This window comes from Quercus suber, unplaced genomic scaffold, assembly GCF_002906115.3.
Source record: "Quercus suber isolate HL8 unplaced genomic scaffold, Cork oak 2.0 scaffold_164, whole genome shotgun sequence".
NCBI classification, from domain to species: Eukaryota; Viridiplantae; Streptophyta; class Magnoliopsida; order Fagales; family Fagaceae; genus Quercus; species Quercus suber.
This window is the reverse complement of record NW_027069625.1, coordinates 698,166-770,254: the sequence shown is the minus strand read 5'-3', so window position 1 is coordinate 770,254 and position 72,089 is coordinate 698,166. Positions and strand designations below refer to the sequence as shown.

The following is a 72,089-nucleotide window of genomic DNA, read 5'->3' as shown; positions in this document are numbered from 1 at the left end:
TCTGACCTTAAATTGTTAATTGTTTCTCTTGAATATTTGCAATACACACAGGTAACAGTTATGGATGATGCTATGGTACAAGCTGTTGACATTGGTGAAGATGATGTAAGTTTCATTTCTTCATCTTTTCTGATCCTTCTCATCCATCTTCAATTCATGCTGACGCCCTTGGCTTTGATCAGAATTCTAAGCCACTAATGGTTGTTCTTTAAGTAATGTCATTCCCTTTTGACTTTTTTGCAATAGGATGGAGAGGATAGTGAGGTTGAGGTTGAGGTTGAGGTTGAGGAAGAAGGGGAGGAGAAAATTACACGCAATTGGAGTGTCTTGAAAAATACTCCTGAGCTGCGCAAAACCAAGGTGATTTTTTTTTTAATTTCTGTCCATCCTTCATTCTATCCTGTTTCTGTTGCAGGCTTCCATAATTTATGGTTGATTTTCTGAGGTAAATATTAATTCACAAATTTCACCTATATCTCGTTTTGGAAAACGAAAAGGTACAGAAATATAATAAAGCTACAATTGCAAGAATGGAAAGGTGGGATCTCATATGCAACAAGGAAAATATCTCAGTTGAAATGAATGTGCATCTTCCCTAATACTTGCATGAACATGGTTAAATGTTATGTTGGATCCCTTATTGATAAAAAATGTGTCAATGGTTTTTTTTTTTTTTTTTGAACTAATACTATCCACCAGATAGCAGCAACAATTTCTCTCACAGAAAGGACGTAGAAATTGAAATTTTAGAGCACTAACTTGTGGAAGATACTCTGCCTCTCATATTGCTCTTTGTTTAACAATTCTCTTTCATTTCAAGCTGTATAATCTGGTCTGTTTTTTTCCTTAAAACTTGAAGCACAAACCTAAGGAGGAACCCTTGTCTCTGGAAGAAGCCATAGATGATTCCGAAAACTTGACTGATTTTCTGCTGGACTTTGAAGAAGACAACTGATTTTCTCAAGTCTCCAGAGCTTGAGAAATAGAGAGTGAGGTTGAAAAGTACTCCAGAGCTTCACAAATTCAAGGTGATTTTTGAAATTTACAAGAAGTTGAATTTCTCTCAATAAAAAAAATATATATATATATATATATATTTTTTTTTTTTTTATTAAAACAGAGAAAAACAATTTACTAATAATATTTTATGAATTATTCTACTGCTACATTTCACCAAATATATGCTTAGAGTTTTCACTATTTCTCTTTGAGTAAGGTTGATGACTTGTTCTAAAGTCGTTATTGAGAATAATGTTGATGAAAGACTTCAAAAAGGTAGTACTCAATGCACAAAGCTATTTCTGCAGGATTTGGGAGAGGTTAATGAAAAGACTTTATTCAGACAATTTAAAATAACTTGATTGCAACTTCTTAAACATTATGAACCAAATAGAAACTTATTGTTTCAAAAACCAAGATAGCTGTCTGTCCTCAGAAATAAGAATTGTTTGTCCACATATATTTGCAAATACTCTAATAGTAGAAAATAATTACATTAGTAAAAAATAACATAATGTAATTTTCAAAAAAAAAAAAACCACTAGATAAGATCATTACTGAGTATCCTTATGATCCCACTTAGTCTAAAAAAAACCGTTAATTATTATAGATTAATAATTTGCTCATTATGTCAAAATCATATTACCTTTTTATGTCACTATCTTTGGATTCAAACAACACCCCGCGCCCCCCCCCCCCCCCCCCCAAAAAAAAAAAGAAAAACACAAACACACACACACACACAGACACACAGAATGAAAGAACTTTGAAGGTCTTATTTTAATTAAAAGGCTGTGCTATGGACTGCTATGGGGTAGAACATGGGATTGGTTCTTGAGTATTAAAATAAGCTTAGGGTGAGGGGCCTAGGACATTACTTTCAAGCTTCTCTAAATATTTCTACTTTTTTATGTTCTTTGGTTTTAATTTTCTCACAGCCAAGAGCAAGCTGCAAAGGTTTTCTTCTTTTGGACGAATGAACTCTCAAGGGAAAGGAGAGGGGATTGTAATCAATGACCTCCGTTAGACTATGGGTTCAGCTGGTCAAATCTGGGCTGTGATCTGTATTGTAGTAGCTCATGTCCTAGAAGTTTGTTAAAAAATGGTTAATGTCTTAATGGTATGCATGCAACCAATTTGGATGTACATACTCTTTTTGCTCATGGCTTGTACTAGTATACAGTACTTATAGTTTATGTTGGTTGTTTTTGGGGTCTTAGAATAGTATATATCTATGTGTTAGGTTGATTAGAAGTTTGATTTCATAACTAGAGTGAAAGAGATGAGTACTCTCTCCCACTTTTATATCATTTCAATCGTTTATGAAAGCGAAATTTGGTTCCAAATATTTGATATGATGCCAAGAGAACATGTGAGGTCCTTTTTCTTTATGTTGTCATCGGTCAAGCGGTTGTTCGATGGTCTTTCAACTCACATTCTTTTCGGAGTGAAGCCTAAAACTCTTGCCAATAGACCTCATGTTAGCTGCTACTTGTACACTTCGAGCCCAACCTACAAACAAGACACAGGAAGAAGTGATGGAGTACACTAGCTTTTAGCAAGGTCAAACAACTGTGAACCGCAAGGCTTAATTAACATATTTGGCAAAACCAAATTAACATCTATTGCAAGCCCAAACTAATAACATATTCAACAATTTCAAATTAATGTGTCCAGCAATAAGTTGGAGTTGGTAAATTGAAATTAAGAAATGAGGCACAAGAGGGAGTGAGTTAGGAAGGGACAAGAAATTGCTACAAATACGTTCTTGATGAATGGATGTTTTGGGATTTGCTGGAAGGATGGTTAGGAAGAGAAGTGATTGTCCCATCCTTATCCAAGTTCTTGCTCTTTAATGGTGGTTAATGATCCTTTGTTAAGAAGACATGTTACTTATGCTGATAGATAATCAGAAACCTTTTTCATCATGAGCAGTAAGCTATATTGCCATATTGGTTCAAGAGCTTGTTACATTTTTATCCTTGGCTTACAAACACAGTTTATGCTAAGTTAACTTGGTTTTAGCCACAAAAGGGGAGGTTTTCCTATGCTATTGAATTGGGCGGTTTTAAGTAATGAAACTCGTTTTACACATCTTGGAAAGACAATTGTGTTGTGATTGAAGTAGTTTTTTTATTTTTTATTTTTTATTTATTTTTATTTAACTTTGGTAATAGATTTTCACTTAAATTAAATTATTTTAATAATTTTAATGCACTTATGATGAGTTAAATTATGAAATTATGTCGTAACACCTGTAATACTTACTATAAGCCACACAGTGTAAGCACAACGAGTTTGATCCAACTTTTATTCTTAATACAAAAAAATTATGGCAAACTATAAAAAATAAAAATGAAAATTCTTTTACATTTCTAAACACTTTTGGTAGTAGAATTTTAATTCAAGTAATATTTTTCAAACTTTTTTGAACTTTGGCAATAGAGTTTCACTTAAAGAAACTATAGCCTAATTGAAATTTGCACTATAGTTGGGGGACCATATTAGTAACTTAATGCATTTATAGCATCACATGACATAAAGAAGGAAAAAAAAATTGAACAAATTGAAATTAAAAATAAATAAATAAATAAAAGGGAGATAGCTTCCATTTTGTTCAACTACAATATATATGGTAACTTTATTATGTAGTATAAAATTTAAATTCCAAAATTTAATTCCGAGAATGGGCCTTATAAGTGGACTATATCTGAAATTAAGCATTTGGTGTATTGATTTATGAATAAGGTGGCCTTATGGAGGCCCCATCTTATTCATGATTTGGGTTAGGTTTATGGGCCTTTTCAGTATTTGTGTAGTAAGTTGGACCCGTAGCCTAGAAAGGCCTGGTTCTATTTGTTGTATATTCAGGCTTTGAAGCCCAATATATTTTATCCGAAAAAAGTCTTGAACAATGATAAACAACAGTATTATATAGCTGCATATGAGATGAGATGGGCTTGGGAGTAATTCTAAGACCACAACATTTACCGCACTTTTTTCTACAACGATCATATGTAGTAGATTATAACTGACTGTTTGTTACTTTTATATGAATTTTTTTTTTTTTTCATTATGTACAGTATGCCGCGTTGAAGTTGTGACAAAACGTGCCACAAAAGAGTGAGTTTTTGTGTGGCCAATATACAAGGCAGCTAGTGTTGGTGCTTAACAGATAGGCAAAACCGCAAAAGTACGTGGGAAACGATGACTTCTTGCAAGCTTAAATGAGACTAAAAAAAAGTAGTGGCCTATAAATACTAGCTTTTTAAGTTCTTCATTTATGCATGTGGGCACTTCATAAATACATAAAGTAGGTTAAAAATTTAGGAACTCGTTGAACTTTAATGCTCAACACTAGTAACTCTTTGAATTCATCTTGATCACCGACAACTTGTACTACTCTGTGATAATTTGGTCAAGTTTTGTGTCTCTGTAAAGTGACAGAGATTGTTTAGTTACTTGCAATTTGCAACAACCCAATGGTGTCTTGATGGTTGCATCCAATTTATTTGAGCATTTTGCAATCATTTTAGTCACACTAAAGTTACGAAATTTAAGGCAATATTTCATATAGATTGTTTGCATAGTATATCCAAGTCATAAATTTTAGCAGATTATTTGAAAAGAAAAAGTTTAAGAATCTCTTCTTTTTTTTTGGGAAACTTATTCAGATCATAACCACATGTTTGAAATTAATTTCTTAATTTTAATCCTTCACAGTTTATTCACAAATGACGATTTGATTACCTTGACAAAAGGAACTAAAAGTTTCAAATATATATAGTGGAGTTTGTAGCTTCAAAGTTGTGATTTAATTTGCCTACAAAATGTTGGATATCTTATCCTTGTAATAATTTTCAATAACTATGGAGCAAGAGCTGTAATTTTGTTTAATTTTTTATTTCTACAGGATTAAAGAAGTCTACGTTGACTGTAAGTGAATAATCTCTCTCTCATTATTACACGGTAAATTGTAGTTTAACTTTAAAGGCAGACCAATTAAAAAGTAATTTTCCTTTTAAAAATCAATTATTAGGAGTTTTGATTTTGATACCTTGAGATTTGGCAGAAAAAGTCTTAAAAGAGTCGTATACAAGAATTAGATTAGAGCAAGATTTTGGCGTTAAGTAGGATTTTCCTTATCTTATGCAGATTTGGCCTTTTTGAAAATTATAGCCCGGATTTTCTTTTTGGCCCTCAGTGACTTCCGGACCATATTAAATACTATAATATAACAAAGTAGCCTAGAGGTGTTTCTTCCTCTCTCCCGTCTACCTTAATTTATTCCCCTCTGGCCTACACTATCTAAGTGATGCCTTTGCAAGATCACAAAAGCCGCTAGCTCTTTATACCATCGCAGAAGCGTGATTTAATAGTAGGAGTTCTCATATCGCTTCATATGATACTTGATTGAAGTTGAGCGGTTTGAGTAGTAGTGCTTCAATGAATGTGTTGTGTACGTCCACGATGATAGTTAGCTCCATCAAGATCTCAATGATAAACGTAGTATTATCTATTGACGTCAAATAACGTGAGGTTGATGAGTCTATACTAAAAACTTCATTATTTTTATTCAGCAAGAAAAACAAAGCTAGCTATTTATATGAATAAATAAATATATATACATATGTAAACATTATCCTATGTGCAAAATATTAAAATTATATAATAAATTTTCAATGCTCATTATTCCCTATATAAGAATAAAAAATATGATAACAAAAAATAAATGCCTAAGATTATTAAAATATATCTACAGTTTGTAGACCTATATTGACGTGCTTTGGAAGTGGACCCAACTCTCGATCATAATGCATAGATAGATTCCTCCTTGAACTTTAAATATTCTAATATATCATTGGGAAAACTACCTAAATTTTAATGGAACTTGCATCAGCTGCATGCAGAATTCAATTATCCCCAGAAGAAGTATGGGTTTCTCAGATCATTTTTGGCCATCAATCTTGGTTGGAGTAGTGATTACTTTTAAGTTTTAACTTCTTTTTTGTTTTTTTGGGTCGTTCTTTTCAATGTATAATATACTTTATAGTCATGCGCAATGGTAGTTGATTATGGTTGAAGTTTACCTAATCATGTAACATTTTTACATTTAAATTGAGCCTATATGTATATACTATTGCCTAGCCTATTGGGGTTTCCCACATTGTCAATTAGAATTACCCTGAATCTTGCAATGCCCATGGACCACATGAGAGAGAGAGAGAGAGAGAGAGAGAGAGAGAGAGAGTTGAAAAGGAATTGGGTTAAGGACATTATGGTAGAGATTTGACAAGGAACATAATATGGTTAGTGGAGTTTTGTAGGTTCTTTTTCACTAACCCAGATGATATACAAATGATTAGAGAGGGTGGTCAGGAAGCAAACATAACAACTAAAAATTAGTAAAAAAATGAACTTTTACAAACTATGTTGGTGTGGGTTTTTCTTTTTTGCTTTGGTTGGAAACTCTATATATGTACATATGTCACCCAGAACATGACCAAGGACAAGATCTAAGCACTGCTGGCTTGCTTTCTTGCTTTGCAATGCCCCCAACAAATACCTTTGAAAAATAGGGCAAAGCAAAAGGGAAAAACAGAAACATCTGGTCAACTTGTTTGATTCTATGTCTGTGTGTGTGTGTCTCTCTCTCTAACATTGTATGCTCTCTCAAGGTGTACCTGTTTGAGAAGGGACATTATTAATGACTAAAACCCCTTTTTTTATTGCTAATAATGAGGATTAGTGGCCCTCCTTTCAACCTATCTTTGTCATTAATTATTCATGTTTATACACTGCTTACTAACATGATTAACAAATGGGCTCCACACAGAACTGATCCAAACTTCTATTACTGATTTTGTGTTGTTTTGTTCTTTAAAATCCATGTTGTTCCACTTTTGAATACAAAGACAAATCTTGGTTTTTAGCTTCTTCTTGATCTTATATATAGAATTAGGATTATTTATCTGCACTTATAACACATAAGTTCAACTGTGGCTTTGAAATTGTTCATAAAGTAAACTATACTTATTGTATATTATGAATTTATTATTATGCGCCGCAAAACTCGACTAATTTTGATCACATCTAATTTGAGACGTGCACGCATTAGCACATGGTTTTGGATTTGTGAAAACCTGCTCATATTCCATATTTCTAAACTTAAAGCTGTCAATTCTCACTAGCTTTTAATTTTGTATGCGTTCAGGTACGTAGTATCCAAACATTTTTTGAAACATTTTGACCCAAATTAAGTCCTCTATTTTATCATGCATGTTTAATAATTAATAAAGTGATTTGAAATTTGTAATAATATAGTGATTGATTGATCAGCTCCAATAAAAAATCCCTACATAGTAATGTGATATGCTCTAAATCACCTAACTTTATTGAATTTTGTATTTGTTCACAACCACAAAAGTAATGAAAAAATGGGGCTGGATATTGATCTTCTAATGTAAAAGAAATGACCAATATTGAGTCAGGTAAATTTGAGAATTCAATAATTTAATGTGGGAATAAAGCAGTTTTAAACTTTAGAAAAACTTAGCACATCATATTTAACCAAACTTTTTCTGTTTTGTTTTGTTTTGTTTTTTAGCTTGACTAACCTAGCTAGGGTTTCTATAAACCATTTTATTTTAGACTCATCCCTATCGATGTTTTCTGAATAAATGGATACACACATGTATTATACTATAGTACAAATTAGGTCACTAAGAAAGATTTTGGAAAGTTAAATAATGGAAGTAACGCGCACCCAACTTTTCTTTTGATTCCGTATTAACACTATCAAGGAAATTAAGCTGAGTGAATTAGTGAAAAGCTAATTTGATATGCTCCTAGGGAGCCTGCATGCAGCTAGCTTAATTTGATACATAATTATGCTTTCACTTTTTATGGTTGGCTGCTCTTAATTAGGATGTTTTCTTAAAGTGTGGGACTAGGCACACTAATAGCAAAAAACATGCAATAATTAAAGCTTGCTTTAACCTGTTTAACTAAAAATATAGAAGAAGAAAAAAAAGATTCCCTACGTAATAATGGTATAAATGTCAATATATGTATTGTGCATTTTGTTCTCGTGAGTGAGTGTTTGTGTATTTTACTTAATTCTATAGTGTAATTGGTTGACTTGGTTCAATTGTTCTATTAGTGATTGGAGACAATATGGGTGCGGTGTGTGTGTTGAGATAACCATGCTGACAAAGCATGCAATAAAACAACTAGTTGGGTTTTTGGCTATGTTTGAATTTTCTCAAAAGCTTTTATTTTTAGTTTGAGCATGAGATAATGTCTAAATGTCTTGCTCAGCATGTATAACCCTACCCAATTAGACCGATGCTGCATGTGCACAGTTAGAAAAGGACCATGTGTTCATGTTTTGAATCTCCATATTTGGAATAAATAGATCATGATCAACTTAGTTTGGATTAGAACTTTTCAAGTACGGTATATATGCTTAGTTTAATCAAATCCCTTTAGTAAGGACTCAGTACATGCCCACCCTATTCCCCTATATCTTATTAAAAAATATATATAACCTAATAGGTATGTCATTTTTGTTTTTTCATCTAAATTAATGGTGTGCTAAAGAGTTTTTTTTCAACACGAACATGATATGCATATAAAATTGGCCACATGAGTCTCTATACTCGATGATGATATTGTCATTGCAGGTGCCCGATTGCCATTGAATAATAGGTATGCCATTCCATATGTATCTTGTCCATGGAGCAAGACAAATAAATGCGTTGCCCAACAAAAACTGTTTACAAAACTTAAACTTTACTACTCAAAAAGGATAAACAAATTAAGTAACCACTTCTTATTGATCAAGCAAAGCTATTATATTAAGAGGAATTTTGTTAATTGTTTAAATCTTGAAACCTAACAATGTTTATATTCATTTTGAAACCCAAAATTTTGAATTTTGCATATGATATAGAGTTTTTTTTTGATAATACAATAGTTGGGAGAACGTTCTTTGACACATTTGATATAAGTTATTACGGTGATTTCAAATGGAAAATGAAAAGTCCTAGTAGATAGGATACAATACAAGGTAAAAAAGAGAAGGCAAAAAAATTATATGTGCTAAAAATAGAAGACAATTTCGCTAACCCACAATATTAGTAAGTACCTCATTTTTATTACTATCTAAATTAAATTCACTGCCAGTTTCTTGATCTACTGGAGAAACAAAATTATTATAAAATGTACATTATGGATTCAAATTCTATAACTAGAAGAAATGGAGAACAAAAAGGTACAAATTAAACCTTTTTCTGGGATAAGCATCTCCTTAATTCTGAAGACTACCCGAACAAAAGCTCAATCAAATATAGCCAGATCCACAACATCTCACATCTCTTTTTAGCGTGAGCTTAGGACTTACGCCAATAAGAGCATCTCCAATCATCCACCCAAAATTGTAGTCAAATTTTAGAGTTTTTTTTTTTTTTTTTAATTTTCTATTTTAGTTCACTTTTTAATGAATTTAATTCAATTTTTTAAGGTGAATTTCTGTTATGATCCTAACTTTATTAAGAACCAAATTTGTTTGTTCCACTTTGGGTATTTATCTTTGTACTTTATCAATTGCGTTTTTGCGCATTTTTCCCATATAAAGTAGCCAACATTTAAAATGAAAAAAAAGAAAAAAAAAAAATCAAATGCATGACGTATTGTATAAATCCTTGGAATTTCATACCCTTGCATTGATGCTTTAAATCTTATACCTCCAATTTCTCAATAATTTAAAAAAAAAAAAAAAAAAAATCTCATACCTCCTCTTTTTTACAAAGAAGATGAGTATTGTTAACGCTGTTGGATATTCGAACTTGAAATTTCAGAATTGACATCATAGAATGAAAGAATAAAATTTTTAAACGACTTAGTTATTTATTATTGATATTTTAAATTCATTTCTGGTGTAACCAACTTTAATGAAGTTTTGATCGATTTTCTTATCAATTTAATGTAAATATCAAGATGAAAAATAATTGATTGACATATTCTTTCTACTTCGTAAAAAGGGAGATTTACAAATTTTTAAAATGACTCAGTAGTTTATATTATTGGTATTCTTAAATGATTGTTGGTTTAACCAATTAACTTTAATAAAGTTTTAACTAATTCACTTTCTTATTCTGTTTAATATAAATATCAAGATGAAAAAAAAAAAAAAAATTTTGATTCACAATTTTGTTAGGTCTACCATTGATTTTGTATGGTTCTTCTAGAGCAATCAATCTATTGATAATTTTAGTTATTATCTTACAATTTTTTTTTAAGTTACTAATGCAACTACTTTTAATTTATAGATGCAAGTACCGTCGGCACCATGCATCCTTTCCTTGGTAGTTAGTATTCTCTTGACCTTCTCTCTCTCTCTCTCTACCATCTCCCTCAATACAGCCGACCTATGTCCCCTAGAGTTGCAATGTGTTATAAGGATGTTAATTAGCTTATTTGATTCAACTTTCTTCAATGCAAGTTCAGGAAACTGAAACTCTAGTCAAAGTTCTTGTTGTAAAATAATTAACTCACCCTTCTCTCTAGGATTAGTGCAATACTTTAGAGTCATCGATGCTTTTTACTCCATGACATCCCTACTTCTGTCTCGTGCAAGACGTCTGGTAAGAGTTGGCCTCCTTGAGAGTCCTAGATCATTAGGTTTTCACTTGTTTCGAACTAAGGCATTTTGTGTTCAACCTCAATTTTCATTCCAAACTTTAAGGAAAATGACACTCCACTCTCTTGAGATTTGAGAATATTAACATATTAGTGATTCTGTTGATAACAATAACATAATATTCTAAATTTTGAAAAGATTTTCTTGAACAAAACCCTAACCACAATTTGGTGACAGATTAACAATATTTATAAAAAAAATAACCTTCCACAAACAATAGTTAGAATTTAGTCTAATCACTTTTATTAATATAGAGACTGATATGCTGATTTCCTTAAACATCAATGGAAGAAAGTGTCATTTTCCTTAAAATTTAGGATAGTGTATCATTTTTCCAAACCTTAAGAAAAATAAATTTAATTTATTAAAAAATAAATAAATAAAATGCAAAACTCATCCTCTAAATTTCTTCAGAATTCATTTCAATCCTCTAATTTTGTTTTCGTTCATTTAAGTTATCTAAATTTTAGATTTATTTAATTAAGATTTTTCCATTAATTTTTGTTAAAAATTTTTGAAAAAAGAAATTGAAAAATATTTTTAAATCATCAATTGAATTTTTTTAATTTAAAAAAATTAAAAATTAAAGAATACTAAAATAAATTTTGATTAAAAAAAAAAAGTAAATTGTACATTTTAGCAAACCAGTCGGCCTCTAAGAAAAAATGAAAATGATTTTTGGCGCCGGTATCATGGAACGCGCCTCTGAAAAGCTAATGACTGGGGGGCTCCATTCATAGCAACAAGATATATATCGGCTGGCTCGAAAGGGTATACGATCTGACGCCACTACCCCCACCTGTCCCGTCAAAAAGGGGACGACGAAATCTAGATTGAGAAATTGCATAGGTCCCACAAATCCAAGCAATGAGCTGTTGCTTTTTTGACATATTTTGCTTTTTTTCACTGTCACTCTCTCTTGAGAGAGAAAGAGAGAGAAAAAATAATAATAATAAAGTGAGCAAAGAGAAAATATGGGTGAAAGAGAGAGAAAAGAGAAGAGAGAATGTACGAAAATGAAAGCCTAGCTAGCTAGCTAGCTGTTGATGATTCATGCAAATACTTAAATTAAAAGTGCGTCTATATGGAGGTGTGACATTATCTTCCACCCACCTTCTTTTTTTTTTTTTTTTTTTTTTTGTTTTCATTCTAAAATAATTAGATACACATATTGTTCAATGTAAAGCTTTTTGCCCTGTCCATTTTTGTGTATTACGTGGTTGCCATGGTCGGTGATAATTCTTCAATGGAGATAGACTTATATCTTCACCAAACCCCAGCTCTTGTTTTTGTTCGACTTGCCGACTCTCCTTCTAATAATAATAATTCATTTTTCATATATATAAAAAATGAAAATTTTAAACCAATTAATATGTGTTTGTGTGTGTGTTTTCTAATATTAAAGCTTAATTCGGTAGAAACTATATAGAGGGTAAAAAAATATATGAAAAGAGACAATTTTTAAGTTATATGGTAGGGAAGATGATTACATGAGTACGAGTTGAAAAGGTTAAAACATTCCAAAAAATACAGTTGAAAAAGTGTTAAACATTCTTCTATCAAATGGATAATTATTCTTCTTATACTTTGTTTTAATTGCTTGCTTTCGATAATTTAGAGAGAGTGTTACAGTTGTTAAAGTGTGCATGACATTATTTAATTATCTTATCTTTTTCCTCCAATTGTAGAAACATTGACTGGCCCTTTTTTGGGAATGCATCATTAGCATTATGGCAATTAATTGACAAGCATATTGACTTTCTTTTGGGTGGTAAGTACTCTTAAAATAGTTGATGTACTGAAGAAACAAATTGATAACCCTAGCATATATGAGTCTAATGGCGACACGTTCAGGGTGTGGGGCATGCCCCAAAATTTTAAAATTTTTAAAAATATATATACAATTATTTTTATGTTTTCAAAATTTAGTCTAAAAAATAATAGTTGGCCCCTCCAAATATTTGAATTAGTCTAATAATGCTCTTAAAAAAAATAATTGGTCTAATAGTTATAAAGATATAACTTTATTTTTCGCAATTCTATTTTTTATTGTAAAATATGCTTTTATATTTGTTAAATATTTGATATAATTTGGTATCAAACATGTTTAAATCTATATTTTTCAACCCGTTATGTGACGATTAACAAGTCATTGACTCATTAAAAAAATTTGTCACTAAAACTACACATGAAATGTGTCTTTAGTTGCCATATAATGTGTTAAAACAAGGTAGCTTTAAATATGTTTAGAGCCTAACTTATTTCTCCAATTTTGGATCATTCATGTTTTTGAAAATTTCATTAGTTCAATTGAAAGATTTTTTACTTACTTTAGCATAAAATTTGATAATTTGTGTTTAAAATGAAACTTTTTAAGATTTTGACTATGAAAATGGAAAAAATGAATTTTTTTATGAAAGATCGCCGTCAAAAATAATTTTGATTGAAAATACTAAAATCTTTTTTTTTTTTTTTGGTTGGGTGTGTGTATATATATAATTTATCAAATAAAAAAGTGTGTATATATATGTGTGTATATATAATAAAAAGCGCGCGTGTGTGTATATATGTGTGTGTGGGTGTGGAAGTTGTCTTGATAAATATATTAGCGTCGCAACTTGGCCCCCCCAAACAAAAATTTCTGGCTCCGCCCCTGAGTCTAATGCACATTTAAAATTCAGTACGATTTGTTTGATATTGAAAATTTTAATTTTATTGAAGTTCTTAGTATAGATAATGTTAATAATCATATAAATCAATGAAATAATTTGGTATTTCCAATTAAAACATCTTGAATTTGAATCTTCCATCTCTGATCTAAAAATTTATTTATATCAAAGTTATAATTAGTATATATAGATAATTAGTATATATAGATATAGATGAAGTTTGCTTTGCAATTTATATATAACATTACCAAATAACACAATTAACTACTTGCTCATTGACTCTATTTGTAGATAGTTGCAATATGTTACTAATAATCCAGCAGCTCGAATCATTTTTCCTTCTAAACTTCTAAACACTTTATATATGGGAATGTGCAAATTAACTGCTAGCTCATTGACTTAGAGTTCAACAACATATTTAATTTTTTTTTCAAAAAGAAACATACTCATAGAGCTACAAATGCACCTATAATCTGACAGAAAGTTCCTATGCCTGTAATGAACACATGCAGAGATTCAATGCTGTAGTTAATCCATGATTTAAAATTAAAAAAGTCTCAATGTAAAGGTACTTGGCTTTTTAAGCGTTCTTGTTCTTCATCTCTTCTTCTCTCTCTCTCTTATTATTTTGCTAATTCAAAATTTCAAACTCTCTTATTTATTATTAGTATAAGAAGATCAAATTCCATGAGTACACAAGGCTTCTGTTTTAGATATTTTGAGAGGAAACTCATCCTCATTTTCCTACTATTATCTAGGATTTTGTTCTTTATAATAAAAAATAGACGGATTTATTATAACCCCAGAAAATTAGATTGATGCTATAAGTATATCATCAATCATTATGGTAAGGACCCACTATTTGTTAGGTTCTGATCGACTTGTAGGACACCTTCCTTGAATTTGTGACATTGGCCCATACAAGAAACAGGTCATCTGGAAAACTCATGGGACCTACTAAAACTCCATATCCAGTTGTTTTGTTTTATATTTTTTTGAAAGATTTTTATTTGATTCAAAAGAGAACTGAAAAATAACTTAAATAATTCAGATTATGATCCAGTTGGTGTAGCTGAATGGGTCGGTGATCTTATATAATTGCTGTACGTAATATAAAATCTTTGATAAGATTTTTCTCGTACCGACGTGATTGTTAAAACATGGTTAAGTATGAAGTAGATATATCATATATAATTATGGCTACTATATAATTATATTTCTGATGCTGATTGACTACTAAACTTGTTTCCAAGTACATGTTTTATATAGCTTAAAGCAACCATGAAACAAGTAAACCACAGATTTTATTTATTTTTTAAAATTTAGTGTTAGAATCACTTTAATTATATTAAATCTTAATTATTATAAATTTATGGGTTTGTACCCAAACTGGTCACTATAGTCAAATTTTTCCAAAATTTGTGCCTGAATATTGTGGAGGAAGGCTAATTAGTCAAAATAAACAAACTTAATATGTATGATATATCACATTTGGTTCTATTTGATGTAGGCACCTAATTAATAAGGTAAGAAAAATTTTGACTATTGCTACAGTATAGTTGAATTCTTAATTAACAAGCTCATTCTCTACAAGACAGAGGTCATTTTCTATTTGCTCGATCCCAACAAATAATAAATAAAATAAAAGGGACAAGAATAACAAAAAAAGAAAACTTGTGTGAATAACTTACATTGGTTTCATTGGATATTAAAAGCTAAACATGCTTTCATTAATATAATGATTAGGGCTTGAAAGAGACATTATTATCCTCCACTTTAACTTTTGGTCTTCGGTTACAATCTTAACCATTGGTTTTAAATGATAGTGATCCGGTCTAAAGGTTTTGCATTTTTAGTCTATTGGTGTATATTGTCTCCTATTAGAGTTCTTTCTGGTTTTATTTATATACACAAGTTAATTAATGTGCTAGCTACATATATTCTTAGAAATCATATCATCATCAAGTTGGAGTATCAGCTGTCTATGTTAAACATTTACGTTTGCTATCTATAAAATGCTTTCGGATTGAATGCTATCTTTTGTAACGTTGTTGGTGGGTCAGAATTTTGATCCAGAGAATCCTACCCCACAGGAAGTCACTAAAGAAAGATTTGGTTGCGGAATTCCATGAAGTTTGATCAATATGAATTATCATGGGGAAAAAAAATCACTTTTTTTTTTAAAGACATGGAAAAAAAAAAATTCATATAATTGGACTTTTGAGATTTGGATGTTCTATAATGAGAATCTTGCACTTTTATTAAGAAAAAGATAAAAACAAGAAAAAAGTTCGGCTATAATTATAGCCAATAACTACAACTTCACTAAATATATTTTTATTGAATATGAATTTTGATAAATCCATCATTGGATAATATTTTCTTTTTGTATCCTCCATACTTGCAAAATTTCTAAAAGATCAAAGATTAATAATTATAACATCAATCAAATGTTTAAATTTAAAGTTTTTATAGTCTAAAATTACAGATAAAAAATAAAATTTTGAATCGAATAGTAAATAATATCCGATTAGCACAAAATTTGACATGTATATTAAGAGCATAAAGAACAAGTAATTTAATAATTAAATTTTCAAAATATATAGTCATGTTAAATTTTTAAATAGGAGTTTTAGCCACGGGCTACAACCAAGTTTGTAGTCAAATTTTATCTTAAAAATAAGGGAAATGCTAACGAGTGTCCTTAGGGCACTGGTTAAATTTTGACAGTTTTTTTCATTTCCCATAAAAGTGGTATCAAAACTTTTCTAAAATAGATTATTAACAAATGCCCTAAGGGCACTCATTAGCATGACCCTAAAAGCAATACATCTTGAGTAATAGTCAACTCAATTATAATTGAAAGTAAATTATAAAATAATTTATGGTAACATAAAAATTGCACAAAAAAGTATAGAATTTTTTTGGGGAATCAAATTTACAATAATAAAGCAAAATCCAAGTTATCTCATAGGTAGCCACTGTCATAGCTCGATTTTCAACTTTTGCTAATGATCTTGAGACTGTGGATTGTTTCTTGGACTTCCAAACGACCAATGACTCTCCCAAGCAAATGCAATAGCTTATAGTTGATCTTGTTGAATCAACACAAGCTGCCTAATCTGCATTTGTAAAACCTTTTCTATGCAAATCTAAATTTGATAAGAAGAAAATTATATGTCATGGACATGCCTTTATATATTGCAATACCCTATGATATGTGAAGAAGCGTGAATTCGTCAATTGAACTCTTCGTCAAATGCAGATGGGCAACTAAGAATCAGCAGCTATGGAGTCCCGCAAAAATAATAAACAGACCTGGAATACATCAATGTAGTGTGTGCCAAGGAGTCTCCGATGGGCTAGTTAGAAAGATAAAAGCTCAATCATTCAAAGAGTCACTATTTGGCTCAAAAGTGTTTGTGTATATCTTGCGTACTTTTCTCTGATTCTTTGTGCCTTTTTATAGGTCTCTACCCCTTAGGATAGGAGTAATTGCAAATCTTTATGATTTTAGGTCTATTGGTAATGAATGTTGGGGCATTATAGACTTCAATGATCTTTTGTCCATTGGTCTGCCGATTATGCTTTTGCTTATCTAGCATGTAAACTGTTACCCATGTCATTTAATGTATGTTGTAGTCATCCATTACATTGATGATTGTGGCTTTTCTCCTCTTCAATATGCATCCAAGTGAGGTTTCCTTGGTTTTGCCATTAATTGGCTTAGCTTATGGACAAGAAAGGTTACATATGGCCTTGTAATAGTCAAATATTACAGTCTTCCCACCAATCTTCTCTAAATGGTTGGCTCAACTAACAACTCACGTTGATCCTTGTCAAGTTTAACAATCATTGTAACCTGCATCCACTAATATTTCTAAGGCATACTTCCTTTGACAAAGAGCAATGTCTTTAGTAGACCTTGCTATATCAAGCCCAATGAAGTACTTTAAGCTTCCTAAATTTGAGCTTGAATTTCTAGTCTAGGAACCTTTTTAATTCTTGAACCCCTTGCTCATCATTATTTGCTATAAGAATCTCATCCCATTGAGTAATTGATCCTAAAGTACTTGCAAATCAGTGGAAAAAAAATTAGTTGCTGAGGAATCCCCTAAGAAACACTTAAGATTTCCTTTTGCAATTAAGAAATCCTTATTCCATTGGCTTGTGAAAACCTTTCCTTAAGGACCTTCCACACTTCGAAGGTTGTGTTTTGATAGATTACACTTGCTATAATCTGAGGAGAAACACAATTCAAGATCCATGAAGAAATTGTGTTATTACACTTGGACCAAGCTTGTTTCAGAGTTGCCACGGTTGCCATTGGGATTTTGATGGTGCCATCGACTAACCCTAACTTGTTCTTAGCATTCAATGCCATTTTCATTAATCCAGCCCAAGTAGGATAGTTTTCCCCAATTAAGGGTTGAGAAACAAGAATTTCTTTAGGATTAGAGGGATCCTTTATAGGAATATCAAATTTATAAAAATATGAGAAAATTTCCTCTAATTGATTGAATTAAAATTGTACTTACATCTATGTTTATATACAAAAAAGAATAGAGTAACAAACTCTCTCTCTCTCTCTCTGTTCTCTCTCTGTTACAAGCAACTAACTAACTGATCAACAATATACGTGTATTTCTCTATCACATGCTCATCACATGTCATACTTCAGAGGATGCCATAGTATTAATAATACAGATGGAAACTATTTGTAACTTTGTATTTTATATTCAATTTGATTAATGAGTGTTCTTAAAACATTTGTTAATAAATTATTTAAAAAAAAAATTTATACTTTCGTGAAAAATATAAAAAGTTATTTACTTTTTTTATAACTAAATTTCTAAAAACTTTTGTTTTGTTTTGTTTTGTTGTTGTTGTTGTTGTTGTTGTTTTTTTTTTTTTTTATCGGTCTAAAAACTTTTGTTAAATCGATATATTTAGGATCTCTATTAATTTTTATATATATTTTATTTCAAATGGTTTTGTACATTTTGAAATTTACATCATCCATCAGTTTCAGTCGACAACTCAACGTGATTGGGATTGAGTAATTGAAACGGTACTTTCAGAGTCTAAAAAATTAAAAAGAAAAAAGGCCTACTCAATTGTACTTTTATTTATTTATTTTGATGAATACTCAACTGTACATTTGGCCCCTAATGACACAAATGCCATCAATTTCAGGACTATTCTTATCTGATTGCATTACAGAAAGTACAGTACTAACAAAAAGTGTATGAATTTTCAGATTTCAGCTACTTAAATGTATGAATTTTATAGTTAAGGATGCTTCATCCATTCACACAATGGCGGATACTATCAAAGCCCTGCCTTTGTCCAAACGACGTACTTCACAGGTTATATAAAACGAGTCTAAATCTTTTGTCTCATTAATTGTGCTTCACTTCATGTTTTACTAATAAAATTTGGATAGCTAGCCTCTCTCATTAAATGAGATAACTCTGACTTTAATGAGAGAGGCTAATTATCTCATTTAATGAGAAATGTTAGATGTCCAAATTTTATTGGTAGAGCATGAAGTGGAACACAATTAATGAGACAGAAGATTTGAACTCATATAAAACATTATCACAGGTTGGGTTTGGTTAAGAGTCCAAATCTTCTGTCCCACTTTTTCTGCTCTACTCTATACTCCACCAATAAATACTTGCCATGTGATACTATTAATTAATAACTATATGATTAATAAGTCAATAATGATAATATTTAATTAATTAGGTGAACACGTGGTAAGTATTTATTGGTGGAGTATAGAGTGGAGCAGAAAAAGTGAGATAGAAGATTTGGACTCGTTTGATTAATGCATCTTGTTAGAGTACACATTAATCATTATTTTCATTGGGAAAACTGTTGATATAGTTCTCTCTGACCAATGAGATGATATCATCTATGTAAATATATATGTGGTGAGCTTCTTAATCAGCATAAGAAATAAAAAATAAAAATTATCAGATGATATCACATTTGTATAAATAATAAAATTTTATTGGTTGAAAGGCCAGGAAGGACCACGTCAGTAATTCTTTTGGTAGGCCTAATAATTTCTCGAAAAAGTTGTCAAAAAAGTGAGTAATTTTTTCATATTTCCATAATAAATTTCCTAAAATGATGTACTATTGTATGCCCTAAACGTACGTGTTTGTAAAATCCTCTCTCCCTCTCTCCTACAGTCCTAGGTGTCACATGCACGCAAACACTGAACCTTTTTTTTTTTTTTTTTTTTTTGTTTGAAACTTCCTGACGTTTTTACCCCAAAAAAAAAAAAAAAAAAAAAAACCTTCTTGACGTGGGGTCAGTGGTCGGGTAAATAAATTAAAGGCCGAAACTTTATTTTGGTTTTAAATATTTTGTGGTCATTGTCAGTTTTTTCAGTATATTTTGATAACAGTTAATTTAATCTATATTATTTTAACTTGTAGTAATTTGGTTTACATTGACAACTCATTAACAAAAATTAATTGCAAATTGAAAATAACTTGGATTAAATTAACTACTACCAAAATTATTATAAGGACCAAATTGATAGTGACAACAAAATGTAAAAAACCAAAATAATATTTTAGTCTAAATTAAATGAGTTAATTACAAATTCACCTTAATTTATAATATTTTTCATTTTGTACCTAATATTATGAAAACTTTCAATTATCATTCCAATTGTAATAAATCTTGTAAACAACACCACACCGTCTATTTTATGGTTACTCGTGGAGATGGGAGGGTTTGGGAAAATTGGAGAGGAGGATGTGGACATTGGAGGTGAAATTCAGATTTGAAACTTCCCTCCTTTGGTGATTGAGAAAGACGTTGACATAGAGGGGAGGGTTTGGGGTGACCGATGGATTGGTGGAGAGAGAAAGAGAGTGATTTAACAGGGTGGGTGCTAGGTGTGTACTAACCCTACTAGGTGGGTGCTAGGCGGGGAGAGAGAGAGAGAGAGAGAGAGAGAGAAGAGTACACATGGCAATCTATGTGGCTTGAAAATTATATTTTATTTTGATTGTTAGCCATGTTTTTCATTCATTATTTAATGACATTGACTTTTTTGACACAATACCAAAAAGTAAGGAACTAAGCTGACGCATTTATAATGTTGAAGGCAAATTGAGACACAATCTAAGACAGAAACCAAATAGGTAATTTACCCAAAATTTAATAATAGTTGACATTTTCATTTCGAGTCAGGAAATATTCTTCCCTATAAATTAATTTCAAAGAGAATGTTTGAATTTAATTTCTAAGTTTGATTTGGTAAATAGATTAGCATTAGTGAAGGTAAAAAAATTAATTAAATCTTCCCAATATGTTCAAATTTGCATCCGAGGTCAAACAGGGCAAAGTAATTAAAGCAAGAAACAATTTTGGTTATGTGATTGAATGTTTGCTTAATTTATTTTCGCACGTCCTCACATGCTTGAATTCACATAATATTTGTTTTCCTTTCTTGCTTTCTTCTAAATTATACATATTTTACATGCTTTGATGATTTTTTTTTCCTTTCATAGTTAGAGTTTTTGAGTTATCTTACCATAGTTAGAGTTTCAGGGTTTTTAGGGTTAGGATTTGTGTGATTAGTTAAGCTTCGCTGGTAACACTCATTTAGCTATAATCCAATATTACAAGTGAAGGTTGGATAGTCCTAGATGTCTAACATCTTCCTAAGAACGTACCTTAGTTTTGGACTTAGTCCATGTAGTTCCTTTGCACATGGGGTTAAGTGATTCCTATATCTATAACCAGGTGGCGACTCATTTCTCTACCTTTACCTATGAGACTCGCAACATATTCCCAAGCCCATGACTAGGATGGGTCCATACCGAACAACTTGACCTCTCTTCACAATTATCTATAAATGGAAACTCTTATTGAAACCAATGGAGACTCGAGCCGGGCCACTTATTGTCTCCAAGCCATATATTAAACATTCAAGTCACAAATTTTAAAGTGTTAACCTCATTCATTAAGGGGAATTCTAGGTCCAAATGTGCAAGTGAGCATTAGAAAATTGATTGAGTAATTGAATTCGTCATTTTTCATCCACTTAAAGTTCAGAGAGAAGTGATAGTTTATCACTTTATCTTGTAATCAGATTGACACATGCTGCAAATACGTGGAGCGATCACACCATAACATGATGGAGCCATATACTTAATTTATTCCACTAAAGAAATAATGAATTCATTGTGTAATTTGGTATGTGTTGCAACTTTCAACCCTTGAAAAAGACACAAATCCTCCAAGGGTCATGATTTTCAATGTAAAGAAACATGCACATCTATAAATCCGAAGGAGGGGGGGATTATTTAGGTCATTCAAATTATGCCTTCCTCTAAAACAACAGTATCGCATGTGATCATCAATTACCTCAATAGGGCTACCATCCCTCTCTAAGACTAGCACATGGAACTTTCATTGACATTTTCATTCATGCAAATAAAAGCGAAACAATGGGGCATGAGCACATTGAATAATTGAAAAGACTAAGATCCCTTAACTGAGGATGAAGAAGGCAGGCCTTGTACCCCTACCCCATAGAAAATGTGTTGCGCAACAAAAAGATTTACCAACAGTATTACCATAATTTCATGAGACATAAGCTTTGGCTTTTAACCAAAATTGGAATGATGTTTGCTTGATTTGAAATTTGAAGATGAGAGACTATAAATGCATCAATCTTTCAACCAGGAAATGCTTACATGTGCTTTGCCAACTTCCAAAACAATCGGGAGTTTCTTTGGACATGGATGTCAACTTGTGGTTATTAACTTATTGTCATTCACATGGAACGTGATGATGAGTTGAATATTTGCGGTTGATTGCTAATTGTCTGTTAAGTTTTGACAAGGTGAGCCGTGTTTATTTTTATATTGTTCTCTTTCTCAAATGTTACTTACTCTTACCTAAAAACTGTCCATATTTTCAGAAAATCGAGTTCCAATTTATGGAAGGTGTCAACTAGAATAAATTTTTGTTCCCTAACATCTAAAATAAAAAATACATGTATATATACGTACACACATACATACATGCCTACTCCTATGTACGCTTTTCAAATTCAAATTTTAAGAACAAAAAAATATATAATTCATTCTATAATATATTTATATTTTAACTTACCCATAATTAAAACCACATCTCCTGCATCCTTGATATTGTAAATAGCCGCACAAAAAAGAAAAAAGGAAAAAAAAAAGAAAAAGGCCAGTTTGTATGATTATGTATTAAGAACAGGTTTTAATTATATTCAACCTTAAAAATAAACTACATAATTTGCACTTAAAAAACTGAGGAAACAAAACCCTATTTTGTAACCTCGCAAGAAGAATAAAGTTGGAGAGTTTTGTAACCCTATTATGTATTTTTCTTTGTTGCAAAATTTTCAGGAGAGTTTACCTAAAAATTCATAGGTTATCCATAAGGATCTTCAAGTTGGAATATAAATATTTGCCCATAAACATAATAAACAAATTCATAATTATTCCAACAATTTTGAGGAAAAAAAAATTATAATCTTTTAGGTCAAAGCAACAAAGTTCGCCAATTTTATTCACCACCTAACTTGTAGCACTCAAAATATAGGATTGCAATTTTATTAATTTTCGAAATGAAAAATTGCAAATAATTCTATGACTTCATGATACTTCTAAGAAAAAAGGATCTCTATAGAATTAAAAGGAAAATAATACAAGAAGAAGAAGAAAAAACACATGAAGGGTACGAATTGAGGATTGAAGGAGATAGTGACATAATATCCACTTTTTTGTATATTTAAATTCTGAACCTCGTTTTGTAGAGCAGTGGGCTTATAGTATGTAGACACGTAACACGTGGGGGCGGTGGGAAAATTTATATTGCGTATGCAGTGTTGTTTTTCCACCGTACACTGAGAGAGTCTGAGAGAGTGATTAAATATTGGGGGAAGCAGTAGTTCACGTCAAGTCCCATCTACCAGTTAGTGGGACCTACCCTCTTCTGTAGTTGCCCAACGGATTCGTCCTTTTGTACACATCGTCTACTCTCCGTATAGGATCTCATTTCTCCAGATTTGCTCCTTCACCTCGTTCCAATACAATTTCTTTGCCCCTCCTTCACTCCTTATTTACATTCACCCTTTTTTTTTTTTTTTTTTTTTTTCTTTTTTTACAATGCCCTAAGCCTCTTTTTTTTTTTTTTTTTTTTTTTTTACAATGCCCTAAGCCTCGTTTGTTTTATACTTTTAATATTTTAGTAAAATATTTTACAAAAATTGACAATAACTTCTACTCCCCTTATATAGTGGCTAGGTCACTGATCCACCTGGTTGGGTAGCTAGTGTTTGTTGACTCGTCACTAGAGACCACTCTAACAACCAATGTCGATGGTTTGGTGGCCAAATATGGCGACCAATAACCGAAGTCATTATTTTGACGGTGATTATTGGTGGTCTGGTGGTTAAATTTGCCATTCTAACGACTGATGTTGGCAGTTCGATCACTAGACCTCTAGTACCATTAATTTGGGTGGTTGAACCATTAGTTTTTGTGGTTTGCTTGAAAAGTTCAACATATCATTCTGAACATATAAAAATATTTTACTTCAAAATAAACAGATTATTAAATGCACTCCTTAATAAGATCCAAATACAAATAGTGTTTTCTTTTCCAATATGGTAAGAATTTTGGCTGTCACCACAAGATAATCAACCATATTATGCCAAGCATTAGAGACTTGTTTTGGCTTAGGTTAGGTGATTACAGAAACCTCAAATGAAAGCATATGGCCCATGGGCAAACAGTGCTCGGAAGGACAAGTTAGAACAACTACATAAATTTAGGTATTTGATGCCTTCTACGAATGCGAGACATATTGTACGGTTTCAAGATAGGAAAGGTTCGTCATACGTTGGAGGAATGATTGATTGACCTAAGTATAGGGGCACCTGAGTTTTTTATTTCATTTTTTTGGAGTTTTTAGTTTAAGGGTTTATTTTGTTAAAATTATTATTATTATTATTATTATTTTGTTAAAAATAGCGTAGATAAAAGTTAACTTGGGTTTTTGTTAATGTTAACGGACTAGTTCTCCAATAAATTACTTGTATTTACCCAAAATAAAATAAAATATAGCATGGTTAAATGGAAAAAACGTAAACTTTTATGGAGAGGTGGAGAAGGTCATTGGACATTTTAAAGTTGTTTGGTAATATTATTCTAATAATATTGTTTGTATTTTTTAAAAATATGTGTGGATAAAAAATATGTAAAAATACATATAATATTATTTAAAAACTAAAAATTATTGTTTAAGTTGCTGTAGAAACATCTCTTTAATTTTTTTAATAGAATTTGGAACACTTTTAAGGTCCGTTTGGTATATATGTTTAAAAACTAAAAATTATTATTTGAAAATATTTATAAAAATATGTATAAATAAAAAAATATATTAAAATACATAAAATATTGTTTAAAAACTAAAAATAATTATTTGAAAATACAGGACAAACACCCTCTCAACCTTTTAAGTTTTTTCACCGTCTTCATAATTCAATCATAATGAAACGTGTCTGCATCTGATTATGTCCTATTATTAACCAGACACAAGCAGTGTCCAAGCCAAATAAGTGGTCATTATTAGATATCCATTCTCCTACATTTTTCAAAGTTTCCGAGCACTGGCATCATTAATTGAGAGCCCTACCTGTGGCAGAGGATTCAGGTTTTTCTTTTCTTTTCTTTTTTCAGTACAAAATTAAATGAGTCACCATCCAACACAATATTTAGTGACAGTGAGTACTCCACATCTAGTAAGCAGAATATCCTCTAAAGTCTAACCATATGCTTTTTCTTCACTTAACTATTTTGCATGGACCAAGTTTTGTGTCTATGTGCAACGAATTCCTAGATGGAAGGAAAATGCTAAAGTCTGATCAATACTAAAAAATCATAGCATGATTTCAAAGTACAATAAGAGGCTACTACCTTTGTCTTATTTTGTTTGCTCTTTATTTCATTTTGTAATGTCTCAAAATATTGTTATATTTTTAAAAATAAAAATCATTAATTTACTAATGTTCATATTATACCTCTATTTTATTAATAATTTAATTTTTTGATAAATTTATTTAAGAGTAGTCTTAGAACTTATACAATTTTAAAAGAATTTTAAAAGGTAAAAAAAAAAAAAAAATGATGTTCCTTTAAAAAGCTTGACTTTTTAAATAAGACAAACAAAATAGAACGAAATGAATAATTATTTGGGAAAGATTTATAATTTAAATTTATAAACGGTTGAAACTCGTAAGAGGGGAGGGTGGCAATCTCTACACGACTAGAGCAACACAGAAAAATATAAGCACTAACGTGCCCACTAATAAGGATTAAGAAGACTCAAAAGACTTGGCCGCGAAACCACCCGCCGCATTGGTAGTGCTAGTTGGGGGAGGGGCACTTAAGCCCTCAAAATATTTTCTTCAAAGCTGCTTGGATTGGACTTGGGATAAGTTAGCTAACCATCAAATCATTTGCAAATGATTGTAAAAGCATTAGGAATATGTTACTGTGCATCTATGTGCATGACACTATAAGATAGGCACAAAGTCACCTAGCATAAGTTTAGCTTGTCATATTATGACTAAATTGAATAAAGAAGCCAAATTGAACAAATAAATGAAAAAAAAAAAGACAAAATAAATTTTTTAAACCATAATTTTCAAAGAATACTTTGTAGGCAAAAAGAGATCTAGATGTTTTGAGAGCGTGGAATGTCTCTTAAAGAGCAAGAAGGATTTTAGGTCAACCTCCACAAATAATTGCAGGTGTTTTAATTGTTAAAAAAGTACACAATTAGTACAATATGGACGTTGAAACCGATCATTAAATAGTGAAATTACACCTGAGAGAGAGAGATCTAGGACCCGTAAATTAATTCTAAGCTCCTCTCTTTTAAAAAAAATGTCTCTTGTTTGTTAAAAGTTTCCCTTAATTGTCATTATTGCTTACACATGCATCATCTGCTTACTTTATTTTTTTTACTCAACTGTGTAATAGGTCAGAATGGGTGTATTAAAGGACTAAAAGTTACTGTTTGGAATAATACAACATTTCTAATGTCACAAGTTAGAAGATATAACATCCTAATTTATGGGTGAGCTTAACACCAACCCTTGTCCTGCATGTATTAGCCCAAAAGGTCCTACCTTTAGGATAACCTGTCCCAAGTAATTTTGCATCATGATTGTTTGTGTTTGACCTTATCTGAACTTGTTTGTGATTTTTTGGACTCTATTTGTTTAAAATAAACCCAAGATCATTACTTAAATTACAAAATATATATATATAAAAGATACAAAAACATGGTAATAAAAAAAAACCCAATAAAATCTAAACAAATAAATAAATAAATGAAGAGTTTCAAAGGTCCAATACGAACTTGGTCAAGAGATGAAAAGGAAAGATTGTAGAAAGTTTTTACACTGTCGTCAAATTTTTGGGATCCACAAGAAGGAAGCCAACATTTTGAAATTTCAAGTGTAGTCTGGGGTCATACCAAGGATCCAACCAAGAAATTCACTATCACTTAGTAAACAGTAAACACCTTGGTCAAGCCACATTTTGAACTTAGTAGCAGAAATATCAATCCCATACCAAGGATCCAACCAAGAAATTCACTATCACTTAGTAAACACCTTGGTCAAGCCACATTTTGAACTTAGTAGCAGAAATATCAATCTTGATCAAACCATGTAGTAAACACCAGGAAATCCACTATCACTTTCAACAGAAAATGTCGATCCCTATTGTACCTACCTATTCAAGGAATTTACAACTTTCACATAATTAGCTAATGCAAAAATTCATGTCTACTTTAGTATAAGAACTTACTTTTTTCTATTTTAACATACTTGCTTTTTAAAATACACCTTATCAGATTGTTTATTTTACAATACATTTCATTGAAATATTAATTTTTCTTGATTTTTTTAATTGGTTTTTTTTTTTTTTTTTTTTTTACACACAACAATCATCACTTACTCTCTTTCTTCATTGCTGGGATATGTAAAGAAAGATTAAAAATCTAAATGCAAATTGAATAGTGTTAGTGTAAATTTACACGGTTACAATATCAACTATGTATTTTTACACAATTTTGCATTACCTGATGTGGATGAATTTTGGGCTAGGTTGGTTAAGATGTGGTCATTTTTTCTTCCTATTATACAAGCACTAATGCGAGTGCTCTTAGGGCTTGCTCCATGCCATAATGGGTCTAAGGACTCCATACTCAATGCAAAATGAATAGTGTCAGTGTAAATTTATATAGTTACTATAGCCACTATGTATTTTTATACAATTTTGCATGACTTGATTTGAGTGAATTTTGAACTAAGTTGGCTAAAATGTTGTCATTTTTTTTTTCTATTATACAAGCACGGATGCGAGTGCTCTTGGGGCTTGCTCTATGCCATAATGGGTTTAGGAGCTCAACACTCAATCAATTGATAGAGCACCGAAATGTACAAGGTTGGAAACAAAAGACCTAAAAGCGGAGAAAATTTGTCTAATTAGAGATAAAGAAAAAAAAATCTACATACACAAAAAATTTGAAAAAACTTACTGTCAATGTGACAAATTGTTAGTAATAAATAAAAAAGTGATATAAGTAGAGAGATCAAATAAGAACCATTAGAAGCTTGCCAACTTAACTGTTGTGAAAAATGTAAATCCTTTTACGTATATCACTTTGCTCATCTAATTAAAGCAGTAGCAACAACCACATCTATATATTTCATGCCATCCTTAGGGTTTCTAAAAGTTAATGTAACAAGATTGGTTCATTAATCAAAACTTTTGGTGGGGCAAATCAAATGATAGAAGGGCTCTTCACCTTAGAAAGTTAGTTTAACTCAAATCCAATTTGGACTTAGTTGTGTTTTTTAATTATTCCCGATTAGGAAGGAAATTTATTCTCTATTAAAGAAGTAATTTCTTATCCATCAAGGAAAGCATTCCTAGTCTAAAAATGAATATTTATTAAAGTTTTATATATAAACAATGTTGTAAAGAGTTTGGTAGCTTTAGTCTAAGGGTTCTCCCATACAGGGAGAGGAGAAGACTCTAAGGCTGCATTTGTTTTGGGTGTAAATGATTTTCGAAAAATATTTTACACCTAGCAGTGTGTTTGGGTGTACATGTAAAATAAGCCATTTGACCCGAAAAATCATTTACACTTCTGTTTTACCTTCAAATGATTTCTGGACTCACAGACACCCAAAGAAAGAGAGAGAAAGAGCAAGAAGAGAGAGTAGAAAGAGTAAGCTAGAGAGAGAGAGAGAGAGAGAGAGCACTAGAGGAATCGGACCACCGTGCAAGCTCCGTCCACCATCTATCATCCATTATGCAAGTTGCGTCTACCCTCACTCTTCTCTTCCTACCTCGTTCTCTCTCTTTTCCTCTGACCAACCATGGCCGAATCTTTAACTGTATGTCACCAATCTACAACCCACCACCCACCACCCACCACCCACTCACCACCCACCCCCACCGTCGTTGCAACCTCTAGATTGAACCATCAATCTTGTTGCCCAAATCCCCAAGCTCAATACCGATCTTGACAATTGACTGCAGGCCGTGCTCCACCAGGCTCTCCAATGCACTGGCCGATCTGGCTGCCACCGATCACCAGCCCACTCCACTCTACCCCCAAACCCACCTGATCTGGCTGCCGCTGTCCTCCATCCACTTCGATCCTCTCTTTTCCGATCTATCTCTCTTTCCCTCAATCTCTCGCTTTTTCTTCCTCCCCTCACCAAGATTGTGAATAAAAAATGTTTTTATTTTGATTTTTGGTTGTGTTAAGTATATATTTTGAAATTTTTTGTTATAAAATTTGTTTGGAAGCTAAGAAAATGGCTGAGAAAATGTGAAAATTTTGTAGGAAAATAGCATTTTTAGAATGTTACCAAACACTAAAAAAATTTTTCAGACTATTTTCCATTGCAGAACCAAACACTCAGATTTCATTTTTCTTACAGGAATTCACTTTCCCCTACATTCATTTTACACTCGAAATTCAATTTACATCGAACCAAATGTAGCCTAAGAAGAATGTGAATGTATTTCTTCAAATATATGGGGAGGAAAGATACTCGTGTTTATGCGTTGACATATTGCTATTATTTATGTGAGAGAGTTATTGGGTGTATTAGGGTTTTGGGGATTGAGTTTGTGTGTGTAAGGTTTGTGAAATCTGATTGATAGTGGCTATAATCCTTATTGTTGAAAGTGGATTTTAGTTGAATTGCCTGTGAATAATGTGAATAGTTGAATTGCCTTATTCATGTGATTGTGCGTATGCTAACTCTAAATTCTAACAAAGAATAATAAGGTTAAATTCATCATAGCTATTCAAAAATTTAGAGATATATTCTTAATTTAGAGAGATAAATGTGTCCCCAAACAAAGCTAGAAACTTATCACTATTTACATTAGTCTTCTGTGATATGATATGGATGCTTATAAACTAGCAATCGAGGGAGCACTCTAGCTAAGATAGAGCCCATGCAGGTAGCTCGCAATATCAATTCAACTTATCAAGCAGATCTCCAAGATTGAGAAATAGCCCCACTTTGTTAAGATTAATTTTGATGCAACACTTAAAGATAACCGGTGGAAATGGCAATAATGAGAAATTACAAGGTGGAAGTGCTAATAATGAACCGCCAGTAGTAGAAGGTAATGCAACTTTCTTTTTTTAATGTTGTCATTGAGGTGGCATTTGGTTTGCTTGATACTACATCATATCATATATTATATAATAAAAGTTGGGTTTAAAACTCGTAGTTGCACCAAGTGGCTGTACCAAATTGCAGTAATTTTTTTAGATAGAAACAACACGACCTAATTATTCTTATCAACTTTTGCTTTATTGTTTTATTAATTTTTTTAGATAAATACAAAAGCTTAATTGGGGATATCAAATTTTTTTTCCCTCTTTTCATGTGTGTGTATATATATAGTTCAATTTTTTATGGGATAGCTTTGTAACTATCCTAAACTACATTTTAAAAAAAATCCTAAAAAAACTACAATAAAAAATTAAATTAAACGCACAATTTGAGAGGGAATGCATAAATTTGGGTTTAAGTTAAACTTTTTAAATAGAAACAACACAACTTAATTATTCTTATTAACTTTTTCTTTATTGTTTTATTAATTTTTTTTAGATAAATACAAAAGCTTAATTGTGGATATCATATTTTTTTTCCCCTCTTTTCACGTATATATAGCTTTGTATCTATCCTAAACAACATTAAAAAAAAAAAGATCCCCTAAAAAAATTAATTTAAACGTACAATAAGAGGGAGAAAGTATAAGTTTGGGTTTAAGTTAAACTGTATCAACTAAAAAATTTCAGTAGTTTTTTTAAATAGAAACAACACAACCTAATTATTCTTATCAACTTTTTCTCTGTTGTTTTACTAATTTTTTAGATAAATACAAAAGCTTAATTGTGGATACTAAATTTTTTTCCCTCTTTTCACGTGTGCGTGTGTAGAGTTCAGTTTTTTATGGGGTAGCTTTGTAACTATCCTAAACTATATTAAAAAAAAAAAAAAACCCTAAAAAAACTACATTAAAAATAATAAAAAATTATGGGTCACAATTTTATTTTTTATTTTTTTATAAAATATATGTGTGACAATTAATAATAGGTGGTTATATTTTCTTAATCTTAATTGTCATGGGAATAAAAAAAAATTATAGAAATGATATCATCAAATTTTTATTTTAAAAAAAGGGAAAAAATTATAACAATAATTAAGTTTTTGTGTCTATCCTAACAATTGCTAAAGTATCAACTTGTTCTTCTTTTTTCTTTGGATAAAGTAACCCTCTATGTTTTGTGAGTGTTTTTTTTTTTTGTGGATAAACATGCATCCTAATTTTTAACTTTTAAAAAGTTAATTGTGACAATTTTTTTCCTAATAATTCTCATTCTTTTTTTTTTTTGGGATAAACATGCATCCTAATTTTTAACTTTTAAAAAGTTAATTGTGACAATTTTTTTCCTAATAATTCTCATTCTTTTTTTGGATAAACATGCATCCTAATTTTTAACTTTTTAAAAGTTAATTGTGACAATTTTTTCCTAATAATTCTCATTCTCTTATAATTCCTAGATTTATTTAACTCTCTCTCTCTCTCTCTCTCTCTCTCTCTCTCTCTCTCTCTCTCTCTCTCTATATATATATATATATATGGTTTTTTAGTGTATTCTTATATATTCCTATGCACAACTTATATATTCTTCTTTTTATGGCTTATTCTTTCTGTTTCAATAAATTTTTGGATAGAAACATTACTTATTGTTCTAAATATCAATTTTCTCTCTCTCCCATTATCAATAATTATCATTCTCTTATAATTTCTATGTTGATTATAAATCTAACAGGCTTATTGTTTTGTTTTGTTTTGTTTTTTTTCTTATTATTTAGGTAATTCAATGTTTGTGAAATTCACAGTAGTATATTTTATTAAACTTACCATCCACACTATTATAGGTATGTATTTCTCTTCTTTGTTTTTGTGTTTTTTTAATAATTTTTTTTTAAGGTTTCAACATTTTTTATTTATGGGTTGCATTTGTTTTATGTTTATATGTGCATTATTAGATTAAACTAATTTTCTTGAATAATAAAATTTTTATGTCATTATTTCTCAGTTCTATTTTTGTTGTTAGTAATATTATATGTGTGTGGAGAGGTTTCTAACATTATGATCATGTAACTTTTTAAAAAAATCATTGTGATTAAATTTTTTTTTTTTTGGTGTTTACAAATATCAATATTCATACCCATATTAAATTTAGGAATTTTTTTTTTTTTTTATAAATATTTTGAGTGATTGCTTGAGGCCTTTAAGAACAATACTTTATATACAATTTTTATGATCTAAACTTAAGTAATTATCAATTTATTATTTCTCAATAAGATTATTCTAAAATTTTATAGCCAAAAACGTGCAATGCACGGGAATAATACTAGTTATATTGTAATGTTACATTATTATAATTACAATAATGTGCGTTAAATTAAGGTCACATTACGGCGAACCAAACACCCTGACCATTTTCTAATCAAAGGTAATGGTCCATCATTTTGAAATGTCATTCTTTATATGGAACATGCCACATTTTTTATATGTGGAATTGTGGAAGAACATCTAATTTATATATGGACTGACATTTTAAAAATGCTAATCATTATTCGTTACTAGATAAAGTAAGGTTGAGAAAAATAATGATATAAATTCATATTTTGAGAAGAAAAAAAAAATGAAGGCAAAATCAAGAGAAGCTATTATAAAAAATAAAAAGGAAGTTAATACATGTTACAGTTATGTAGTCTAAACTATGTAGCAGAGTACACATCCACATTGTTTAAACCACACACACTCATCAACATTTAATTAAGTAATACATGATATATGGCAAAAATATTGTTTTCGCTCCTAAAGTTTGCATGAATTTCACTTTTCTTAGCTAAACATTAATTTTTTGTTTTTAATTTTTTTTTAAATATTAAACTATTTGTTGTGTCCCTAGAACACATGGCAACCTTTTCCTAAGAGACAATATTCCCCTTCCCTTTAAAAAAATTCTTGTCCCCAAGATTCAGGCCTTGCTAAGTGTCGGTGGATCTCTTCATGTTTTCTCTTAAATATCCATTATGATTTAAACAACATAATTATAAAATATATAATCAGTTTAATATCAATATTTATAAATCATGGTGCATATATGTACAAAGTTTCTTACTTTTTGGGTTTTGAGGCACTTTAATGTTAGTAGAATGAGGTTTTAATCTCCAAAATGTTTATACATATGTCTATACATGGACATTTAATCAATTTCATTTGGAAAAGTTAAGATTTAACTTGGGAATAGTAGGGCTCTTTGAAGGGGAGTAATTTCTCCAATAAGGGTTAACGATTTAACTTGGGAATATAACTAGGAAAATATCAGTTATAAAATACGTAGATAAACTTTCCTTAATAAATTAAAAAACACATAGATAAACAAAACGTCCAGAATCAACATTTAAAAAAAAAAAAGAAAAAAGAAAAAGAAAAAAAGAGGTGAAGTTATTACATTGTCAAGGTTTTGTTTAAAAATATTATTAATAGTTGGTACATTTTCCCCATATTTTTTCTGCAAACCGTCAAATCGTTTGTAGTAGAGTTAATATTAGCGGGTTCTCTATCACAGTAAGGAAACTTAATCCTGTTACCATTCCAGCTCTCAACACCCTAAATTCTGAAATTTATTCTTCAACGTTAAGATGATGGGTATGACCAAAGTGACTAATGGATATATTAAAAAAAAAAATTATGAATAGAAAAAATAATATAGTAGAGGCTTAGGGTGAACCAATAGACCCCAGAAAGAGAGATATCAAAGGCTATCATCATGGTTGATAGGGATTATTTGTGATTGAATTTTTAGCCTCAATTCTCAAACTTTTTGATTTACTAATGTTTATTTATTTATATATTTTTCTTGATGAATAATTCTTTATTATGGTGTTGCATTGCACTTCCAGAGTAATAAAACATGAATAGAATAGATTCAAAATAAATAATCACAAAATAAACATTAGTGATTTGAACATATGAACAAACATAAGTTTATACATTATTTCTTCTACATTAAAATATTGCTTGTGGCTAATTATTGATATATATATATATATATTCTAGGGTTAATTACAAATTACCTATTTATGTTTAGGTCCGTTATCACTTTACCACCTATGGTTTAAAAAATATCACTTTACCAACCTATGGGTTAGCTTAGTTAGAAATTTGTTACCCACCTCGTCACTTCACTATTAAAACAGAAAAAACATAATAAAATTATAGAAATCAGGATAAAAAAGTTAAGGTTTTGTATTATGAACAACTCTATTCAACATATCATCACACTTAAATTTTAGACAACAAAACACAACCCATTTCCATAGACAACAAGTTAGGGCATTGCCACTAGATATTTGGGTGCTTTTGGTTCATGGGTTTGCCTTATTTGGGTGGTTGCTTGACGCTAAAATTGTGGCTGATGATGGGTTTGTGATGGTGATGGGTGTTGGCTAGTCGAAGACTTTCAACCATGGTGGTGTTTAATGAAGTTTCGTCGAGATTTTGGGTGGATTTCATAGAAGAAAAAAGGGAGGGGGGAGCCCATGCCGTTTACAAATTATCACTTTTTTTTTTTCCTTTTTTCTACCACTTTTCATTGTTTTTTATTGGTGAGAATCTAATTGATATGTGTTTAGAATCAAGTCCTCCAAGAATATCTTTCCTTTTTTTTTTTTTTTTTTATCTTGGCCAAGCAGGCCGTATCAATTGATCTTAAACCGACTCATTGCTTTTAGGCTCAAATTTTAATTTTGAGCTCAGCATGTGCAAGTTGCAACACCTTTGAGCACGAATTTTGAGCTAAATGCAAAATTAGCAATTTTAAGATAGAGTATTTATGACGGTACCTTAAGTATCACTCTTACTTAATTTGTATACTAAAGTGAAGTGATCAATATTGTAATTAAGCGAATTCAAAGCTCAAATTATCAATCCCATTGGCTCATTGAAAGTATAATTAGAGATGTTAGAGAAATCTTGTTATCCTTCTTCTTTTGCAGTGAAGTCCATATTCATAGAGAGGGAAATGTACCTGTTCATTTATTAGTAAAATGGTATTTATCTTTCAAAAGGTATAAATTATTCCAACCCCTTCATCACCTTGTGTTGTGTTGTTGGTTTATGTAAAGTTGTGATTTACAACTATGTTTTGTGTTGGCTTTATTCCATAACAATAAGTGTTGTAATTACATTAATTTATTTTCTTGTATTTTATGGGATTTTATTGTATTGGATTTAATATTAAGTTGGTGAAGAATCAACTATGCAATGAAGATCAGTGCAATTTCGCGACTAGCTTGTAAGTAAAGGTTCTCGCAAAAAGGTCACGTGAAAAGCACATGCTAGAAGCTGAAAAGTCAAGTGTCAGGCTGCATTTCACGAGTACTTCGTAAGACAGGTCAGCTCGCGAGGTACTCGCGAAACTCTCTGCTTGAAGGATTTTAAGTGTGATTTTCTTACCCTTCACCCATACTATATATACCCTTATTACCCACAAAAGTAAAAGAGGCTATTCAAAGAAAATTCTAGATAGGTTTTTACAACACAACACACCTACCTTTTAGAGAGAAAGCTACTCATCCTTTAGTGAGAAATCATTGTAGCCTCTTCTCCTTCCGTCTCCCATTGTCATATCTTGAGAAGAGATTTTGTACCTAAACACAACCCACACCTATTCAGAGTGTAGGGAGTATGTTGGAGCTTGGGAAGCTTTGGAGATTTGCTAAAAGAAGCCAGTGAGGCTTGACGGATGCAATTAAGCGGTATTGCGGAATTCGGAAAGTTAGAGAAGACATGACTCCGAGAAGTCCGTTGGTAGCAGGAGTTTGGAGGGTTCAAGTACATTAGGTAAGGCTTGGAGGGTCTTTTGTTATTCGTGTACTTCAACTTTATTCTCTAGTGGATCCATTTCAATTTGGAGGGTCACGGAGAGGTTTTTCGCCGAGTTCTTCAATTTTCTCTTTGATAACACGTCTTGGTGTTATCTTGTGTTTGCATCTCTCTTCCTTTACTCTCTAAGCTTTATATTTATTGTTGCTTGCTTTCTTATGGCTTAGAGAGTAGATCCGGTGATTGCACTTCATTTACTCTTGTCCCGCACTTAGATAAGTAAGAGTAAAAGCAATTAAACCGTAATTTTAATATTGGAGGTTTAAACAAGCTCGTGTGTTTCACACAAATCTGAGCTTTCAATTTATTTATTTATATTTTTTGGGGGGAGAATCCCCTATTTGCGTTATTGGGAAGATGGGGGAAGGTTTCTCCTTCACTTTTTGATAATAAGCCACCCTTCACTTTTTGATAATAAGCCACTTACTCTTGAAAAAAAAAAAATTCACATGGATGTATCATGTAATTCACTTATATAAATGGACAATCATGTCATTTTAATTAATTGACTAAGGAGTGAGCTAAATGCTAAATAAAGAATATCAATCCTTTGTATCACTTTTTTATATTCCACTAATCAACACGTGATATATCACAATTGGTGGAATATAAAGTGAAATATAAAAAGTGAGATAGAAGATTATAACCCATAAGGTGGCTTGGACATGCGCACAACCACATGCTTATTACATATTGTGATACCAATGACAAAGTGATAATAATCCTAAACATTTACAAATCATTCATGCCACACAAGTCATTTTAGTTCAAGTGGTACCTCCTAGTGTCTTTTATAGGAGACATTTATGGTTCAATCTCTCACTATAGGGCTCTTAATATGGCAAAAAAAAAAAAAATTGTATCTCACTACTTAGTGTGTGTGTGTGTGTGCACGTGCGTGCGTGCGCATTGATTCTCTTTTTTGTTTTTTCTTTGTTTGTTATGATAAATTAGATTGTATGCACTAGTAGGTCGACCTTGTGGTCATAAGCCACCAAGCATGGAATATACTGATTGCGATATAACCCATTGCCCTATTATATACAACAGCAATGAGAAAAATTTTAGTATCAAAATTTTGTGGTCAGCTATGGATCCTCAACAGATTAGTTAAGGTTGGTTATATATATTCTTTTCCTCCATTCTTTTTTTTTTTGAAGTCATACATTCTGTTAATTCTTTAATTGACATATCCTTAATTTTTTTTATTACTTCCATTGTATCCATCAAAAAAAATTCTCACTATTTCTTAGCAGTGCATTAGTCGCTCTCCTTTGATTTTTAAATTAATTCAATGCATGCCATTCTTCAAGCTTTCCAACAAGTGAAACTTGAACAATGGTACAAAGAAGCAAACAGAGCAGCTCACGTTCTTGCGAAAATTGGATGTAGCCAAATTGAGCCTTTTATTTCTTATACCAGCCTTCTTTTGTTGTCATGGAGGCTTTAAATTTGGATTGCAATTCTATACTTATTCCCTGACCTATTCGAGCTTTCTCTAATATTCAATAGACTTCATAATTACTCAAAAAAAAAAATTTTTTTTTTTAGAAAGTTTCAATCTATGGCGTCCACTCCTGATGATAGCTTTTTATCATCAGACTAAGACATAAAAAAAAAAAAAAAAAAAAAAAAAAAAAAAAAAAAACTTAGTTTACATTGTATTAGCAATGTAAACTTACATTGTAGACAAATAAAACTTGTCACATTGCAAATGTGTACAACAATTGCCGTATTTTATGTGTCTAAAATATAAGTTTACATTGATAGTATAATGTAAACCTATAAAAGTTATTAAACAATAAAATAAAGAAAAAAGTGAATTTTTACTTGAAAATTTAAGAAGATAGATGTGTAATACTTTATTGTGATATATTGCACATCATCCATTGATCATTAGAAATCCCTAGGGATGCTGATCAAATGAGTCAAAAAGAAGAAAGAAAAAAAAGTTCATAACAAACTTACTTCTGTTTAAACATTCAATGAAAAGCTAGTAGTGGAGTTATTATTCGTGATTGATTCTCCCGGTGCATGAATGAAGGGGTATTCTAGATCAATTGATTAAGGGCAACAACTGTCCTTGCTACAGTGGGGTCTTGGCGATGGTTTTCCAACTTGCAATTTCCTTTGGGTCTCAGTCATATTGAGATTGAACTAGATGCTGAACTGGTGGTTACTGTAATTCATAGAAAGTTCAGTTATGGGTATTTTCTTTGCATCGGTCCATTGGACATGTCTGCATCCCAACGTGTCCATATGTACCCTACAAAACCTTAATCCATTAATGAATGCAGGTGGCTGATGACCCAAATATCTTGATGCGAGCTTCGGCATTTCTTATAATTGGACAGCTGTTGTAATTAGATTAGGATGCAAGCAATTAGTTGATTTTGTGCCACTTTTTATTATATTATTATAAAAGACTTATAATATGATATGATAATGAAACAAGTAATGCTACTTCAATAACATAATATAATATATAAATATTTGAATTTTTTTTTCAATTGATGCATAAGTTTTCATAAAATTTGTATCAAACTGAAATTTGAGCGTTTCCATTTCACTTGAAATAGAGAGACTCAGTACGTCATACAACACAAAACCCTGATATTATTTTAGACTATGATGCTTATCAAACTATTACTGAAGGTTATGTCCCCTTAAGGAGAGATGATTGTGTCCTTAAATGGGAAAAAAAAAAAATCAAAGACAATTATTTACCATTTCTAGAACAAGAAAGAAAGGTACTAAAAGATAAATTTTTAGATAACAAAAAATCAAGCAATGTCACTTTAGTAAATTGAAATTGTATGGTCCCATTGTAACTTGTAAAGGTTGTAATCTTCCATCGATTTAATTGAGGTGGACAGTATAATCTCAAAATCTACACTAGGGTCATCCCAAACAGTACATAGATGGAATGAGTGGACCTAATGAAAGATAGATGGAATACTACATTCCCTATCAATCTAATAAAATATCTCATATTCTCCTCTATACATCTTTAAGTTATAGTCCCAAAAAAAAAAAAAAAAAAAAAACCCTTTTTTTTGCAGTTCTCCTTTGTTCCTCAAAGTTGGTTCTTTCATTATCTTTATCAAATTTATGGCCGAATCATATCAGGAATAGGAAAGGTTAAAGTCAAAAGACTATGTAAGAGGCAGTGCCAAACATGGCAGTACCCTTTTCCATTCTTTGCTATGGAACCTCCCCAGTCCACATCCTTACATCTTTTTCATGTGAATCATTGAAACCATATCCCTTTATATGTCCTAGATTTCAAATTTGAATCACACCATGATCGTAGGTGCCTGCCTACTCCACTTCCTTTCCTTTTCCTTTTCCCTTTTGCAATTAAGTTTTTTCTTTCAAACTTCTAATCCCATTAATTAATTGCACACATAAATTTTCCTGTAATAATATCTATTTCTTGAAAGATTATCAGATAATTCCAAAATATGGTGCTATCGTACTCCATCTTTTTCATATTAATGAAGGTTACACAAATAAATTTAATTGTTTTCCGGAAAGACTAAATAATATTTACCACCATTAACAAAACTAGACATGAATGAACTTTAATTATGGGTTTCAATCAGCTTAATTAGTAAAGTCTTTGATAGTTGAATAAGAAATCTGAGGTTCAATTCTCACTTATACAAAAAACCGATTGTTATCTTAGTATGATGATAAAGAACACAACTATCAAAAGCAGACACAATATGTTAAAACTTAAAAAAAAAAAAAAAAAAATAATGAACTCCAATTAATTGGACTTAAATATGAAGTGCGATCCGTTAGGACTTCATTCATGGACAGAACCACCATTGCCCCCCAATTTTTTTTATAAAAAATATTATCATATATATTGTACTAATTTTAGCAATTTTATTTTATAAAATTACATTTTGTTTCCCTTTAACAATATCATTGATTCTTTTAAGAGTAATACTATCCTCACTAACTTTTTTTATAACATTTTTATAAGCTGTTTTGGTAGCAAATTCTTATTGGTTCATATGTGGGTCCACCACTCACATAATTTTTTTACTTACCAATAATCACTTATCACATCAGTAATTTATATATATATATATATATAAACTTATAGCTTTAATATTTTCCTCATTTTAGTGACCATAACAAAATTTATAGATTTGAAATCTAAAAAAAAATATACAAGCCCAAAAAATAAAGAAAGCTCATCAACAATAATTACCAGTAAAACTAAAAAAAAATTAAGCTTAATTAACTAATTTTATCTAAAATAAATAACTCTGCCTTTTAAAAAATACTAAACAAAAATAATTTTGTTTTTACCCAAATAGAAAAAAAAATCTCAGCAACTAAGTAACAGGGTTAAAGGTTGAAACTGTCACACATAACTAATAATAAAACTGCCCTCCTAACTCAAAGTTAGGGCTCCATCCCTAACTTCATTTTTATTTTTAGAAATGTCAATTTTTTGTGGCACAATGTAGCCTGTTAGACAGCCCTTTGATCTAGAATGACCCATGTTCGTCCCCTCTTTTTCTTCTTGGATTTTTTTCCTCGAAGTTTCTTCTTAAAATATTATTCATTAAAAAAGAAAAAGAAAAAAGAAGTGCGGTCAAAATTGAAGCTGGGTCATGTTATGTATTAATTGGCAAAATCTACTCATCAAAAAAGAAAAAAAAGAAAAAAAAAAGGCAGAATCTAAAAAAAGACTTATAAGTTGGACTCTCCGAGTTGGCCCATCTTTACATTCTTTGAGTACAAACTTGCAAGTTGCAACCACAGCCATCACCATTACTTGGAAAAAAGAAAACCACAGCCATCACCATACCCTTTGTGCAAACAGTGCCACCTAATCATTTCATGCAAGTTAATTCAAACTAATTACCATTACTTTCCCATTCTAGATATCAATAATAAAACAACCTTCCTAAAAAATTTTCACACTCCCACAGTTTACTTCATTTGAGCCCATCACAGATTCACAGTACAAAAGTGGAGAGAGAGAATACAATTTTTGGGAATATAAAAAGCAAAAAAAAAAAAAAATGTAGTTCTAGTTAATGAGAATAGTTCAGTTGGTAAAGTTTGGACACTTCATCTAACTCATTTAGATTTGAGTTTTGTCGCTAGAAATCCTTCGATGGTGAGCATCTATATAATGATTGACCTGCTGATCTTAACTTGTGCGCCCTGCAAGGATTGATGTAACTTAGTTAACCCTCATTTTTCTTTAACCAAAAAAAAAAAAAAAAAAAGAAATAAATGCAGCTCTCTATGATAAATAAAAAAGTTATAAAACTAAAGAAAAGAGAAGAAAATAAAAGCAAAGCATAGCATAAAATAAAAACTTGGGGTTGGAATGGAGGGGTCACTTTAGTAAAATGGTAGAGAACCGAGGCTTTTTTGTAAAACTTTTTCCTAAATGGCCTGAAAACTCTGAAACGAGAACGAAAAGTCATAAACAAAAGAAAAGCAAAAAATGCAAAACCTTCCTGTGTCTATATATAAAAAAATCTGACACACACTCTCTCTCTCTCTGTCTTTCTCAATGAGTCTTTGCTTTGCTTTTTCCCTGGTATAAAAAAGACAGCTAGAAATAATGGCGGTTGTGTTTTGATTGATTGTAGCAGAGAGAGAAAAAAAAACCAGAGAGAGAGAGAGAGAAACTGGTAAAGCAATAGTGAATAGTGATAGCAGAGGTACCAAACAACGTAGTAGTACTAGTAGTAGTAATAGAGAGAGAGAGAGGACTACTTAGTACAGCCACTCCCACTACCATCACCACAAAACCCATTACACTCTTTTAGCTTCAATCAAGCCCTCCATTTCCATTAGTAGAAAGTAAGAACAAACACAACCAAACCCCAAATCCAGTCCATGCAAATATAAAAAGATATGGTCTTTTTGAAGAAAGCCTACCCATGTTTCTGAACAGTGATCGGTAATTTATTATCTGGGAGAAAAAAAAAATTTGCTTTTGTTGGCTGTTTGTGTTTAGCTCTCTTCTGGGTTGGTTTTGAATTGGGATCTGTGCTTTGTAGTGAAGCCAGCTTTGGTGCATTGAAGCTGAGATCTGGTCTCTTGGTGGCATATTTAAGTGTTTTTGGTTTCTGGGTTTTCTTGGTTTTGTGAGTTTGGGGCTAAAAAATTCAGGTCTTGGAACTAGCCTAACTGTGGAGCTGCAAGCAAAGCAAAAAAAGCCAAAAGCTGTCTTCTTCTTTTTTGTGAGTTGGGATTTGGAGCTGTAATGTTGAGGTTTATAATTTGGTGAAATTTTTTTTTTTTGTTTTGTACCATGAAGTTGTGGGTTCAAAGTTTGAATCTTTGGGGGTTGTGGGTGAGGATTGTAAGGTGCGGATGAGGCTCAAATCGACTGTGCTTTGTAGTGGAACCGGTTTCGGTTGAAGATTCCGAAGTGGGTTTTTGGGTTTGGGTTTTTGGTGTCTTTGCATGAAGTTTCTTAGTCTATAAGTTTGGTCTCTTTGAAAGATTTTGGTTGTTATAAGTAGAGGGAGAGAGGGAAAGGTAAAAGGACATGGTATTGTGCAGTGAAAGAGAAGGATGTAAAGAAAGTGATTATTCAGTGATTTTGGTGTTTTTTAGGGGTACTTTGGTGCTTAGTAGTTCTGATTAAGAGTGGGTTTTTGGATATAATTAGTTTTGAGCTAAAGTAGTACTACTAGATTTGAACTACTTTTGGAATATCTGCAGGAATGAGGCTCTCTTCAGCAGGTTTTAGTCCTCAATCCCAGGAAGGTATGGCAATTAATTTCTTGCAGATTTGGTAATTTCTTTTATTCTGAGTCTCTCTCTCATCAATTTTTTGGGGGAACATGTCAATGGCTACTCACTGTGATTTCTGAGAAATATCACGATAGGGATGGAAAATAAAAATGCTGAAAATCCAAGAGAGCTATAATTTAATATTTGTGTTTTTTTCCTCCTTTTGTTTTTGCTTCTTGGACACTACCTGAAACTTTTAATGTTTACTGCTATAGCTTCTTCTCTCTCCTCCATATTCTGAGCAACCAGGTCCAAAATATTAATTTGGCTGCATCTTGCTGAATTTCTGTCTGTTTCTTGTCCTTTGGGGTTTGGTTTTTTTTATGTTGTAGTAGCCATCACTTAGTATCTTAATTGGGTTCCTGAATTTGATATTTACCATGATGGGATGGCCATGAAGCCATACTGATGGAATTCTCAAGTAATATCCAAATTTTATATATAGTTTACATGTATTCTTCATGGAACTCTGTGTCACAGAAACTAATTTTGCAGGTGAGCAGAGAGTTCTAAACTCTGAACTTTGGCATGCCTGTGCGGGTCCTCTGGTTTCACTACCGGCTGTTGGAAGCCGTGTTGTTTACTTCCCCCAGGGTCATAGTGAACAGGTTAGTATATTTGAGTTGAGATGTAAATGATTGTAATATTGGATTTTGGAGCTGATACTGTGAAATGGGCACCCAATTTGTCAACTTCTGCCTGCTACTTAAAGATTGAATCATGAATATTGTTCTACTTTTTCTAGACAAGTAAAAATACTGCTGTTTTCTGCATAAATTTTCCTTTTGCTTTTTGTTTCTTTTTTTGGTATTAACTTTTCCCCTCTCCTTTGAATTAACATATATAATGACTGATGATGACCTAGACAGTACTGCAAGTGCATTGGAACTATATATATCTTTAGATCGAGAAGTTTTTGTTTCTTCTCCTTCCCCTTTCTTGCGTTCCTTGTTTGGAGTTGCTAATTTTGATAATGAAAATATAAGCATGCACTTGGCATGTTTGATTACTCTTTGTGCTTAGATGTATCTTTCCCTTTGTGTGCACGTATGTGCGTGCGCGGGTATCTATCAATTATTATGCAAGTTCCATTAGCTTCAGCTTGTCAGATTTCTCTTTTTCTGGAGATAAAATCAATGTCAACCTGTCTAGTATTCTTTTTCTATTAGTAAATATTAATTTGTAACTTATAACCATGTAGATTGATTGGTGCCTGTCCATAGTTCAGAATTTTTGAATGTTAATAGTTGAAGATTAACATGCTTTGATTTTTTTTTTTTTTTTTTTGTTAAAGCCAGATTCATCATTAGGAGTTGAATGGTTCATATACATTGAAATGAGATATAATAATTATATACCAACCTTGATATCTAAAGCATATCTTAATGGTTCAACTTAGGTTGCTGCGTCAACCAACAGGGAAGTTGATGCCCATATTCCTAACTACCCAAGTTTACCTCCGCAACTTATCTGTCAACTTCACAACGTGACCATGCATGTAAGGGTTTTCTAGCTTTGTTTGTTCTGGTTTCTGAATTATTTTAGGCCAGTGTGTGATGGATCCAAATTTGTTAACTTCAGGCAGATGTTGAGACAGATGAAGTATATGCTCAGATGACCTTGCAACCTCTGAATCCGGTACACTACTGTGTATTTATTCGCATTTTGGTTTGTTGACCTTATTGATTGGTTCACATTTTGATAATGACCTTAATCTGCAGCAAGAGCAGAAGGATGCCTACCTCCCAGCAGAGCTGGGCACCCCCAGCAAACAGCCAACAAATTATTTTTGTAAAACTTTGACAGCCAGTGACACAAGCACTCATGGAGGTTTCTCTGTTCCTCGCCGAGCAGCCGAAAAAGTGTTTCCTCCACTGGTAAATCTTTTTTAACTGAAGATACAGTCATCAATTTTTGATTCTCCTGTGGTTCACAATCTCGTGTTGTTTCTAACATCAGACTTCCAACCTGCAGGACTTCTCCCAGCAGCCTCCTGCTCAAGAGTTAATTGCAAGGGATCTGCATGATAATGAATGGAAATTTAGACATATATTTCGTGGTGAGTGTTTTAAGTCAACCATTATGAAAAATGCTGCTTTTTGTCGCCTTTTATTTTTTAAATTTCTTTTCAAAATCTTAGAGAAGAAATGTGGTAGATGGTGAGATGTGAGTTTGAATCCTTTTAATTAGTGTAAGCCAACTGTCTACAGTTTGTTGGTACATTTCTAGCTAATTGCCGTCTCTGTAAGGGTTTTTATCATGTATAATTGAAGGTAGTGTTGTACTCTCCCCAGAGTTCAGAGTTTGGGTTGCATTACAAAATACACTAAATGCTCTCTTAAAGGTTGTTACCTTTTTGTTTTCATGCAGGCCAGCCCAAAAGGCACCTTCTTACAACTGGCTGGAGTGTATTTGTAAGTGCTAAAAGACTCGTTGCTGGCGATTCAGTGCTTTTTATCTGGTAGGCAGTTTGCTAATCCCCTGATATTGACATTTTCACCTATTTTGTACTTGAATCAGGACATAGAATAATTTTTCTTTCTCATTCTCCTGCATCTCTCCTACTGCTTGTTGTTTTTGTCCATTGATATTCCTGTGGCCTAGAAAACTTATCTGGGTGATCTGAGCTATGTAACCTATTCATTGTCTTGGAAAGTCGATAAATATATCGTAGTAGGTTTAGAGAAAAGCACAATATAAAATATGTTTGGCTCTGACCATAAGGCCCTTTTTGGGCTAAAACTTCTCTTGATGTACTTGCTGAGAAAAATCCTCTGTACGTGTATCATATACTGTGTGTGCAAGGCATGGAGATTACAACTTATCTGACTCTTTCATTTAACTTGTTTCTTTAAAGTTATATGAACATAGATAAATATTATACATAGTGTTTTTTGAGTCAGACTGATATGTCATCTTGTTCATCAGGAATGAAAAGAATCAATTACTCCTCGGTATCCGACGTGCTAATCGACCACAAACTGTGATGCCGTCATCAGTTTTATCTAGTGATAGCATGCACTTGGGTCTTCTTGCTGCTGCAGCTCATGCAGCTGCAACCAATAGCCGTTTTACCATATTCTATAACCCAAGGTACAATTCTTCAATGGTGGTATAAATTATATATTTTTGCAAATGACCAGCTTCCTCTAAATTCACATCAATCTTCTTTCAGGGCTAGCCCATCGGAGTTTGTCATACCACTAGCCAAGTATGTTAAAGCAGTCTGTCATACTCGTGTATCTGTTGGGATGCGCTTTAGGATGCTATTTGAAACAGAAGAATCAAGTGTCCGTCGGTAGGTGTCAAACCAGTTCTTGTTAGTCACTTTGTCTGTGCCTTTCTGTTTTCCCAAATTAATATTTTAATAGATCACTCTGAAGCATGCGAGCAGGCCTAGATAATCTATGAAATAGAATATTATGGAGTAAAATTATACAAAGTCCGTGATATATTAAAGACTGTCAACATTTTAAGGGCGAGAATGTTAAATGAATATTTAAATCCAGGTCAATATTTTGAACATGAAATCTGTGACAATGTAGGGAACAATGAGATATTTTAATCATTTGGTATTTCAATACACAGACAAAGCTCTTTGGGTAAATTGTGGTTGGATTGAATAGGCATGAAGTGTGTGTTACACTTGTTTGAGCTCCTATTTAATGCCCTTGAGGTTGATAAATTGCGGTCTTTTTATTTGTTATCTTTGTAGCAAAGGATTTTTTCCCAAGACATTAACTTTTATATGTGAAATATGGACTGATCATTGTATGTTATTCAGCTACATGGGTACGATAACTGGCATAAGCGACTTGGATCCTGTTAAGTGGCCAAATTCACATTGGCGCTCTGTCAAGGTTTGTTGAGAACAAATGGTGATATTATTTTTTATGAATTGGCAAGTAACTTGATAGAATATTACCTTGTCTAGGTTAATTTTCTTTCAGGTTAAATCTCCATCCTATTATGAATAGATCAAATTGTGAATGTCGTTATAATGGTTGCAGGTTGGCTGGGATGAATCCACAGCAGGGGATAGGCAGCCAAGAGTGTCACTATGGGAGATTGAACCATTGACAACATTCCCAATGTATCCATCTCCATTTCCTCTCAGGCTTAAGCGACCTTGGCCACCTGGACTTCCATCTTTCCATGGTACTCATCTTCTTCTACCTAGGGCTATGTATTATATTTTGACATTCTACAACGCATCTCATACTCTTCTTCTCTTAAACCATCGAGGCTAAAGTTTCAACTCTCTTTGTTGATGTTTTTTGCTTTAAGGTATTAAGGATGAAGATCTGGGAGTTAATTCTCCTCTCATGTGGCTCCGAGATAATGGAGATCGTGGAATCCAATCTTTGAACTTTCAGGGAATTGGGGTCTCTCCATGGATGCAACCAAGGCTCGATGCTTCCATGCTTGGTTTGCCAACTGATATGTATCAAGCTATGGCTGCTGCTGCCCTGCAGGAAATGAGAGCTGTGGATCCTTCCAAAGCACCACCTACATCCCTACTGCAATTCCAGCAACCACAGAATCTCCAAAGTAGGTCTGCTGCTTTGATGCAGCCCCAGATGGTGCAGCACTCTCAATCTCAACAGGCTTTTCTACAAAGTGTTCAGGAAAACCAGCATCAATCTCACTCTCAGGCTCAAGCTCAATCACAACTTCTTCAGCAACATTTGCAGCATCAGCACTCGTTCAATAATCATCATCATCATCATCATCAGCAGCAGCAGCAGCAGCAGCAGCAGCAGCAACAGCAACAGCAACAGCACCAGCAACAGCAACAGCACCAGCACCAGCACCAGCAGCAACAGCAGCAACAACAACAACAGCCGCAGCCGCAGCCGCAGCCACAACTGGTTGACCATCAACAGATTTCAAGTGCTGTCTCTACAATGTCTCAGTTTGCTTCATCCTCTCAATCCCAATCACCATCCTTGCAAGCAATTCCTTCTCTTTGCCAACAGCAGAGTTTTTCTGATTCTAATGGGAATCCTGTTACCAGTCCTATTGTTTCTCCTCTACACAGTCTGTTGGGTTCATTTCCCCAGGATGAATCATCCCACCTTCTCAACCTGCCGAGAACTAGCTCCTTGATATCTTCTACTACCTGGCCATCTAAGCGAGCTGCAGTTGAACCTCTTTTCTCCTCTGGAGCTTCTCATTGTGTTCTGCCCCAGGCGGAGAAGTTGGGAATGCCTCAGGCTAACATCTCTTCAAATTCTATTTCTCTACCACCCTTTCCTGGGAGGGAGTGCTCAATAGACCAAGGGAGCACTGACCCTCACAGCCATCTTCTCTTTGGAGTTAATATAGAGCCATCAACCCTTCTAATGCAGAATGGGATGTCAGGTCTTAAGGGAGTTGGCAGCGATAGCAACTCTACAACCGTACCCTTCCCTTCTTCTAATTATATGAGTACTGCAGGCTCAGATTTCTCACTTAATCCAGCAGTAACACCTTCCAGTTGCATTGATGAATCTGGTTTCCTGCAGTCTCCAGAAAACGTGGGCCAAGTAAATCCACCAACCCGAACCTTTGTTAAGGTGAGCTGCCTTTTTGGGTTTATGTTGTGTGCGCAATAGATTGTTTTTCTTAATCATATTCCTATTATATTTAACTTTTTATAATGATCTTTGGCATTCTTTCTTGTTTCTGATTTGACTATTGTAAATATTAACAGGTTCACAAGTCAGGGTCCTTTGGTAGGTCACTGGATATCACCAAATTTAGTAGCTACCATGAGTTGCGTGGTGAGTTGGCTCAAATGTTTGGCCTTGAAGGCGAGTTGGAGGACCCCCTGAGATCAGGCTGGCAGCTTGTATTTGTAGACCGGGAGAATGATGTTCTTCTCCTCGGTGATGACCCCTGGCCGTGAGTTTCCATCATTATTATTTTTTTGCCTCTTTTCTTTATAAATAAAACTGTGATAGGTTCAGGATTATTATTATTATTATTTTAAAAAAATTGTCTGTTGGATCATAAATTTATGCCTTTTAAGTATTGATTTGCATCTCAAAGCATAAAACTTGAATTGAATCGTTAGGGCCATCTGTAAATGGTGGTCATGGAGGTCTATATTCTCAATACAATTGTCTTCTCTGGTTTTTACATTTTATCTTGATTTCTGCTCTTAATTGGCCAAGATTGATAAGATAATGCTTTTTTTTTTTAACACCAGGGAGTTTGTAAACAGTGTGTGGTGTATCAAAATACTGTCACCACAGGAAGTGCAGCAAATGGGCAAGCGAGGTCTAGAGCTTCTGAATTCTGTACCGATTCAGAGGCTGTCCAGTAACAGCTGTGACGACTATGCAGGCCGGCAGGACTCAAGAAATTTGAGCTCTGGAATAACGTCTGTGGGGTCTCTTGAGTATTAAAACTATTTAACCAGTTAAGAACCATTCTATGCTTCTGTAGTATTAGCATCTCTTCCTGCCTTGTGAGGTCAAGAATTGGTGCTTAGTTCTAGCTTCTTATAAGCTAATAGTGTAATTAAATGATATACTTCTATGTTTTTCTATGCTTTTGGAATACATACTATACATATATATATTAGGAAATTAATGTTTGTCAAGATAGATATTTGTTTCTGTAGTATTGCAGTCTATTTGATACAAGATGTTGCACTTGTTCATAAGGTGTTATTCATCTTCTTGAGTTTAACTTCACATTTTCTTATGTTTTGACAATAACTTTCTGCATGTGGAGAGAGAATCATAAGGCTTCAATTTTATGTGATGGTTATCTATATCAGCCAGGGGTTGAAAACAACTCTATTATGCTTTCTGTTATTATTGAAACAGTCTGTGTGTTGTAGGGTTTTTGAGTTTTGAAAAACAAATTGAAGAATCCCATCTTTGCTTTAAATGCATCATCTTATTAAATATGCCTTGCTCAATGTATACATCAATTGTGCTTGATCCTACTCCTTTTTTTCATGTGCACACTTTGTGTACGCATGGTTGTTTATGTGCATTCTTAAGTTTGCTTAATTTTCTATGTATCCTTTGTGTTACTTTTAATTGCAGTACTAAAATTATTTGAAAGGTTTGAATTCCATTGATAATATGGATGGTAGTCTCCATAAGACTTAGTCTAGTCTCCATAAGGCTTTGTCAAGATATTTATTCATGTACTTTGATACTTTGAAAGTGATTGATCTAGAGAAATTACTCATTGGAATTGAAAAACAGTTGTTTTGCATAAGAGGGAAATGTTGAAAATTACTGGAAAAGCATATGGGAATATTTTAAATCCACATGATGGGTTTTCCATATATGTCGTATTAAGAACATGATTCTATGACATTGTATAGGATCAAATGTGATAATGATTTGTATAGTACACCCCAAAGTGGAAAAAAAAAAGGGATGTTAAATCTAGATAATTTTGGGCATGACTTGTTTTCCATGAGGGGGTAAAGTTGGATAATATTCAGCTGAATGATCATGTGATGCCCAAAATGTGTCCCTATTAGGTAGGGCCAGTGATGTCTGCAAACACTGACACGTGCCTCACGGGTTGTCCTTTCCCCAATACCTTACAGGAAAATGTTAAACAAGCGGTGCTTGTTAAGAATACCCTTAATGAGTTGTGATAATGAAAAGGACAAAAAGTTATTAAAATGTTACTAAAAAAGATTTTTTTAAAAAAAAAACTATTAAAAATTATCAAAAATAATAAAAAACTGCAAAAAGTAAATTAATGTTATAAAAAGTTGCAAAAGGTTGTTGTTAACGGCACCTTATGGTGCCCATTAACACAACCCATTCATATCCTATTTTCCATTTTTCGTCTGGTGGTGAGGATAAAACTTGAATCAATTTGGGGCAAGGGAGATATATCTCATTCAGGTGTGGGACTAGGTGGCCACTGTGTAAAGGTGAAATTGAAGGTTGGTTTGTGTATTTTTCTGATGCCATGTTGTGGGGCTATGAGTAATAGATGGAACTTTTTGATGGATGGAATGGTGACAAGGTAGGGCACTACCCAATAATAATAATAATAGTACCCCAATAAAAGGTAAGGTTGGCATTTCAACAACCCCAACCCCACCTTTATATTTGTGGTGGGGACGTTTTCTAGAGCTTATATGTATTTGTACCTCCTCCTCCTCACCTTTAAATTTTTGATCGACCCCAAAGCTCTCAAGCACAACATGACCAATAAGGACTGATATTTTTCTTGTTTAGCTTGTGGGAGATGCGATTCACTCACTGTGTGTGGCTTTTTCTTCGTGTGAATCCTAAACCACATGGTGAATTTCAATTTCGCTGCAAGTTTTTTTTCTTCGTGAATTCTAAATCACATAGTGAATCCCAATTTCTTAGAAGAGTCTTAGTTTAATTAGTTGACAATTCTTAGTATTTTCAAGTAAGACATTTTAGGTTTAAATCTGTATTCTCGTTGAAAAAAAAAAAAAAAAAAAAAACCCAATTTCTTGCAAAGAGCCTTGAAGCTTTAACTCGTTGATACTTTCTAGTATTTTGGGTTTAAATCCTCACTCTTCGTTGTTATTAAAATTAAAAAAAAAAAAAAAAAAAAAAAAAAACTCTCCTCTCCCCTCCCCAATCTCTAGTCCCAAAAATAAAAAATTGATTTGAATCTCTCCTGTCTAGTAAAGTGGAGTTTAAGGCATGCCTTGGGCGTGTTGATTATGTGACATTGGGGTTCGAATATGAAACCGGTTTCAAGTTAGGGTGCCAAATATAATGGCAATTCCAAGTCTAGTGCTGTGCCCATGCTCGCTGGCTAAATAAATATATACTACATGGGATACTAATACTATGTGAAGAATAGAAAATATTTACTACATTGGATACTGATTCCATGTGATGAATAGAAAAATGGGAAGTAGGTTGGATGTGTATAAAATTATCAAAAACATATATAATATGTGCATAGATGTGCGTAAAGGTTATATTATGATAATATATCTAGCTTAACATGTATACTTTGAAAGTGCAACATGTGTATCATCAGCAAATATCTGCCTGTTTACAGACATTTTACATGTAAAACAGGATAGATAATTTTTTTTCCATGGTTTTCTAAGTGAGAGCAAAAACTCAGAGCTAAACATGGGTTGGATGCTAAAACTTCTTAAACCCTGCTCACTATATTATTTGTGTAGTATGCATTAAGAACTTTTACTCAGAGAAGCAATGAAAATCTCCAGCATAGCATTTTAGATTTGAAGTATTGATGAACCTCCAAGTCATCGCTCGAAAACAATTCGAATTTCCTAGAATTGCAATTTCCTGGCACAAACTTTAAACTCAAAGAATACCAGTTGCTGCAACAAAAGTTACAAAACATTCAAGCTTGTGATACTGATTATATGGATTTGATTGGATAGACGTGTCGTAACTAAACTTAAATAAGTGATCTCGAGGAGTTTCAATTATAATTTGATTAGTTTTTTTTTTTTGAAGTTTCAATTATAATTTGACTAGTTTTTTTTTTTTTGAAGTGTAGTTCACTCATTTTATATATGCCATTGTGTCTTCCTATTCTCTTACTTTTAACTTAAGCCAATGTAGTACTTCGTATGGTGAAATCTTTAGTGTTTCATGTGCATGGCAATCTGGCATGTTAGCTTATTTAGGGTCTAATAAACCAACAATTTGGGGTTTGCTTAAATTCCAAGCGAACCTACAAAGAGTCAGAAGGTGGTGAGAAGAATTATGATACTCATACATTATTAGGTTTGTACCTATTCGTAAGGTTGGAATTTTCTTTAGGGGTCCTACGCTAACATATCCACAGTACCTAAAATGATAGTGACCAAACACTCTAAACTCTGTTAGTCATCCAAGTTCTTGGTGCAGCTAAAATTCAGACACTGCTGCAATCAAATGGGGTCAACCTGTGTACTGTAATCTATAAAGACCGACTATCCAGCTTATCTGAGTGACATTGCTTCACTAGTACAATTTTTGAGGTAGTCCTGACCACTATGACATTAAAAAAAAAAAAAAGTATTAGTGCATAAGACACATGTCAACCCTAAATCTAATCACCAATTACAAAAACATTAATGCCTTGCTTCTTTTTATTTTTATTTTTTTTACAGTGAAGACATATTCAAGCATTCAATTTCGTGCCATTGATAAAAAAATTTCAATTATTTATTTATTTATTTATTTATTGCTAGGTAAATACGGGAGGGGACTAATGGGGTTGAACTCTAGTGTTCAGCACTAGGAAAAATACCTTGGAAGCTTGGAACCATTGAGATATCCCTTGAACCCTAGACATTTATTCATTCTGTTGTTAAATTGACACTAATTATATTTATTCCCATGCTAATTAGCTTATAAGTTCATTTGAAAGAAAGAAAAAGAAAAATGATAGTGATTTTAGCAATTTTATTTTATTTAGAGTCTACCTGTTTTTTATTTTTTTATTTTGCTGAAAAGGAAGATTTCATTCAAAATCACTTCACACACACAACAGACGACACATAAGTTAGAACCAGGTAATACACCCAAAAACATCATACACGGACACTAGAAACATCAAAACACTATAAACAAAAGCTAGCTAGAAAGCTAGTCACCAAAGCCAAGTACCCCCTAGGAGATATGACATCGTACTGTTTCACTTTGAGTGTGAATGGATATTTATTGATTGGCTGATAAAATCACAATTTTCACAGCAGCAATGCTGGTGCCACAACTTGTGGCGAGTTGTGGAACCAGCTTAATTCTTTTCACAGCCTTCGGCTTAAGGCATTTATCCAATAACATAACTGCACTTGGAATGTAAAGTTTAAGACCGACTTACAATTATTTCATATCATCAATCATAGTTATATTCGTCCCAAATCATAATTTTGAAAAAGTAAAGATTGTCTTACAAAATTTGGCCAAAAATTAAAAATAAAAATAATGTTCCGAATTTATATTATATAACGTCATATATAATGTTAAAGGACTTGTAACTCAATTAACATTTTTTGATGTTTTCAACAGAGACGTACAATGTTCAAATCTTTCTCTCTCCATTATAACTATTGAATTAATGTTAAAATAAAATTACATGCAACAAATTGAACACGTTTTTTGCTACAGTAAAGATATCCAACATTTATGAACAACAACAACCAAAAATAGCAGCAATTAATCAATAATAGGCAACAGCTCATGCCCATCATTAATGTAGTTAGATGCAAAAATAAAAGAATTTCCATGCACAAGCAATTGAACTGGCGCCAACCTCTTGGGGGTGACAGTGACACCTACATTCAAATGTGAAAGCAATAATTCATTCAAAATTGGATGATAGTGTGTGCAAGTGATGATGCTAGTACATGCAATAACAAAACAAAAGGCTCCACAAAGTTACCCAGTAAAATCGGATTGAGATTCGATGCAATACCTAGGACTATTACACGATGCAATAGGAAATTAATAGTTGAAATTAAAAGTTGCAAAAGTTACTTTTCTTTTAATCTCATCCTTTGATTTTTTTTTTAATTAATTTTTAATTTTAACCATTTCACTTTTACACTTTACTTTTTAACTTCTTTTTACACACCCATGATTAATTAGACGGTGCAAGTTATTTTACCAGATCTCAATCCAGTAAAATCGCCCTTGGTTCATTTGTAGTTGCTGCAACCAATAAAATACTTTCTTTACCGAATTGTAGGACGTGAATGAAAAAAAAAAAAAAAAAAAAAAAAAAAAAAAAAAAAAAAAAACTACCAAATTTATAATCTGGCTATGACTAAAAAACAAAGGATAATTTTCTTACTCTCTTGAATTGTATGTGTTAAGTGGGTTTAGGTTGGCCAAAACTGGGCCGCCCATCAGTGGGCTCGGCCCAGTACATACAGCCTGTCTCTTAGTTTTTCTTATGGAACCCTTATTACATAGAAGTGGATAAAAAGGTTTTAATGTTTTATCTCTGTCTCTCTCCAATGGGCTTTCAGGTTGTCAAGTTAGTATGTCTTGCTCTTATAAGAATCACCACCTCCGGGTACTGGTAAGTGATAACAATTTTTTGGATCTGTATCACCCCAAAATTTCTGACTTGTGAGTCTGTCTTCGATGTGTGGGGGAGGAAGAAAGGTTTTTTTTTTAGTTATCGTTTTTTTTTTAAAAAAAAAAACATAAATATTTATATTAATTAATTAATTGTTGTCTCTCTAACATACTATCCTAATTTTTCCGAAAATTGTTATGTTATAGTGCTCATACCTCGTATTTTGTGTCATGCTCTTGCCGGTGTCGAGGTGGTATTACATGCATTGGGTGCATGTATCCCCCTTACATGGGGGCGGACCCCACAACCCAATGCATGGTAGAGGTCCACCCCATGTGAGAGGAGGAATACGGGCACCCGATACATGGTAAATTATCTCCTTTGAGCATTGCAGCGAGGCTGTAGCAGCCCCTCGTGGACATGCAGCCAAGGCCATGGCAGCCCAGCGTGTGCAGCCAGCTTAGGCTGTGTTGGTGACAGTGGATGTATCTGTGTCCATTTATGCTTTTTAATCTTTACAATTTATATGTGAGACAATCCCCCAAAGTTTTTGGCTCTTGTATTTCAGCTGCATTAAGGAATGCCCTAAACTCCATGCTTTTCCCCACGATATGTTCTCGTCAATATCAATTTCCAACAATCTGGAATGTATATTGGCTTGAAATTTACATAACCAAACTTGAAAACCAGGTTTTAGAATGAAATTTCATCAACTGACGGCATTAATTCTAGTGATTTGATTAACCGCGGTAATCATTAAATCTAGGGCTGTTCAGCAAGTGTACTAGATTTAATTATCATACGATTTAGCAAGTCCAGGCAAAATTGCATCCAAGGACATGTATAATCTCACAGTAGGCTTGCTGAAAACACATTAGTTAAGATATTACTACAAGTCTACATGGTGTAAGAATTAGAAGTTTTTATGCCTGGTATATTTGTTTTTTGGTAAGACCACAGAAAAGAAATGTCAAGCCTCTTCGTTCCTTTGCTTTCTTTTCGTTTTGGCTGCTTCATTAAGGACCCAAAACAGCATTGTATATGTAGTTGTTGGTGGCCACTCTAGGAATTTTCTTTAAGGTGGTCACTAGAGAGGATTCACAATTACAATATTTTTCTTGGTATTTTTTTTTAATGAAAATGAAAAATGAAATTATAGATTATTTTTATGAAATGTGTTGAATGAGTTACAAATTTGAATAGATTAAGGATTTTTATTTATTTTTGTTTTCGAATAGGCTTTTTGTTGAATAATTTGTTCACTTGTTGTTTGGTTTAGTCTTTTTTTTTTTTTTTTTTTTTTTTTTTTTGGGGCTAATTTTTATTGTTTGTTTGTTTTTTTTTTTTCTTCGCGGGGGGTGGGGGGTTAAGGGGCCAAAAATATTTTTGGAATAATACTGCATCCACAACATTTTCACAACAAATTTTATACGATAAGTTGCTTTTATTTGGATTTTTTTGGCTAATTTTTATTGTTGTTATTAAACTTTTTTTTTTTTTTTGGGTTTAAGGGGTTAAGGATTACGTTTAGGGGCCAAAATTATTTTTGGAATAATGCTACGTCCACAAAATTTTTGCAACAAATCTTATACGATAAGCTGTTATTGGCAGGTTTAAATGTGATGTCAGTGTTGGGCTCAAAATTAAATAGTAACTGCTTACTACATAGGATTTATTGTGAAATTGTTGTAGATGTAGTATTACTCTTGTTTTTGTTGAACTCAGATTCTTGTGATTTTCAAGTCAAGGTGTTCAACATTTTTATTAGAAACTGGCTTAAAGGTGGAGTGCCACTGTAGCCGTTAATCAAGAATCTTGTAATTCAGTGATATTACCTACTCTTTATAAGAAGAATCGGTGTTCGAATCCTCTCTCTCTCTCTCCTATTGTTGTAACCATCAAATTAGATATAATAAAAAAAAAAAAAATTGTATCCTTTAGTTGCAGCTCTTTTGGTTTTATTCTGTTTAGAGAACAAGTTTGTGCATGGCTAATATAAGCAGTTTTTAAATTCATGTCTTAGTGCATCTTTGACTTTTTAGATTACCTTTGAGTAGATAGAAAAAGGGTGGTTCTTGGCGTGAAAGTCATGGGCATAGTATGAATATGACAACAGCAGAGTTGTTGTACATGCTTATAATATTTGAAAAGTAAATTGGTGTTCCATTATTTTAAATTGGATGTTTCTTCTTTGGATGCTGATTTGAAGATGAATACCCTGTACCAATTTCTGGAATATTCAAATTCTTGACCCTGCAAGCACCATACGTTTGACTGACCTCTGACAACCACACCTTAATTCATCATGAGATGCAAGAGCAGCAGCAGAGCCCTTTGTCATTTAATAATCTAACCATCATATTGTGGTATTGGAGTGATAGTAAAATATGATTGTCAAACTAGTTGCATTCCTCGATCTTCACCACCTTCTTTAATCAAAGGGCATTTATGTTAGTCTTCAACAAATTTTCTACTTGGTTTGCTATTTGTGATTTTTTTTTCCTTGGTTGCTTGTTGAATTTAAGAGCTGCTAACATAAAATAACTATGAGCAATTGACCAAATTTAATGCATAAATTGCAAACTTCCTTCATGTAACAACTTAAACACTGAGGTTGCTTAGTTACAAGGATTGATAAACAAGCAGGACAACACTCTCCAGGTCAAGAATTCATTTCCAAACAGACTACAATAGGAAGGCTACTTCGGCAAAAGCTACCATATGAAGCCTTTCCTTTTATCTGTAATTTATTGTTTATGACAGCCAACCACAACAGATGTAATGTGTAGATGGCATTTGCCCGGTTTGACGAATATATTCTGTTTGGGCTGCAGTCCTTTCTGCATCACGGTTTCTTCTGGCTTCAGCTGCAGCACGTTTTTCTTCTGATCTTTGCCTTTTCATTGCAATCTTCTTCACCATCTTCGCTTGAGCTTGGACTCTCAATTGTTCAACTTGAGCCTGAAAAATGCCAAATTGTATTCAGAGTCTAACAAGCATGTAGAAAGATTATTATTCCAAGTGAACGACGAATAACATGGCACATGCAGTTCTCTCTCTCTCCTATTGTTGTAACCATCAAATTAGATATAATAAAAAAAAAAAAAAATTGTATCCTTTAGTTGCATCTCTTTTGGTTTTATTCTGTTTAGAGAACAAGTTTGTGCATGGCTAATACAAGCAGTTTTTAAATTCATGTCTTAGTGCATCTTTGACTTTTTAGATTACCTTTGAGTAGATATAAAAAGGGTGGTTCTTGGCGTGAAAGTCATGGGCATAGTATGAATATGACAACAGCAGAGTAGTTGTACATGCTTATAATATTTGAAAAGTAAATTGGCGTTCCATTATTTTAAATTGGATGTTTCTTCTTTGGATGCTGATTTGAAGATGAATACCCTGTACCAATTTCTGGAATATTCAAATTCTTGACCCTGCAAGCACCATACGTTTGACTGACCTCTGACTACCACACCTTAATTCATCATGAGATGCAAGAGCAGCAGCACTGCAGCAGAGCCCTTTGTCATTTAATAATCTAACCATCATATTGTGGTATGGGAGTGATAGTAAAATATGATTGTCAAAGTAGTTGCATTCCTCGATCTTCACCACCTTCTTTAATCAAAGGGCATTTATGTTAGCCTTCAACAAATTTTCTACTTGGTTTGCTATTTGTGATTTTTTTTTTCCTTGGTTGCTTGTTGAATTTAAGAGCTGCTAACATAAAATAACTATGAGCAATTGACCAAATTTAATGCATAAATTGCATATTTCCTTCATGTAACAACTTAAACACTGAGGTTGCTTAGTTACAAGGATTGATAAACAAGCAGGACAACACTCTCCAGGTCAAGAATTCATTTCCAAACAGACTACAATAGGAAGGCTACTTCGGCAAAAGCTACCATATGAAGCCTTTCCTTTTATCTGTAATTTATTGTTTATGACAGCCAACCACAACAGATGTAATGTGTAGATGGCATTTGCCCGGTTTGACGAATATATTCTGTTTGGGCTGCAGTCCTTTCTGCATCACGGTTTCTTCTGGCTTCAGCTGCAGCACGTTTTTCTTCTGATCTTTGCCTTGTCATTGCAATCTTCTTCACCATCTTCGCTCGAGCTTGGACTCTCAATTGTTCAACTTGAGCCTGAAAAATGCCAAATTGTATTCAGAGTCTAACAAGCATGTAGAAAGATTATTATTCCAAGTGAACGACGAATAACATGGCACATGCAGTTGATTGGTACTGCCATCCTCTCTATGGTGGAGAGTCTAGAATTCTATCTGTCAAGGGTGTCTTATGGGGTTTTGTAATGATGAAATATAAGCAACGAATGGATCAAATCTGTCTTATGTTTGACAACACCACAAATTCTACTACACTCAAAAAATTAAAGACCTCTATTCTTCGCATCTCTGCTTCTAGTTTTGCCCTCTGCTGACTTTCCCATGCCTGGATTTTGATTTCCTCACGCTTATATCTGAGCAAATTTAACATCCTCTTATCAGATTATGATGGTAGAAAGCATTGAGATAAGCATACAGCAGAAATCTTAAAAAAAAAAAAAATGTTTTTCTATTGAAAGGTATTTGGGGCTGTAGAAGAAACCTTGCCATATGTTTAGATTTTTCAGCATCTTCCCATGCAGCTGCACGTTTCTCATTTTCAATACGCTCAAGCTCCTCCATATCAATACTTTCATTATAAGGCCTTTTCTTTTCTTGCTCATCCTTACTTGCCCATGCAGCAATGTTCATCTTACCTAGTTGGACACCCAGGGCTACAATTTCTCTCCTTGTTTTGAGCTTCAATTCTTCTTCTGACAATTCTTTTTTGGTTCTTTCTGTTGGATTCTGTGATTGCTCATCAGTGCTGTGCTCCTTAGGTGTTGGAGCAGGTGCACCTCCTCGGGGAGTAGATGGAATCGAGGAAGTTGGGCTGCGAAGTGGTGTTGTTGCCCCAACTGGAGTAGCCGTCCTTGAAGGCTCTTGACTTGTGGCAGGGGTCATTTCTGTTCCCATGTCTCTCATTGAGACTGATCTTATAGCAGGAATTCCTGCATAATTAGATCAAGGCATCATCAAATTTTGCACACTAATAAATAATTGCCAGGGATCAATGAAGTCATTTCCATTTTACTGTAAAGACATTTATCGATAGTCTATAACCATAAAATTGAGGAATGGACAACATTATTTAACTCATCCATATATGTCAACTAGGGATAAAAGAATGTGAAGGGTGAAGAGAGGAAGCAAGGGAGTGCACATATATATACATATATTATCACTACTTTGAAGTCTGATATCTAATTTAGGATCAATAAATAGGGCCTACTATTGAACCACCATATCAATAAGACCAGATCAACCCTACATGGCTGGTCCTCATTGCCATAATTGTTTGCATTGTTTGCAACAGACCTAGATTGCTAAGCTTTTTGCCAATCAAAATCATTTGTAGCCTTTTTCATATTAATAATCATTTAGCTGTTTGAACGTTACATAAAGTATGACCAACCCAATTGTTTTGCACACATGAAAATGATCAATGATCAGTGTATGATTTTAGTGCAGAGATGTAGCTCTGTCCTGCATATAGCCATATACTAAGAGCAAATCCATTCATAGAATAGAAATGCTTTTGCATGGCATTTGTCAAAAGCATATCAGCATCTTGATCAGTTTCTAAATTCTGAACCTATCATTTAACATAAACACAATGAAGGATTGTACATACCTGTCGTATCTCCTGTTGAACTTTTTGTGAAGGGTAAATCACTGTGACCAATTTCCTTCAAATCCACGTTCTGAGGACATGGATCAGTTACTGCATTCCCCCCATATGCTTGACCTGAAATGGAGTGACTCCCTGAGGGAACAAAAGAGAACTTATCGAGCCCCATCTGTGACGCAGGTTGACAGAAATCAACCCTCTTTGTGTCTGCTGTTTTGCTAACTGTTAACTTGTGATCATAATTAGCAGACTCTGGAGCAATCCTTACCATATTTGACACTGGCAACCTATTTTGTTGGTTTTGTAAGCAATTCTTTTTAGAATAATGGGCTTGCACATTTTGCCTATTCATTATCCATTTCTCTGCATCATTCCACTTGGATGGCATTTGTCTTGAAAATGATCTTGTAATGGGATTGTGTACTGATCTCTCCCCTTTATGAAACTCAAAACTAGAAGAACTAGCATTGCTATCATAATCAAGATTTTCATCATCTATTATGTTTCTCACAGGGTGCACTGCGCTAAAATTACCATTTTCACACTTTGGATACTGCTGCACTTTAACACGACCAACGTCACCGTTTTCCCTTGGCAATGACTCTTTTGGCTGACAACAAGTCTGGTCACCTTGTGTGGAGCTCAAGACTGCCTCACTTGATAACTTTATGGAAAGAACTTCTAAGTTGGCAGATGTAACTGGAAAGGCACATATGCAAATCTAAGTCAGTACAAAAGTTCGATACACATGTTTCATTCATTGCTACAAAACCTATCCATAATCAACAATTAACCACTACTAAACCAACCCGAGTTAATTTGTTGTCAGTGTTCTAATGCAAAACATAGTATATCTGGCTTATTAACTTGAACCAAATGCACAAAGCTCCCAGTTCTATGGGGTCTGGGAGAAGTGATTGGCAAGCAGCCTTACCCTCAATTGTTTTTGCAAAGGCTGATTCCTAAAATCGATCCTACCACATATCAGCTTAGGTTGAAGGCACTTGCCATTACACAAAGGCCTCTATATCTGGTTTATTGACTGGGAAAAAAAGAGAGGAAAGATTATGAAAGTTTCTGACCTTCTTCATCAAAATCTCCACTTTTGGAGGCTAGCAAGCTGTTCACAAAATCATGATCCTCAAGCTTGGAAGGAGAAGTTCTGGAAGAGTTACTGTTTGATCCATCCTTCTTTCTAAGATGGTGAGGCCCTATGAGCTTCATCCTCAGTTTACTTGGAGAAATTATACCAGTCTGCAATTAAGAAACCAAAACACTATAACCTGTCAATCTACAGCTCATTTAGAAAGTTCCAAAGCCAAAACTTTTAACAAAGCAAACCCAATAATTACTTAAACCATCTTAAGTCATTTCATTTCTGTCCATTTCAAATACCAAATTTGTATTCTTGAGACTTAACTTCTGTGGTAAAGCAGAGTAATAGTTTGCCAACCAAATATAAAAGCAAAAATCAGTTAAAAAAAATTAATATATAATATATATATCATCTCAGGATTCACAACCATCCAGTTTGCATAAAAAAAAAATATATAAGAATAATCATGACAAGATAAACTATGTCATTCACAAAAAAAAAAGGCCAAATTTATGTAGAATTCAACCGTACATAACCAAATTCCACGAAGTCATCATTGAGAAAATTCTGCCATCCATACACACAGACACTCTAAACTAATAAAAAATATAAACCAAATATAATTCTCACATTGTTCAAAACCTTTTGAGGACTAAATCAAGTGCAATTCTGTCACGTTTAATGCCCACATTCAACCATTTCCATTCCACACCCCATTACAGTCTACAGAACAACGAGAAAGAAAGAGAAAAGAAAAAGAAAAAAACACTACTTTTTCACAACCCACAAGAACAAAAGCACTTTTAACATGAAAAAAGAAGTTCAGAATTTCAAAAGGACAGAAAAATAACACATGGGTGTTTGATATTTTCTTTCAGAGTAGAGTTGCAAGAACAAGCCGAACCTGAACTTTGTGTATCCTCTCGTACTCCATTAGATCTCTCTCTCTCACTCTCTCTCTCTCGAATTTAGCAAATGCAAGAAGAAAGAGATTTTCTTGCAGAGAGAGTGGGGTGGTGAAGACAACGTTTGCTACTTTGTTTCCAGTCTGTGTGTCTGTGTTTTCTTTTTTTGACTGTTTTTGTAGTCTTCACTGACAAAGGCTTGTGTGTTTGATCCAGTGGGCCTCATCTTCAGCGTAGAACTTTCTGTACCCCCTACTGCGATCTCGCCACGTCAGCATCTGGGTCCACCTTGGTGTGTTCCATGTGACGTGGCAAGATCTTATTGGGGGTACTAGATTTGGAACTACTCGCCGACCTTTAAAAACTAGTGGTCGGCGTGTTATTCTTACTTCATTCCCCACCCAAAGAACCCAACCATCCGAGGAATTGCCGAGTTTTTAAACTCCTTGTGTTTTTCGTGTTTTCGGTGTTTTTGTGTGGACTAATCGGGTGTGACAATAATGAATAATTTATGTCTGTCATCGGAGCTTTGATTTTTCAACGTGAATATGACACACTCGTATAATTGTTACTATTCAAAAACGTTTACGGCAGGTTTAGTGTGTGTATTTAAAATTTTATATATTTTTTTTATTTTTTTATTTTATTAGATGTATTTTTACATTTTTTTATTGACACATATTTTTAAAAAAATTAAAAATTATTTTTTAAACACACATATCAAATAGGTCTTTAATTTTTGCCAAATGTATTATTATTATTATTATTAAAGCTCATATTAATGGGTTTCTTTAAAATAATAATTAAAAATTTATTTTAAAAAAATTTTAACACTATTTTTATAAAAAATAAAAATAATTATTAAAATATTTTATTTTTTCTTATAAAGCATTTGTTAATATTTTATTTTTATTTTTATTTTTATGGGCATAAACGTGTTTTTGCTTTTGGAAAGAAGACAAAGGAAAACGTGGAAATGATTAGAACGGTGTGCTCAACGGTGGCAATGATGAAAGTAGAATTTTACTTTCCTCTGTATGGTAACTGATCACAGTAAATGGGTCATCGTAATCAAACCATCACAAAAATTGCATCTCCATTCTCCACCATATAAAATACTAAAAATAAAAATAAAAATTAAATTAAATTAAATCATTAATGTGTGATAAGACTAGACTAATCAATCAATCAAGTTAATCAAATGAGTAGTCTTATATTTCTTTTTTTTTTTTCTTCTTCTTTTGTTGAGGTAGTCTTATATTTCCTTTAATTATCACATATTACTTTGCTTTCACTATTAATGAGGATATTATTATTTCTCAGCAAAAAAAAAAAAAAAAAAATGAGGATATTATTTAACTATTTGCTTTTTACCAGTCCCCACCCAACCCTTTTTTTCTTTTGGGTAAGTAGTCCCCCACCTAATATGAAGGTGTTTGAAGTTTGAACTATATAAGTTTCTCATTATTGCAGTGGCAAAATATTCTCCATGAAAATCACATTTCTTGTTTTCTATATTTGATTTTTAGTCAAATTTCGTCGCTAGATTTTGTCATCTGGTACTTTGAGTAAGTCTTACTTTCTCTCGTGGACTGACCTCAACTTAAATAGGCTTAATTTTATGCCGCCCATTTTGAATAATTTATTACTACCTCTTTTACATTCAAAAAAAAAAATATATATATATATATATATAACAAAGTTTCTCTCCAAACTAATTTGGAGAGAAACTATTCAAACTTTTCATATATTTCTTTTTTGGGTGTGAATTTTGAAAATCTAATCGTTAAATTTCATGCTCCTTTTGTTCTTAACTTGCATATCAAATTTCATTCAAATCGGATGTTATTTACTATTTGATCTATTAACCTATTTTTTATATAAAACTTTAGATTACAAAAACTTGATGTTATAATATTTATTTGATGACATAGCAATTGATTTTTGATTTTTTTGAAATTTTGTAAGCATTAAGGATGTAATAAGAACATGAAATCTAACGGTTAGATTTTCAAAATTCACATTCAATATAAAGATATATGATGAGTTTGTAGGGTTTCTTTCCAAATTAGTTTGGAGAAAAACTTTATTCGTATATATATATATAGAGGTTCCATTTCGAATAACTTGATTTTAGTGGACTGCTTTGATTAAAAATTAAAATAGGTAAAATTATAATCATATTAAAAAAACAAGTTTCTAAAAATTGTACATTATTGGTGATAGTGAAAATAAATTGTATTTTAGACTTTATTTGTTTTAATGTAAAACTATTTTTTAAGAACACTCACATCAGTAAATGTATAATAGCATAATAAGGAGAAGATTTTGCATGACCAACCTTAAAAATTACCAATGGCAATTAAGCTAAATTTGTGTAAATTTACATTGTTGATACAGTAACCATATAAATATATGTATGATTATTGTTCACATGTAAATATATTTTTTAATACTTTCTTTACTCATGTATACAAAGAGAGAAAGAGAGATAATTTGAGAGAGAAATAAAAATTTGATAAAGAGAGAAATTTTAATGAAATAAAGTGTAAAATAAATAATTTCATGTAAAAATTTTTGAAAGTGGTTATGTGAAATAGAAAATGTAGGTTTTTGTGCTAAAATAGATATGAAGTTTTGCACGAGCTTATGTAAATGCTCTAATTTTTCCTTCTTTTGCAAACCCTAGTTTTCTTTTTAAAAATTCTTTAGTTGCCAAAATATTTTTTTTTTTCAAATCTTCTAAGGACATTCACATTAGCTCATACAAAATTTGTTGCTCTAATTTATTTTTCAAAACATTTCACATCATATTATCTATTTTATTTTTACTTCTTACATGGGTTTACATAAACTGCTATGAGTAATTTTTTGAGTTGAATGTGCAAAATTTACCTTTTATATTATTATACATTGAATGATTTGAATGCTAGTTTTTAGTACTTGCTACATTTTTAGACAATTCTCATTTTAGCCCCTACATTTTATTTTTACTGTTTTTAGCCCCTATCCTGAAAAACGCTTTCCGTTTTGGTCCCTGTCGTTACATTAGAAACGGAAAAAGTTGACGTGGCAAATGGCAGGAATAAATAATACTAAATTAATATCCATGTGGCATAAATTAATAATAAAAAAAATGCCAAGTCAGCATTTAAATTAAAAAAAAAATTATTAATTTTAACTAAATAAAAAAATAAAAAAATATTAATTTTAACTAAATAAAAAAATTAAAAACAGAATTAAAAACTAAAAATAATTCAAGTCTCACAAAAATAAATAAATAAATCAAAAATCAAAAGGACTGAAATGCTCACCCCTCCATTCACGAAGAGCAAAACCTTCCTCACGATCGGCCATTGGATAATTACTCCCACCGGATCCAAATCTCTCACATTCTCACATTTTTTACATAATATCATCATCTCTATCTATATCAGATGGTTTTTCTAGCAAATGGAGATTCAGCAACCGACCAACCATACAAATTCTTGATCTATGGTCGCACCGGTTGGATCAGCAGTTTACTGGGCAAGCTTTACCAAGCTAAAGGCATCGACTTTGTCTACGGCTCTGGTCGCCTCGAGAATCGCTCGTCACTTGAAGCCAACATCGCAGCCACCAAGCCAAGCCACGTGTTCAATGCTGCCGGTGTCATGGGCCGCCCCAACGTCAACTGGTGCGAGTCCCACAAAGTCGAGACCATTCAAACCAACGTTGCTAGAACACTCACTTTGGCTGGCATGTGCAGAGATAAGGGTATTGTCTTGATCAACTACACCACTAGATGTATCTTTAAGTATGATTCGGATCATCCACTTGGATTCGGTATCGGGTACAAGGAGGAGGACACCCCTAATTTCATCGGATCGTTTTATTCCAAGACCAAGGCCATGGTACTGGGTTTAAATTTTTTTTTTTTAATTTTAATTATTATTTGGTGGTTAGTTTTTAATTTTTTTTATTTAGTTAAAATTAATAAACTATTTTTTTTAAAATTTAAATGCTGACGTGGCCTTTTTTATTATTAATTTATGCCATGCGGATATTAATTTAGTATTATTTATTCCTGCCGTTTGCCACATCAGCTTTTTCCGTTTCTACTGTAATGGTAAGGACCAAAACGGGAAGCGTTTTTCAAAATAGGGATTAAAAACGGTAAAAATAAAATGTAGGGACTAAAATGAGAATTGTTTGAAAATGTAGGGGCTAAAAGTGGTTTTTCTCTTTTATTATTATACATTGACTGATTTGAATGCTAGTTTTTAGTACTTGCTCATGTACTTGGCACATTACTCATCCTCGATACTCCTCAGTACTTAGAATACTCCCTGATTGGGCTTTACCTGCTTTCTTAAATCAATTTGATCCACTGGCATCAATGATCTTTTTCTGATTGTGACACAAACTCTCATTACAAGTTTGTAAGATAAAGTCTTTACTTCGAAGGTTTTTCATCTCGGTTTAGAGAGTTTCTTGCAAATCCAGACAGAATTATTAAGCCGGGCAATAGAGACCCTTAAATTATGTTAGGAAAAAAAAAACAAAAAAACAAAACCCAAAAAGCTAGTAAGAAAGAAGCACTTTCTTTGGGCCAAGGGCATGTGTGAGTGTGATCTATCGAAGCAAGTTTGCATGAATGGATGAATTTGCTTTAAACAGAGTTTGATGGGGAATCATGTAAAAGGCACGTTAAAGGTACTAGAATCCTAAATTGTGGCGAAATGTAAAGCCTTCATGAGAATAGGAAATGAGATTACAAGGCATTTACTTATATAGAGGGAGGCCCTACACATGATTAAGCCGAGGTCTTTAATTAACTGAATGGACTTGTCATATAAGAAAATTTGGATAATCCTTTAATAAAGACAATGAAGATAATGTGATCACTTTTGTGGCTATGACGAGTTCATCCAAAATGGAGAGAATTTATAGCCTTGACTCTAGAGATTCTAAAAAAAATAAAAATAAAAATCTATATGTCGATAATTTGAAATTAATGTCAAAATTGTGTTTATTTTTTAAAATTAGTTGTTTTTTTTAGGAGCATTTCAAGTCTAATTTAGCTTGAACAAAGCTTAGTTTTCTTGATACGTTTATGAACGCTAAACCAAGTTAGACAAAAGTCACAAAACCTAAAATAATAGGAACTTAAAAATCATAATAAAATTTGAAATTTCAGTTTTAAATTAACACAAGTTCAACTTGTACTCAACAATGATGTCGATGAATTAAACTTGAATATAACTTAGCGCTCAAGAAAGCTGCAAACTTAATTCATAATTTTTGCCCTATTTTACCAATATTGATGAAGATATATAAGATAAATCATATTTTCATCAAAACAACAATTTTGGTGGCTCCCATGAGCTCAACTCTTTTTGATACTTTGCATTTCAAACTCTTCAATTTTTATTTATCATTGTTGAGTTCAAGTTGAACTTGAGTTTAAGACTGAATTATCTAAGTTTGGTTTGTAACTTCCTCAAATCAACGGGAACCAAGAGTTTGGTTCCTATAATATTTTAGGTTTTGTATAACTTGGTTTAGGGTTCATAAACATACCAAGAAAACTTAGGTTTGTTGACGTAGGACACAATCTTCAAATTTGTTATTTTTGGTATTTTTATGTAATTTTAATTATTTTAAGTTTAGGGTATTTATTTCATTGTTTTTAGGTGTTTTTAATTTTTTTAGGACAAATTTAGTTCTTATTATGGTTATGTATTAATTAGAACTTATTTTAAAATATATTTTCCTGTTTGTCAAGTTTTACGGAGCCCTTAAATAGGTCTCGAAGTTTGTAAACGTTTTTTTAGAAATTATTATCAATAAAATATATTTTGTCAATTTCTTTTTCTGGTAGATTTTAGTTTATCACCTTATAGATTTAATAAACTACTATTGGATTCGATATTTACTACCAGAAACTAATGTTTTTTTATGCTTCTGTGACATCATTTGTGCAAGATTAATTAATTGTTAAGTAATCAAAATCTTAATGAACTGAACTTTTATACACACACACACAAAAATAATAATTATTCTTGTATACGCACAAGTTTCCTTTAAATGAAGTGGATTTGAAATGGTGATTTAGCTTGGTTGACTACGTAAAATCAATGAATAAACAAATGGAAGAACGGTCTCACTTCATCTTTAAAGCTGTACTTGATTCTTTCACAAATAAATTTTGAAAAACAACGTATTTGATTCAGTAGATTACATCATTGTAAAACTGAGAAAAGGCGGGAATCAGTATGCTGATTGCTGACATTGACCAAGTTTATGATTGAACAGTACGTGGTAGGAAATTTGAGCATTCAATCGTTTGATTTGTAGTGTACTCATTCTGAACAGTGGAAAAATCAGGACGAATATAATCACGGGCATGAGGTTTGGATGCGGAGAACCCAGTTACAAATTCAACTGACTTCGAATATAATCACGGGCATGAGGCTTGGATGTGGAGAACCCAGTTACAAATTCAACTGACTTTTAATATATGTGACATTAAATATTGCAATAATAAAAAAAGAGAGAAAGAAAATGATATCAGATTTTCGTATCCGTGCAATGTGATCTTGACTCATGAGGCAGAGGCCAGAGAGCAGTTGGGAATTACTGATATCAGATTTTTAAAGTCAATTGTTTTTCATTTATCAACAGAAAAATGAATGATTTAAAATGACACTTAATAAGTTAATGGATCCTCGTTTTCTAGGTAGGAATAGGTTTATTTCTTTTTTAATTTGAAGGCATACATTTATTGTCTTTTTCTCATAATTATGTAAAGAATTTTGATGGCTCTTTATTATCATGGTTAATACGAAATAACAATATGGTTTTAAAAATTAGCATGGTCAAAGATCCAGAAAAACTCTCTATTCTCTTTTTAACCAATTTTGGAAGGGTTTTATTGGACGAGATTGGTGTCCTGTTTTACCAATTGGATGGGGCAAGGTTGGATCAAGGATGACTCATCCTTGTCCCCTTTTTGAGACAAGAAAAACTCATATAGGGTAAGTAACAATTTGGTTTTCCTTTTTTGGTAGAAAAACATAATAACATTTTGTAAACGCATATTTTGATATGAGCAAGACTTAAGTACAGTATTTAGGTGATGTTCCTTAAATTTCATTTTTAAAATTTTGCCATATAAATTTTTTCTTATATGATAGAAATATATTTTTTTAATTAAGTAATCACATAGCTAAATTTTAAGAAATGAATTTAAGGAACAGCACCTAAACTACTGTACCTAAATTTTGTCAATTTGATATTTGATAAGTTTTCATAAGTGCACTCAATGGCCCCACATCATGATTTTACGCGTTTTTTCATTGCACCCTTTGAGTTGCAATTGCAAAACGCACTTAGAAAAGCAAGTTTTCAAATGCCCAAAAATATAAAGATGGTCTTATAATCTCTATATATATATATAGAATAATAGGTAAAACTAAGAAAAACTTAAATTAGAATTCCAATTTTGCGCCACATGTCCTAAATTATTTATTTATAAAGAGTTTTATTTCTTAATTTTAGAATCAAATGTAAGACCGCATCATAAATATTCATCTAAATGAGTTATTAAGTACAAAAACCAAAAAGTCTAGAATAAATGAATCATAAAAAATAAAAATAAAAAGTGCTTCACAATAATTAAAAAAAAAAATGAAAAATTTACATTTTATATATAATAATATCCTTACAAATATTTTTAAGGAGTTAACAAAATATAAAAATAACTATCAATGGTATTTAAATTATATATATAGGAATTATATTATGCATATATTTTTAAGTGTATCTATGCATATGCTTACAAGCTAGTAAAATATAATAAAAAAACAGAAAACTGAACCAAATTGACTCTAGAAATGGGACAAGTCAAGAAAAAATAAGGAACAGAGACATTTTATCATCCCTAATAAGGTAGGTTGAAATTGATAAGGAGAAAAGAAGAAATAATGAATATAAGAGTGTGGGGCCAGAAAGAGTTAGCCGGTCACGGCTCGCTTCAAACCAGGCCCAAAGGCCCACGCCGAGGAGGTGTCCAAGGTCCGAGGACGAGGGCGTAAAGCCCAGTTGCCCAAGAAACAGTGCCGAGGAAGATTCCTTCATCGGATGGACGAGACCACAAAGTGGACACGCAGCACGGCATCAAGGGGAATCTTCCTGAACACCTAAAGAGCAAATAGCAGGTACCCAGCGCCGGCAGCGGAAGCATGGTGGAGGAACAAGCCCCGGATGAACTGTCACCTCCACATTAAATGCCCTCAACTAACGCCCTGGCCACATTAATGAGGATAGGACTCCTGAACAGTGCTGCTTTGGGTGCTGCAACTCACAGGAGGAATGAGAATGCGGCTGATGGGACAGGTTCTCAAGTGGTGACCTAGCTGATCAACAAATGTAGGGCCAGGATCAACTGAAAGAGATATATATAATGTAAGGAGTCCCTCTTGAGAGGGGGACACAAAAAAAGGGATCAGAATTGAGAAGTACTGTAGCAACTTGTGTTCTCTCAAATCTTGTAATCAGTCTTAAAAGAAGTAATAAGGATTTCAAGTTCTAGAAGGCTCGTCTGAGGAGCATTATTGTACCTCCCAATTTACGTTTAAGTTATTACACCCCCAAACACCCATGCATGGCCGCTGCATTCCTCGCTAGGGCCTAGTTCTCGAACTCATTCTCTATAAATTCATTGCAGGGTTAGCTAGGTTTGGGTCCATTCTCTGAATAACAGAAGAGCCCAAAACCGGTTCCTACAAAGAGCATCTAAACTCAAAAAATAAAATGTGTAAAAATATAATACTACTATATGTATATTAAAAAAAAAATCATGAACCTTGTAGCTTAAGCTCAATTGGCATTTCCAAACCCAAATTCAAATCCTCCTCTTTCAAAAATTGAATTATTAAGAAAAATATATAAAAGAAGGAAGGCAAAATTGGGTCCTATACGAGGTAGAAAAGCTCACATGAGAATGGATAAGGTGAGATAAGAGGTTTGTTGTGACCCCTTTCACCTGTCCCTGATTGATTGTTACAATTATTATTATTATTATTATTATTTTTATATGTTGTTTTGAAAATCACTTCCGCTAATCGCGTCATCATTTGTGCCCTTAATTATCTGCTACAGATAGTGAGATATTTATATGAGGTGTACAATTTGTACATTCTTTAAATTAGTTTGAATTCCTCGCAGGTGAATTGGCGATTATTTAAAGGGATGTGTTTGTTTTAAGAAGAGTATGAGATAATAAAAAGGGTCCAGATTAAATTGGTGAGATGATGAGTCAAAGATAGGTTTGCTAAGCACATTCACCAAAGCAGAGACTGTTTATCGTATGTGAATGAAGGAATGAATAATAGTGCGTAGCCTGTAGACTGTAGACTATAGACTGTAGAGGTCTATGGTTCAGAATTCTATAAAAATGGACCCAAATCAAATGGTCCCATATACTATTTTTTGGCTTTTGCCAGAGTTGTTAATAATAGACTTATAATTTTATTTATAATTTGTTGAAATGACATATATATATATATATATATATATATAATTTACCTATATTTAGTCTTTAAGC

General features: G+C 32.5%; 4 protein-coding genes across 6 annotated transcripts in view; 3 read left to right on the top strand and 1 right to left on the bottom strand.

Annotated features, from left to right (window-relative positions):
* Positions 1-2,347, top strand: part of LOC112024473 (protein PLASTID TRANSCRIPTIONALLY ACTIVE 12, chloroplastic) — a 28,295-nt gene extending 25,948 nt beyond the window's left edge. The window contains exons 9-12 of the mRNA XM_065777790.1: positions 52-105; positions 247-360; positions 860-1,028; positions 1,938-2,347. Coding sequence (XP_065633862.1) covers positions 52-105; positions 247-360; positions 860-955 — 264 coding nt within the window. The 3' untranslated portion in view covers positions 956-1,028; positions 1,938-2,347. The remainder of the gene's footprint in view (positions 1-51; positions 106-246; positions 361-859; positions 1,029-1,937) is intronic.
* Positions 2,348-41,458: 39,111 nt separating this feature from the next.
* On the top strand, positions 41,459-49,345 carry LOC112032136 (auxin response factor 6). Its single transcript, XM_024064894.2, has 14 exons — positions 41,459-42,725; positions 43,248-43,360; positions 44,152-44,250; positions 44,334-44,390; positions 44,474-44,629; positions 44,727-44,811; positions 45,123-45,213; positions 45,681-45,845; positions 45,928-46,050; positions 46,537-46,612; positions 46,763-46,910; positions 47,040-48,310; positions 48,448-48,638; positions 48,946-49,345. Exons 1-14 carry the CDS (start codon positions 42,683-42,685, stop codon positions 49,142-49,144), a joined length of 2,817 nt encoding a protein of 938 aa, XP_023920662.1. The 5' UTR covers positions 41,459-42,682; the 3' UTR covers positions 49,145-49,345.
* Positions 49,346-57,312: 7,967 nt separating this feature from the next.
* LOC112032121 (uncharacterized) lies at positions 57,313-62,667 on the bottom strand. 3 transcript variants are annotated; one of them, XM_065777788.1, is made up of 6 exons: positions 62,500-62,667; positions 61,582-61,753; positions 60,503-61,198; positions 59,372-59,819; positions 59,162-59,243; positions 57,313-57,719 (listed from the first exon to the last, which is right to left on the bottom strand). In XM_065777788.1, exons 1-6 carry the CDS (start codon positions 62,527-62,529, stop codon positions 57,513-57,515), a joined length of 1,635 nt encoding a protein of 544 aa, XP_065633860.1. In that variant the 5' UTR covers positions 62,530-62,667; the 3' UTR covers positions 57,313-57,512. The 3 variants fall into 3 exon arrangements, with proteins under 3 accessions (XP_065633860.1, XP_023920638.1, XP_065633861.1); XM_024064870.2 differs by lacking the exon at positions 57,313-57,719 and adding an exon at positions 58,503-58,909; XM_065777789.1 differs by lacking the exon at positions 57,313-57,719 and having other exon boundaries at positions 59,212-59,243; positions 59,377-59,819.
* A 3,270-nt stretch (positions 62,668-65,937) lies between these two features.
* On the top strand, positions 65,938-66,855 carry LOC112032145 (bifunctional dTDP-4-dehydrorhamnose 3,5-epimerase/dTDP-4-dehydrorhamnose reductase). Its single transcript, XM_024064903.1, has 2 exons — positions 65,938-66,393; positions 66,760-66,855. Exons 1-2 carry the CDS (start codon positions 65,938-65,940, stop codon positions 66,853-66,855), a joined length of 552 nt encoding a protein of 183 aa, XP_023920671.1.
* The last annotated feature ends 5,234 nt before the right edge of the window (positions 66,856-72,089 follow it).

What these genes read in the sequence shown, in the direction of transcription:
- LOC112032136 (XM_024064894.2), top strand. Translation starts at nt 42,683, where the DNA reads ATGAGGCTCTCTTCAGCAGGTTTTAGTCCTCAATCCCAGGAAG. An exon ending in GAAGAATCAAGTGTCCGTCG is followed by an intron (nt 46,051 to 46,536) that starts GTAGGTGTCAAA and finishes TATGTTATTCAG; the next exon opens with CTACATGGGTACGATAACTG. An exon ending in CACATTGGCGCTCTGTCAAG is followed by an intron (nt 46,613 to 46,762) that starts GTTTGTTGAGAA and finishes TAATGGTTGCAG; the next exon opens with GTTGGCTGGGATGAATCCAC.
- LOC112032121 (XM_065777788.1), bottom strand. Translation starts at nt 62,529, where the DNA reads ATGGAGTACGAGAGGATACACAAAGTTCAG. An exon ending in AGAGGATACACAAAGTTCAG is followed by an intron (nt 61,754 to 62,499) that starts GTTCGGCTTGTT and finishes TCTTAATTGCAG; the next exon opens with ACTGGTATAATTTCTCCAAG. An exon ending in AAATCTAAACATATGGCAAG is followed by an intron (nt 59,244 to 59,371) that starts GTTTCTTCTACA and finishes AAATTTGCTCAG; the next exon opens with ATATAAGCGTGAGGAAATCA.
- LOC112032145 (XM_024064903.1), top strand. Translation starts at nt 65,938, where the DNA reads ATGGTTTTTCTAGCAAATGGAGATTCAGCAACCGACCAACCATACAAA. An exon ending in ATTCCAAGACCAAGGCCATG is followed by an intron (nt 66,394 to 66,759) that starts GTACTGGGTTTA and finishes TTTGAATGCTAG; the next exon opens with TTTTTAGTACTTGCTCATGT.